This window comes from Cibotium barometz, chromosome 29 (genome assembly GCF_041138505.1).
Source record: "Cibotium barometz isolate CiBa-2024 chromosome 29, ASM4113850v1, whole genome shotgun sequence".
Lineage (NCBI taxonomy): Eukaryota > Viridiplantae > Streptophyta > Polypodiopsida > Cyatheales > Cibotiaceae > Cibotium > Cibotium barometz.
The window spans coordinates 46,713,566-46,785,654 of record NC_141074.1 but is presented as its reverse complement, the minus strand read 5'-3'; the positions used below and the strand labels follow the sequence as shown (position 1 = coordinate 46,785,654).

General features: G+C 38.6%; 1 protein-coding gene and 1 long non-coding RNA gene across 2 annotated transcripts; one reads left to right on the top strand and one right to left on the bottom strand.

Moving 5' to 3' along the window:
* Window positions 1-26,489: 26,489 nt before the first annotated feature.
* On the top strand, window positions 26,490-29,438 carry LOC147622268 (uncharacterized). The gene is made up of 4 exons (XM_086823704.1): window positions 26,490-27,648; window positions 27,879-28,364; window positions 28,670-28,782; window positions 28,932-29,438. Exons 1-3 carry the CDS (start codon window positions 26,689-26,691, stop codon window positions 28,754-28,756), a joined length of 1,533 nt encoding a protein of 510 aa, XP_086679830.1. The 5' UTR covers window positions 26,490-26,688; the 3' UTR covers window positions 28,757-28,782; window positions 28,932-29,438.
* Window positions 29,439-41,634: 12,196 nt separating this feature from the next.
* LOC147622267 (uncharacterized) lies at window positions 41,635-43,967 on the bottom strand. The gene is made up of 2 exons (XR_015269736.1): window positions 43,701-43,967; window positions 41,635-43,554 (listed from the first exon to the last, which is right to left on the bottom strand). It is a non-coding gene; the product is annotated as an uncharacterized LOC147622267 (long non-coding RNA).
* Window positions 43,968-72,089: the final 28,122 nt, after the last annotated feature.

The following is a 72,089-nucleotide window of genomic DNA, read 5'->3' as shown; positions in this document are numbered from 1 at the left end:
TTTTTTTAATTGAGGTAGGATGTAAGATTTCTCCCTCCAGCTTTTGAGGTGTACAGGTGTAAGAACCTCCCCTTTTGATCTTATAACTATTCCCCTCTCTGAAATAAAAGAAAGATCCAGTTTTATCCTGTTTTGGTCTAGAAAGAGAAAATGTCTAGAGGGAGGTAATTCAAAATTGAGATATTTTTGGATATAAAAATCCTCCTAGTATTTAAAATGATTTTCCTTGAAATAGAAATTCAAAAGAGCTTTCCAATGTGCAATTGGAATTAATTGAAAATAGGTAAAAAGGACCTTATCCTGAGGGTCCATATTTTTTGAAAATTTTAGATTAAGGCTCCTATGGACCAATAAGATTAATCCAATTGTAGGGAGGAGATAAATTGAAGAATAAAAGAAAATCCCCCAAAAATGAGTAAATACTCACATAAGATAAAGAGTTGACTAAGGACAAGGTTATTAGTTAAAAAAGAAGAGATATTTAGAGGAAATGATGCATTTTTGACACCTCAATGTGTGGGGAATTCCCCTCATGAAGGAGGCACCTATTTCACATGTGTGGATGAGTTTTAAACTTATAAATAATGAGATATTTTCATTTCTCTTCTCTCCTGTTTCAACTAGAACCAAAAAGTAAGCTAAACTGACCTAAAAATGGTCAAAAAGTGACCAAACTAATGTGGAAAATTCTAGAATCAGTTTGCTTGGTTAGAGGCTCACTTTTTTCTATAAATAGAAGCCTCTCCCTTTGTAAAGGTTAATAGTGTTTTATACACTGTTACTCTACTCCTCCCCTGAGCCAAAAAACATTGAATTCTTTGATAATTCACTTGTTTTTGACTAATTCTTCTACAAAGAATTGGTGGCCACTCTTGATCTAAGCAAGAGTAGAACCCTCAATCCCTCAAGCCAAAGCTCACAAAACTCCATGTAAGTTATAAATTCTACTTTTTTTTAATTCTATTCTATGGTTTTCTGATTTCTTATTTTTTTTAATGTGAAATTGGATGTTATGCCTTAATGGAAAGGCTTCCGCCTTCTCTTCATTAAGAATTTCAGCCCTTCTTTCTCTTCCTAAAATGAGAAACAAACAAAATAAATTAAACTTTTCCTATTGATTGCTCTTTAGAAGTGAAAATTGATTAGATTAGAGTGTTTTAATTCATCCTTGGGTAAATTCTAAGTAGATTTAGGATGTAAAAATTGAGAAATGGTCAGCCATACAAAGGAGGTTATGGCAAAATTTTCTTAAATTTTGTGGAAATAAGTTTTATCTCTATGTTATTCAAAAAGAGTAATCCCCTCCATTTGTGTATTCTAAAAGTGTTATTTTCATTCTATGCATAGAGAGATGCATAAAGGAATTTATTTTTATTTCAAACGAGTTATTCTCATTAATTTTGATTTTATGCATAGAAAGATGCATAAAGGAATTTATTTTTATTTCAAAAGAGTTATTCTCATTAATTTTTAATTTATGCATAGAAAGATGCATAAAGGAATTTATTTTTTATTTCAAAAGAGTTATTCTCATTAGTTTTGGTTTTATGCATAGAAAGATGCATAAAGGAATTTATTTTTATTTCAAAAGAGTTATTCTCATTAATTTTGATTTTATTCATAGAAAGATATATAAGAAAATTTATTTTTATTTTTAATTTTGATTTTATGCATAGAAAGATGCATAAAGAAATTTATTTTTATTTCAAAAGCGTTATTCTCATTAATTTTGACTTTATGCATAGAAAGATGTATAAAGGAATTTATTTTTATTTCAAAAGATTTATTCTCATTAAAATTAAATTTATGCATAGAAAGATGAATAAAGGAATTTATTTTTATTTTAAAAGAGTTATTCTCATTAAAATTGAGTTTATGCATAGGAAGGATGCATAAAAGATTTATTTTTATTTCAAAAGTGTTATTCTCATTAAAATTGAATTTATGCATAGGAAGGATGCATAAAAGATTTTTTTTAATTTCAAAAGTGTTATTCTCATTAAAATTGAATTTATGCATAAATAGATGCGTAGAGAATCTTTATATCAAAAATTAGATTTCTCTTAAATTCTATGAATAGATGTGATGAGATAAGGTGCGAATTAGATAGATGGGAATGAATGGATGGATGAATGTGATGTGAATAGAAGTGATGAGAATATGAGGTGAATAGATGTGATAAGATAAGATGTGAATCAGATAGATGATTGGATAGATGTGATGTGAATAGAAGTGATGAGAATATGAGGTGAATAGATGTGATGAGATACGATAGATGATTGGATAGATGTGATGTGAATAGATAAGATAGATGAGATAAGATGTGAATCAGATAGATGATTGGATAGATGTGATGTGAATAGAAGTGATGAGAATGAATAGATGTGATGAGATAACATGTGAATCAAATAGATGATTGGATAGATGTGATGTGAATAGAAGTGATGAGAATATGAGGTGAATAGATGTGATGAGATAAGATGTGAATCAGATAGATGATTGGATAGAAGTGATGTGAATAGAAGTGATGAGGATGAGGTGAATAGATGTGATGAGATAAGATGTGAATCAGATAGATGATTGGACAGATGTGATGTGAATAGAAGTGATGAGAATATGAGGTGAATAGATGTGATGAGATAAGATGTGAATCAGATAGATGATTGGATAGATGTGATGTGAATAAAAGTGATGAGAATATGAGGTGAATAGATGTGATGAGATAAGATGTGAATCAGATAGATGATTGGATAGATGTGATGTGAATAGAAATGATGAGAATATGAGGTGAATAAATGTAATGAGATAAGATTTGAATTAGATAAACAATGATTGGATGGATAGATGTGATCTAAATTAGATAGATAGGAATGGATGGATGGATGTGATGTGAATAGATGTGATGTGATAAGAGGTGAATAGATGTGATGTGATAAGAGGTGAATAGAGGTGATGAGATAAGATGTGAATCAGATAGATTTGAACTAGATAAATAATGATTGGATGGATAGATGTGATCTCAATTAGATAGATAGGAATGGATGGATGGATGTGATGTGAATAGATGTGATGTGATAAGAGGTGAATAGAGGTGATGAGAAAAGATGTGATGTGAATAGAGGTGATGAGATAAGATGTGAATCAGATAGATGATGAAGGAATAGATGAGATGTGATGTCATGTGAATCAGAATGTAAATGAATGATATGGGATGTGAGTGAATGTATGTGATGATATGGGATGTGATATTGTATGTGATGATAATGAATGTGAATGTGTATGTGAGGAATGGATGTGAATGAGTATGTGAAAGAATGGATAAGGATGTGTATGAGAAGAATGGATGTGAATGTGTTTGTGAGGAATGGATGTGAATAAGTATGTGAAAGAATTGATAAGGATGTGTATGAGAAGAATGGATGTGAATGTGTATGAGAAGAATGGATGTTAATGTGTATGTAAAGAATGGATATAGATGTGTATGTGAAAGAATGTGATGTGATGTAAAGAGATGAGATGTGACATGAATATATGTGGATGTGAAGTGATAGATATGAATGTATGGATAGATGCGAGTAGTCGTACATGAGAACGATTGGATGGATGTGGATGAATGAGATGAGATGTGTATGAATGAGATATGATGTGGATAGAATGAGATATGATGTGGATAGAAGTGATGTGATATAATGGTGATGAGAATGAATGTGATGGATATGAATGAAAGTGAATGTGATGATATGAATGAATGTGATGTGATGGGATGTGAATCGAGATAGATGTGAATGAATGTGATGTGAATATGGGTAGATGTTAGTGGATGAGATCTGATGAGGTTAAATTGAGGAAAGATGAGATAGCTGATTCTGTGAAAAAGGCAATTTCATATTGGGTGTGTAAGTGGTGTGACTATTTTCAAGTTTGCATGAATATCCGACTAGGGGCCTGGGAACTCTTTTCCCTGGTACCCGGGACAAAACCTAACCAAATTCTTAATTGGATCCCATCACTACAGTGGTTGGGCAGTTGGCTAACCCACAAGATTGTAGGCTGGACTGATGGATCCCTAAATTGAGACTCAATTCTGTTATGGTACAATAGATGAAGTAGATCCTGGACAAAATTGTTCTATGGAAAAGAATCAACGGCTGTGCCTCTCAATGAGGAAAAAAGCGTTGGTCTCTATGATCCAAGTGCAATCTTTTCCTTGATCTGACTATGGGACTTACGGGTTCGGTTAGATCAGTTCAATTAGTTAAGGCTTTTGACTACCTTAGAGAAAAGTTATCCTGGAGGAATCGCCCGTGCTTTTCGGGCAAGGGAAGTTTTTTTCCGAGTTAGTTTTGGAAGAACCGATGGATTAGTCTCTTGTCCGGATATCCGTGGGCGAGGCCCCAAGTGTGGGACCCTGGCCCATGCAAGAAGTGCTACTTCCGCTGCTAGCACCCCTGAATTCATTGCGCAGTGGGGACAAGGATCATACTGTTGGTATCAGAGCAATTTTGGCTAGAGTGGATCAACCGAGAAGCCAAGATTGTCATAAATTTAAGTAGTAGCAGCAGTAAAAGATTGGAATTGTATGATGAAACTCATATAAATTGATATTCAGAATGAAATTCATAAATTGATAATTGGGTCTTCAAATGGAAGTACTACAATTATATGGAATCCCTGACTTGCTTGAGGCCTAGAAATGATGGTATTTACCTTATAGTTCCAAGGACTGTTACTACTTGTATATACCGGGGGTATAACTATAGGTCTTTATTGGCAGTATATACGAGTAAATCTAAGATCTTGAAAGTATAAGTGTGAATTAGTATGTGAAAGAATGGATAAGGATGTGTATGAGAAGAATGGATGTGAATGTGTTTGTGAGGAATGGATGTGAATGTGTTTGTGAAAGAATGGATAAGGATGTGTATGAGAAGAATGGATGTGAATGTGTATGTAAAGAATGGATAAAGATGTGTATGTGAAAGAATATGATGTGATGTAAAGAGATGAGATGTGACATGAATATATGTGGATGTGAAGTGATAGATATAAATGTATGGATAGATGCGAGTAGTCATACATGAGAACGATTGGATGGATATAGATGTGTATGTGAAAGAATGTGATGTGATGTGACATGAATATATGTGGATGTGAAGTGATAGATATGAATGTATGGATAGATGCGAGTAGTCATACATGAGAACGATTGGATGAATATGGATGAATGAGATGAGATGTGTATGAATGAGATATGATGTGGATAGAAGTGATGTGATATAATGGTGATGAGAATGAATGTGATGGATATGAATGAAAGTGAATGTGATGTGATGGGGGATAGATGTGAATGAATGTGATGTGATGAGATGTGAATATGGGTAGATGTTAGTGGATGAGATCTGATGAGGTTAAATTGAGGAAAGATGAGATGAGATGAAAATGATGAGATTGGATGAGAATATGAATACTTATGAAATGGTTGTGGAATTAATTAATGTGGTTTGATGTGGAGCAATGTGGAAAGACAAGAGTTCGTTATAGAAGCTATATTTTTGAACTGTTTTTAAATGACTGTTTTATGTCAAGAATGCTAGAGAAGCATTTTGACCGTCTTGTGACTGAGGTCATGGAGACCTATTCTGATCAAGTTGCAATAGTTGACGGAGAGTCATTGGACGACGTCTCGCGTAGCAAGGTCTCGGCCAAGGATTATGATCAGTGACACAATGGTTTCATTATGATCAGTGACACAATGGTTTCATTCTTTGAAAAAGGCAATTTCATATTGAGGTGTGTAAGTGGTGTGACTAGTTATAAGTTTACATGAATATTTGGCTAGGGGGCATGGGAACTCTTTTTCCTGGTACGTGGGAAAAACTCTTTTCCCTGGTACCTGGGACAAAACCTAACCAAATTCTTAATTGGATCCCATCACTACATTGTTTGGGCGGTTGGCTAACCCACGGGATTGGATGGGGTTAGGCTAGACTGATGGATCCCTAAATTGAGACTCAATTCTCTTATGGTACGATAGATGAAGTAAATCCCGGATAAAAATTATTCTATGGAAAAGAATCAACGGTTGTGCCTCTCAATGAGGAAAAAAGTGTTGGTCTTTATGATCCAAGTGCAATCTTTTCTCTGATCTGACTATGGGACTTACAGGTTCGGTCAGATCAGTTCAGTTAGTTAAGGCTTTTGACTACGTTAGAGAAAAGTTATCCTGGAGGAATCGCCCGTGCTTTCCGAGCAAGGGAAGTTTTTTCTGGGTCAGTTTTGGAAGAACTGATGGATTAGTCTCTTGTCTGGATATCTGTGGGCCGGGGTCGCTTGCTCTTCAAGAGGTAGTCGATGTTTATATACACTCAATGCCCACCTCTCATCATGTAACTCACCATCTACATTTAGTACACATTTGTAAGGGTCCCTATCATGAGGAGAAGCCATTGGTGCACATGTATTTGGTGGGAAGCCTCGTCTTAGACACTGATGGGGTTGTTGTTTTGTGACCATTGATGATTAGGAGATGGCCAAAAGTATGGGTTCATTATTAGTGGGTGATGATCACATTTTAAGGGTGATGTTGTGTCTATGCCGCGTAACTACCCACGTTGTATGTGTACCTACTACCACACCACTTGCAACACTATATATGGACATAGTTATCACAAGCTAAGGTATCCAATGTTTGTGAGTATCTAGCACTTACGTGGTTCTAGACCACCCACTCGGCTAATATAGCTATGCCCAATGTAACAAACCAAGTTATGCTAGGACATTATGCTACCTATTTACCTCAGCACATCATATTGATCATGATTGCAAAGTAGGCTAGTTCCTAAGTTTGTCTAGAATCTAGACAGTAATCCACATCCACTTAGGACTACACTTAACGCAACACTAAATGTTGAATACACATAAATATGTAGAATGAACAGAAGTAAGACGAATACCACTAAGACAAAGAACAACCCATGTTTCATTCTTAAGTAATAACAATACAGTACAATGCCTTAGCAAGAGTTCTATTCATGAACTGCTCACTTAACTCTCCTATCTTCCTATTGTGTACTATTCCCCTCTCTTTGGGCCCAAGTAGACCCAACATGATTCTTGGAATATCTAGGACAAAATGCACTCTGAAAGTGACCTCCGCTTATTCCTTGGTGCATTTCTGCGACCCAACACAACATGTTGTTCATGTTTGGGGATGCATCTTCTCAGTATTTGATTAATGCCCATCTTGTAGAGCTGATCTCCTACCACCATGAACAACTAGCTTCAAAGAGTTAGCGTTTTCCTTTGATCTCTAGACGTGTACTTAGGAAAGGACAAGTCACACAGGAACTACAATATCTCATCATATCAGCTGGGTTTTTCTCCATATAATGAAGAGCTATGCATCTAGGAAATCATCTTATACCCCATCTAGATCCTCTCTTGACTCCAATCTTGATGAGAAATCTACTTCCATGTGCTTCTTTCCTAGGATGTGCCTTATAGTGAACTTGAACTCTTGTAACAAAAGCATCCATCTGGCTAATTTTCCTACTAGGTCTGTTTTGTTCATCAAGTACAAGAGTGCTTTGTGATCTACGTGAAATTCACACGCCATTCCCAAAAGATAGTGCCTAAACTTCTTAATTGAGTAGATCATTCCCAATGACTCCTTTTCTGTCGTGGAGTAGTTTCTTTTTATCTTGGACAACCTCCTACTTACATAGTAAACTGGTTTAAACCAACCTTCTTGCAATTTGTGCATCAAAGCACTACTAATGGCGAAATCAGAGGCATCAAAAAATATGTGGAATACCAGATCAAATTTTGTTTGTTGGGGAATGGGCACTAATGAAAGTATCCGATTGAGATTTTGGAATGCCTCTTGATAAGATCCTAACCAGACATATTCTACATCTTTCACTGTCATGCTGTACAGGGGTATTGCCACATTTACCATGAGGTTTATAGTCAGGTTCACACTAGACCAACCACTTTGTATGTTGTTGTAGGAGAGTACTTTCCCTTTATGTATGTACTCTTATCTTTTAGTTATATGGTTGTATAGAAGAGAAGAAGATAGAAGAAAACTCAGCCATCCATCTCTCTTGTGTCTTGCACTCTCTCAAGCCTTGAAGTTCTCTCTCCTTCACATTCTCTTTATCTTCCTTTGACCCCTCTTGTGACTCCTCTATCTCCTCCTCCTCCTCTGACCCCTCCCCTCCTCTGACTCCTCCCCTCCTCTAACTCCTCCTCTCCTCTGACCCCACTACCCCCTTCTCTGATGACCATCGTATGAAGGCTAAAAAAGTTACATTATTGTGACAAGAAAGCCTAAAATTAAGCTATCAAAAAATGCTCAATAATGTAGTTGAAGTCAATAGATGGGTGATTCAAAAATTTGCTACCAAAGACTAATATTTATTAAAATATATTTTAATTAAAAAAACCATATATGCATAACACCACTACAATTTACATTGATATATCTAAATTCTAACATAGTTATAGTATTAAAGTATATATAAGTAGTGTACATTTATTACATAGATATAATATAAGATTTGTAACTTATAACTATAGAATTAAAGAAAATCCTTATCTCCTCGACTTAAAAGGTGAGGTCAAGAGTCATGATCACAACTCAACATTTTGTGACAAGAAGAGAGCAACATTTTAACCAGATCTGTGCAACATTTTAACCAGATCTGTGAGGCACCAAGTAGAACGAGTCAAGACTTGAGAGCCGATTCTTGTGCCCGCACCTAAGATCATCACTTCCTCCTATGTGTGCACCCGTTAGCTTGTGCATGTGTTTAGGGGTTGCGAGATTTGTTGAACCACCTCCTTGAGGGCCTCTTCTAGCTTGTGCACGTGTGTTTGGGTGTTGGAGATTTGTTAAGGGCCTCTTGAAGCACTCAATTTCCTTATCTAAAGCTCTTGATCGGGTAGTTATCTATGGGTTTTCCCTGAATCAAATGTTTTGGGTTCTTTCATGATAATTGTTTTGGTTAAGGTCTCTTCTAAGTAAAGTGTCTCAAATTCTTGTTGATTTTGTGTAAGGTGGGTTATATTTATGTATGTGTATGTGTGTTATAAGCAATTCTTTTCACATGATTTCAAGCAAAGTCATTTATGCATGCATACATTTTTGAATCTTGATGAGCTATTTTTTGTGAATTAGATTTTATTTGTGAGTTGGGGTTTTCTTTAACATGTACTTTTTAAATTACCTCTATATTACATTATATGCATTGAGGGTGATTGACTTGGTTTTTTTTTAATTAGGGTTTTGTTACAAGTGTATTTTGGTTTTTTCCAAACCCCGATGCCGCGCGCAAGTTCTACTATTTTAAAGATTTTTTTGAGCATTTTTATGGTTAAAAATGTATTTTTTATACATTTTTGTGGGTTTTTCCGTGGGTATGCGATCAAATTTTTGTCAATTTTCTGTTGAAATGTAGTAGGGGACAGCATGTTGATGCATGAAATGCTCTCCCGTGTGCGTGGGATCCTCTCGGCCTCTCAATTCTGATTTTTCCATGTGAATTTCTATAAGATCCCCTCAAAATGTCCAGTTTCTTCCCCTGTAATCAATCCCCTTTTCAGAATAATAAAAGATCTTGTTTCTACCTGTTTTGGCCTAGAGAGAGGTAACTCAATTTTTAGATATCTTTGGATGGAAAAATATTCTTTCTTATTAAACTAAACTCCCCCGAAACAGAAGTTCAAAAAGAATTTCCTAAGGTGCATTAGAAATAAATTATAATCTGCTCAAAAGGCCTTAGCCTAAGGGTCCAAATTTTCTGAAAATTTTAGATTAAGGTTTTGAGGGACCAATAAGATTAATCCAAATGTAGGGAGTAGATAAATTGAAGAAATGAAGAAAACCCCCCCAAAAATGAGTAAATACTCACATAAGATGAAGAGGAAAATAGTTAAAACCAAGGACTAAGGGTTTTATGTGGCCACTCTTGATCCAAACAAGAGTAGAACCCTCAATCCCTCAAGCCAAAGGAAAGCTTACAAAACTCCATGTAAGTTATTAATTCTACTTTTTTATAATTCTAATCTATGGTTTTCTTAATTCTTTGCTTTTTAATGTGATTATGGATTATAAGCCTTGATATAAGGCTTCCCCCTTCTCTTCATTAAGAATTTCAATCTTTCTTTATCCTAAAATGAGTAACAAATAAATTGAGTTAAACTTTTCCTATTGATCACTCTTTAGAAGTGAAAAATTCATTAGATTAGAGTGCTTTATTTCATCTTGGGATAAATTTTAAAGTAAATTTAGAATGTAAAAATTGAGAAATGGTCAGCCATACAAAGGAGGTTATGGTAAAATGTTCTTGAATTTTGTGGAAATAAGTTTATCTTTATGTTATTCAAAAAGAATAATCCCCACCGTTTGTGCATTCTAAAAGAAATTCTTTTTATTTTAAAAGTGTTATTCCTATTTTATGCATAAATAGATGTATAAAAGGATTTTCTTTTATTATAAAAGTGTTATTTTCATTAGATTCAATTTTTATGCATAGAAATATGCATATTGGATATTTTTTAGTATAAAAGTGTTATTTTCATTAGATTTAATTTATATGCATAGAAAGATGCATATTGGATATTTTATTATTATAAAAGTGTTATTTTCATTAGATTCAATTTCTATGCATAGAAAGATGCATATTGGAAATTTTTATTATAAAAGTGTCATTTTCATCAGATTCAATTTCTATGCATGGAAGATGCATAATAGAAATATTTTTATTATAAAAGTGTCATTTTCATCAGATTCAATTTCTATGCATGGAAGATGCATAATAGAAATATTTTTATTATAAAAGTGTTATTTTCATTAGATTCAATTTCTATACATGGAAAGATGCATAATAGAAATATTTTTATCATAAAAGTGTTATTTTCATTAGATTCAATTTCTATGCATGGAAAGATGCATAATAGAAATATTTTTATTATAAAAGTATCATTTTCATCAAATTCAATTTCTATGCATATTGAAAATCTTTTTATTTTAAAAGTGTTATTCCTATTAAATTGATCTTATGCATAAATAGATGCATAAAGAATTTTTATATCAAAATTAGATTCTCTTTAATTCTATGTTCAATTTCCATGAATATTTGATAAATGAATAAGTTAATACTCTGAGAGGAAAAATTCTATCGTTTCATATTCACTCGGTTTGTAAAGAGAAAATTCAAGAATCCATCAAAGTCAAAATATTCATATAAATGATTAATTTATTCCTCATCGAAATTTGTGATTAATTTAGAAATCAATTAAGTGAATATTCAATGAATGAAATTCAGTAAATTAGTAATTGAAATATCACCCCCTTTTTGAGAAAGATAATTAAGGAAGAAAAAGAAATGTGAGGTAAATAGATGTGATGAGATGTGTGATGTGAATCAGATAGATGTGAATGAAGGGATGTGTGATGTGAATTTGATAGATGTGAATGAAGAGATGGATAAATGTGATGTGAATAGAGGTGATGAGTTGTGTGATGTGAATCAGATAGATGTGAATATAGGGATGGATAGATGTGATGTGAATAGGGGTGAAAAGATGTGAGGTGAATAGATGTGATGAGATGTGATGTCATGTGAATCAAGATGTAAATGAATAATATGGGATGTGAGTGGATGTATGTGAAAGAATGGATGTGAATGTATGTAAAAGAATGTGATATGGATGTGTATGCGAAGGAATGTGATGTGATGAAAAATGATGTGATGTGACATGAATATATGTGGATGTGAAGTGATAGATATGAATATATGAATAGATGTGGGTAGTCGTACAGGTGAACGATTGGATGGATGTGTATGAATGAGATATGGTGTGGACAAAAGTGATGTGATATAATGTGGATAGAATGTATGTGATGGGATGGTTATGAGAATGTATGTGGTGGTATGAATGAACCAATGTGATGGATATGAATGAATGAGATGTGATGGGTGTAAATGGATGTGATGTAATTGAATGTGATGGACGAGAATTGATGTGGTGTCATGTGAATTGTGATGTGAATGATTATGATGTGATGAGAAAGGGAATACAGATGAAATAAATGAGGAATGATGTGGAACAATGTGGAAAGATGAGAGTTCACTATAGAAACTGTATTTATGACCTGTTTTTTTTAATGACTATTTTATGTCAAGAATGTTGGGGAAGCATTTTGACCGTCTTGTGAATGAGGTCGTGGAGACCTAATCTGATAAAGTTGCAATAGCTGACGGAGAGTCAATGGAGGACGTCTCACGTAGCAAGGTTGGTCGAGGTCTTGACTAGTCTCGGTTCAATTAAAATGGTGAGCTTTAGGTACGGTGGATGAGGGACCAAGGAAGCAGCCTATGAGTGAAGTGCTAGGTGACCAGCGAAGGATCCTAGAGGGTGCTGACTATATGGTGCTCGGGCTCTGGGTCGCCAAAGATACCCACACGTGCATCGTGGAAGATATTGGAACAAGGAGTAAGAGTTGTTTTTTGAATTCGGGCATGGATGTGGTTGATTGACCTTGCTGGTCCTCAACGGATGAGTCCATGGTTCTTTTATATGGATCTGTTGGTTGATCTTGCTAATCTTCAACAAAGATTCCATTTTGATATGTGAATATTGTCGAGTACTATGAGCTAGGAACCATCGAAAAAACCCCTGAGTGGATAGGTGGTGTGAGCGTTCTAGTTGTGCCAATGATGCCATAGGTACACTGAGGAAGGAATGATTGGAAAATAGAATTCAACCACAAATTTTTGGAGGATTATGATCAGTGACTATGATATCATTAAATGATTGTTTTAAAGACAACTGAATCTGTGAAAAAGGCAATTTCATATTGGGTGTGTAAGTGGTGTGACTAGTTTTAAGTTTGCATGAATATCCGGCTAGGGGGCCTGGGAACTCTTTTCCCTGGTACCCGGGACAAAACCTAACCAAATTCCTAATTAGATCCCATCACTACAGTGGTTGGGCAGTTGGCTAATCCATGGGCTGGACTGATGGATCCCTAAATTGAGACTCAATTCTGTTATGGTACGATAGATGAAGTAAATCCCGGACAAAATATTGTTCTATGGAAAAGAATCAACGGTTGTGCCTCTCAATGAGGAAAAAAGCGTTGGTCTCTATGATCCAAGTGCAATCTTTCCCTGATCTGACTATGGGACTTATGGGTTTGGTCAGATCAGTTCAGTTAGTTAAGACTTTTTGACTACGTTAGAAAAAAAATTATCACCTGTGCTTTTTCGGGCAATGGGAAGTTTTTTCGGGTTCGAAGAAGAACCGATGGATTAGTCTCTTGTTCGGATAACCATGGGCAAGACCCTGAGTGAGGGACCCTGGCCCGCGCAAGAAGTGCTACTTCCGGGGCTAGTTGTTGCGCGGTGGGGACAGGGACCTTACAATTTCTCTTAAAAAGGATTTTTTTAAATTACACATTAACCGTAATTCATGTTAATTATGATTAATGGTTTAATTAAAAACTTTAATCCAAATTTTAATGAATGATAATCTCTCTGTTAAACAGAGAGAGAAAGAGAGAGGAGGAAGAATTGATTGAGTGGAGAAAATGGAGAGGAGAGAAGGAGTGGAGATGGAGATTCCGGTTATTTTAAATTTCGGTAAAATGTGAGGTTGGTGTTTGGCATGTGGTGTGTCCATTCAGGCGCCCGTGACCATTCAAATTCTTTTAAAAATATATTTTTTGACCCAAAAAATTAGAAAATCCATTAAAATTATAAATTTTCATTGGATTTGAGAATTGTCGAGTGGAATTAAAAATTTTGTGAATGATGGGATTCTCAGAAAAAATTAGAAATTTTTTAGAAATTATTTTTAGAAATCCTAAAAATTTGATATTTATAAAATATTAATGGTATTTTGGTAAATTAAATTGCTAAAAATTTAAAAAAAATATAGTTTTGGAATGCCATAAGATAGGTTTGGTGGAATTTAAAATTATCATATTTTGAGGTCCTATAAAATTAGGAAAAAATCATGATAATTTTTTTCTTGAGAATTTAATATTTTTGAGGGTTATTTAATGTTGAAGTATGTTTTCTCGTACTGACATTAGATAGATGCAGGTTATTTGCATATTATTAATATGATTATACCTCGTATTAGTAGATATTTTTGTTTGGATTAATTGTAAACGATGTTTTCATGATTTTTAACCATTATTTAGCCATTCTTTTTAGACATGTTCCTTAATTTCTTTTGATGGCTATAATCTGCCGTTCAAAGTGTGTTTCACCTTTGACACTTTTCAATGATAATTTATTTTACACTTATTTAAGTGTGGTTTGTGCATAATTTCTTAAGCCTATGACAAATTCTCTCATGGGTTAGTTGATCTGTTTGTTTTGGTAGATTTTATTAGATGTTTTCCAAGTTTTATATGGACTTATTAGGTTCTACCTAGATCTGACTTGTGTGTAGGGGTTTTTTATTGAGTGCTACACACATGTGTTTCACTTGCTTATCAGGTTCTACCTAGATCACTTGTGTGTAGGGTTCTACCTAGATCACTTCTGTGTAGGGGTTTTTTATTGAGTGCTACACACATGTGTTTCTCTTGCTTACTTTGGAGTTTTGTTTGAACAACAACACGTTCATATACTCTGGATTGATGAGTTGGCCACCAATTTTAATGCTTCTTTTGGCATGATTAATGACCATTAGATGGTATGCATTGTTTTTTTATGATCAACTATGGTTTTCATGGATTCGAGGAGCTTCTATGCTTTTATCCATGGTTTTATAAGGATCTTTTGATCTTTTGGATAGTATCATGTGCTTTGAAGGTAGCATTTGCCTTCGTTTTTTGTACATAATTTTGGAGTATATTGCTTGTACTCTTTTACATATTCCAACTCGGATACCTAGTTGCTTATATATCTAGGTGAGTTATTTTTCTACCCTAACTTTATTGTGTTTTGGGTAGTTATCATTAGAAAGGTTCCAATAATTCAAAATTCTTTTCTAATGATGTACTCGATAAGGGTTACTCCTTGATGTAGTCTCAGGAATATAGAGACAGGTTTTAGTATGTGAAAGTTTGGGATAAGGTCATTTTATTCCTTTTATATAGGATTTTATTTATATTTCCTAGACGACATACTAGGGAGTTTCAAATTGTTAAGGTATGTATGGGTGGTATGGGACGCTAGTGATCCCTCACATATATTATCTTATGGGATAATTTGGGCTCAAGATTGTTGCTTTGCTTACATCACTTAGCATGTTGACCTCAACATTCAAAGACAATCTCATTTTCTAAATTCACTAGAAGTTATGGCATTCTCTAGATAAACTTCTTTTATCTATAGCTTGCATGTTTTGATGAGGATAATCTCATCGACATATTCACTTGTTGAAATCCCTTTCTTTAGTGTTCAAACAAGTTTATCTTATTGTGTTCGGATAAGGAAATTTGGATTTTTCCTTTGTTGGAATTTCTTTCTCTAGTTCCGTACTTTAGGTGATTTATATAGTCAACCTGATGGTTTACGGATGAAAATATGTGACTCATTGAGACGCTAATGTCTCTCTATGTTGATATGGATAACTCGGGACAACGATAATTCCATGAGCAGATGTGGGTACGTCGGGGTGCCGATGAATCCTTGGTTTCTGTTGTTATAATGCCACGCTTTTCTACTTTATTCCAAATGGTTTACAACGAGGAAATTACTTTGAGTGTGAATTCCTCTGGTCATCCACAGTCTGATGGGGGCAAGTAGAGCATATGAATCAGATTGTAGAGGATATGTTTCATGCATATGTCTTTGGAAAAGCATAAAATTAGAAAAATTATCTTCCAATGATGGAATTTTCCTACAGTTTTGACATCAAAGACTCCATAGTCTTCATCCTTGCTGAAATATTCATTTTTAGCTTCTTTGATGATGAGCAGGATCTCCATGTTACAAAATCCCATTTGCAACTCTCTTGGGTAGCTTCTATGCAACCTCCTTGTTGCAAATATCTTCTCAAACTTGAGAATGGCATCTCCAAATCTCTCTGAAATCCTCACAAATGCAAATCCAAATGATAATATGAGTGCATAATTTTTTTTCATAATAACTGAAACTAGTGCTTACTCAAAGAACTCATAATCTATTCATAAATATTCACCATGATCAAGAGCCCACCTATGCTCTGATACCATGTTAACAATTCAAAAATGGGTTTGATCATGGTGGTGAAGGACATAGATTAAGCAACATAATACGGTGGATTAAACCACACTCTAAGAACTCCATAAGAGAGAGAGAGAGAGAGAGAGAGAGAGAGAGAGAGAGAGAGAGAGAGAGAGAGAGATTGCACACTCAAAACTCAATTCTATTGCTCTATTTGCATTCACAACAATGAACCATACAATGATATAGGTTTTCTAGCCTTATCCCACTTTACATGTCATCATTCATGTGGCAACTCCTTTTCCACTCTTTTGGTTAACACTCACACACCATTCAATATTACATGTGGCATTCCTATCTTGCCACAATATCTTGCACCTCTAGGGTGCGTTCACACACTCAACCAAATAATCCATTCATTTTACATTGCACATTTCAACCATTTTTGTTGATTGTTTTTTTATTTTTTTATGTTGGTTGTTTGTTTTTTATGAGTGACAGGTACTTCATTGCAAGACAAACTTTGTGCATTCGCTTCAAATATAGGAGGTGGCAATTTCTATGAGGGGAGTAGCTTATCTTGGACCAAGACATGCAAGATAGCACGCATTTAGCACTCATTGATGTGAGTATTCTTTAGGAGGGTCATGAACCTTTTAGCGTTAATGTAGAAAGTCATTGGCCCCTTAGTTTTCTGAGGTAGGAAATCCATTTCAAGTTGGATGGTAGGAAGGTTAGGAGTCGAAGTGAACATTGTATGCAAGCAGTGTGTTACTCCACACATCCTTGAAATTGTAGAGTCCATGTAATTCTTATTCTTCCAAGTGAATATTAAAAACTGTTTCTCAAAAAGTGTTGTAAATTTAATTTAATTTAATTTTCATAAATTATAGTGGTTTTTTTAAGTGTATTGTGTTTCGAACCCATTAATATGTAAGAAAATAAAGATAAGTATAAGTAAGTACAATTGTAAATATAAGTATCAATATATATTTAAGTGTAAATAATAATATAATTAATTATTCTAGAAATATAAATATGATTTATGATTTCTTATATTTTAATGAAGTGTCATTAATTTTAAGTCTATGGATACAATTATAAAAATAAAAATAACTTTAAGTGTATATTTAAGTGTAAATAATAATATAAGTAACTTTGTAAATAATATAATAATAATAATATGTAATAAGAAATAGAAGTATGATTTATGATTTATTATATTTTATTGAAGTGTCCTTTATTCACTAAAGCATAAACATAAGGTATTAAAATAAATATAAGTTTATAGATATTTTAAGTACAATAATAAACATAAGTATAAATTGCATCCATCCAGCCTCATGAAACCCAAAGTCATGACCCACCACAAGCTTCATTGAGTGCCATCACCATTGAAGGGGTGGAGTACCTCCTCATGCAGGATAGGTTGGAGCTCTTGGAGTTTTAATGAAATAAATATTACTCCATTAAAATTTTAATAAAACATATATTACTTTATGAAAGTTTTATGAAATAATATATAAATTTAAATTTATAAGTAGGGGTTATTTTCATTAACTTCTATTGCATTCTCTATCTCTCACTTTCTATCCACCTTGCTTGTTGCTCCCTTTATGCCTTCACCATGGCTTCTCATCATGATGTGTTTGCATAGTGGATGAGTGAAACCCGTGTACGATCAGATGTGGGACCAAATTTACCCTAGCTTTTCTTATAGTGTTGAGCTAGAGAATATATTTAGGAATCTAGAGCCCGATAGCTCAGTGTGTACATATTTTTGTGCGGGATGTGATGGTATCACATTCTATAATCCCTGACTCTACTGCTCAATGGATACTTGCACATGTTCCCCCCCCCCTTCCGATCTACCTCTGTGCCCCTCACTTTGGAGTTGGCAGACCAGATTGATCTCATCGAGTAGGATATTGCCTTTGCTATTTGTATATTATGCTTTGATTTTGAAGAGGAGAATGATGAGGAGCCAGTGGTGCCTCTTCTCACCTATGAAGAGAAGGAGCCAGAGGAGAGACAGTCTTGGATAGGCAAGAGGAGGAGGCATGTATCTTGCTTTGGACTTGTCGACTATCCACCAAGAGGCAGCCCATCCTACTAAGAATGCAAAACTTGCATCATTGAGTGCCATAACTATAGATGTTGTTGAGTACTTGCTTATGCAGGATGTCCTTGAGGTCTTGGATTTGAGGGAGGAAGAGCTATACTGCCTCCTTGTCTGGGATGTTGATGAAGACCTCATCGACTTTGACACTGTGGATGTCCCTCCACAAGTAACTGAGATTGTGGCAGATACGATGGCACGAGCATGGATGATGTCTCTGTAATCATCCACATCCAAAGAAGTGCTGCAGAAGCTGCACCTGAGTATGATATCTCAGATGCAAAATTTGAGAGGTTGCAGGAGGAGATCTTTGGACCTCAACCATGCATTGACCTCTCCGACCCTATACATGGTGATAGAGCAATCACTGGGGCAGACCTAGATGCACTAGTCGGAAAATAGAATGATGAGGCTGAGAGGGTACGTAAAATTTTTTTTAATCTTCCTGAAAATTTTTGTGCGGAGCCTCAGGGGCCTGGGGACCCCATACACACGCAAGTTGGCATGCATCAGGGCCCTCCAGGCATGCCAACTGAAGGCTACCGAGGATGGCCTTGATTCTGTACACCTATGAATATGCATGGATATCACTAATATTAATTATTAAAATTATTTTTTATGCATAGAAAGATGCATAAAGGAAATTTTTATTATAAAAGTGTTATTCTTATTAAGTTTAATTTCTATGCATAGAAAGATGCATAATGGAAATTTTTTTATTATAAAAGTGTTATTCTTATTAAATTAAATTTCTATGCATAGAAAGATGCATAATGGAATTTTTTTATTTTAAAAGTGTTATTCTCATTAAATTTGATTTTTATGCATAGAAAGATGCATAATGGAAAAATTTTTATCATAAAAGTGTTATTCTTATTAAATTGTAGAATTAGGGCCATGCCTGGAGGGCCCCGATGCATGCCAGCTTGCATGTGTGGGGTCCCCAGGCCCCTGAGGCCCTGCACATACAATTTCAAATTATTTGAAAATATTCTTTTTCATGCAATTGTATTTTGGAATAGTTTTTGATATTTTATTTTTGCATGCAAATAATTTCTTCAGGGAAATTGTTTATGTTGATGAGTTTGCATCAAGAGCTGGTGGAACAAGGGGTGGTAGAGGAAGACTCTAGGATGCATCTTTGAAGGAGTATATTGGCAAGATTTTCCAAGACATCATTGTCTCTCTCATAAGGATCAAGGCTTTTAACAACAGAGGGTGCTGCATTCAAGTCCATGCCTGTGACATCAAGCTTAGAGAAGGTGGTGCTTGGGAAGCGCTCCAAGCTTCTATATTTATTTGAAGCTCAGCGTGGAGGAGGGAAGATTCATTCACTTGTTGGCCTAGGCCTTGCTACACCAGGAAGATTGATCTTCATGCTATCCAACTCGAGCTCGAAGGAAATTTTGTTGTAATTCCTTCACTTAAAGCTCCTACTGACTCTGCTGAGCTTAATACTAAGAGGCACAGAGTTTAGTGTTTTTGTACTTGCTTCTATGTCATGATGTAACAGTTTCTATATCAATAAAAATATATTTTTAAAGTTTTGTTGTATTCGTGTGATTAACAAATAATATTTAATCATTAATTTAAAATTAAAATCACAATACAATTATGATTGCCAGATATAATCAAGTAGACAAGGATTAAAAAAAAATATTTTCTTTAAGTAAAGCATTTACATCATCATATGAGATTACATTGTGGTATATACATGAGATTACAAGATCTCCCTAAATCTAAGGCTCATCACCATAATCTTCCCTCCACTTCCACATGCGTAGAACTAGCCGCATATCTTTTTCAGTGATGGTGGCTCTCTTGGCATGGACTACTGCGTACACTGTGTCACCAAACATGTCCACCAAAAAAGCTTCGGCAACCTCTTGAAGAGCTTCCAAAGCTACTGTTGTCCATTGTGTGGGAGCCTCACTACTATTACCGACCCAAGGATGCCATCGAGATAACCAGCTCATGTTCAAATCATCCATGATCTCCCTAAGGAGGAGATGAAAAGGTCTCCTCGAGATCAGAAGGTCTGTCGTCTTTTGATACTTTCTTATTTCTCGACCAGCGAGACTGTGCCAGGTCGCCACCGACGTTTGCGATGTGTGGGTAGTGCTGGGGGCCTGACCCCTTCACAGGATCAATCCTCCTGGCAGTCTGCAGCCATGTTTTTTTTGAAGAAGATAAAATAAGAATAGAATGAAAATGAAAGACTCTAAACATATATTTATAACTTCAAAAACTGAAAATATAACTTATATTTATATTTTTATAGAATGAAAATAAGTAACTCTTAAAATTTTTAGTAATTTTATTATATTTAGTAATTTTCTTATTTACAAGAGCCCCTCTTATGTATTATCTCACTAATTCCCTAGGATTTCTAGAACTTCATTTTATCTTTAAAGTAATCTAATTTTTAGAGTAATTTTTATTAAATTTTTTTAGTAAAGATAAAATTTTTAAAATTTCTAAATTCATTGAAATTTTATACACTTATAGCCTTTCATGCATACATGTTGTGTGAAAAATCCTAAATCCATATGAGGCATGTGAACAAAAAAATAATGCTTTCGATAAACTTCAAAAACTATATGAAAGAAAAAGATAATAACACCCAAGATATTGAGAAAAATTATCATATTATACTTGTATTAAAAACACTTCTCATAGATTACAAGTACATTGAAACACAGGTTTACAATGCATCATATGATTTACTCAAATCATATTATGCATAGGGTATGCGCATAAGGCTATGCATAAGACTATGCACAGGCTATGCATAGGGCTTATGCATAAGCTATTGATAGGGTATGCATAATGTATGCATAAAGGTATGCATAAAGCTATGCTTAGTATGAATAGGCTATGCATAGCCTTATGCATAGAGATATGGGGCATTATTATATGCCATATAGAATGCTGCTTATGTCAAGTTAGGAGTGGTTATCCCACGAGAGTAGGTGGTTATAGTGGAGGGGGATTCCTTAAGTTAGGAGTGGTTATAGTATGGGGGGGATAGTAGACTTGCTAGCAAGGGGGGAGTAGGTCGGTTTTGCTTTGGCAAAAGCAGCACTAGGTCTCTCGATGCATCTTCCCATGAGGGGTGCTCTTTATCTACACATTATGAGAGCCAACTCCTAGGAGACCCATTCCACCATTAAATCAATGCAACCTACCATACAACATGGATGTGGATGGTGCCCTCATGATGGATGCACGAGGAAAGCAAGTCATGAACCGCATGCATGTACTTGCAAACCTAGAGTTCAAAAGTGGAAAGAACAAGATGAACTTTCAAAGAAATACATCATCGATGTGCTTAAGTCAAAGTTCCCTATTCCACATGTGATTCTTTGCTTCTCTGAGGAGTGCATGAAGAGGCGAATCAAGCTTTTGATCTCTAATAGAAGAGCAAATATCAAGAGAAAAACAAAGAATAACTTGGAGAAGCCTAGCATTTGTACGGTCGAGGAGTGGAGGCATGCACGTAGCTTTATGAGAAAGCAGCCAGTTGCTTTTCAACAACAAGCGACGATGAGTGCTTCCCGACTACAGAAGTGAGGGGCTTCACACTTTGGCTTTGGCAAAAAATCCTCCTTTATTTCTCGTTTCGTAAGTAATCATTTCTTCTCCTCTTTCATTTTTTAACTTTATTACTTCTTTAAATAATTGTATATTTTCTTAATTGTTTTTTTGTAGAGGGAGGTTGTTGTGTGACCCAACAAAGGAGGAGTATGACTCTGGATACATAGACCCCCATCTGCAATCGTGGGTGTGGATGCAAACGCGGGGTGTACGCTTGGATGAGTCCGTTTTGGGGACTCAAGCAGATGAGGTAAGTGGGCCTAAACCATTCTCTTTTCTATGTCTAATTGTACTTTTATGCCCTTGCTTACCTTGCGCTTGATGGCATGTATGTAGGATGAAGGGGAAGATGAAGAGGAGGACCTTGATTATGAGCATGAAGCTCACCAAGAATTTGAAGAGGATGAGGAAGAAAATGATGATGATCACTCGAAATCCAATGAGGATTCTAGTTCGATACCTTTTCATTGTAGACATTTTATGTATATATGGCCAAAGGCCCAATACTTTGTGAAATATAATAAATTTTGGACTCAATTGCATTCTTCACAATCTATGTGTTTCTTATGTTTGTGTTTGTCTCATAAAACTGAAACTCTAACTTTGTTTTAATTTAAAAAAAAGAGCTAGGGGAAGACTGGGGACTCCCCAACCTGCCCAGCTTGTTTTTTGTTGTGCAGTTCGCTCTGCTAAGGAGCGAAATATCATCGCTGATGAGCAACGTAATTTCACTGTGGGACAACTTTTGTTTTGCTGAGCAACAAACCCGTTGCAACACAACGAAAATAGTAGCATTTCCAGCAACAAAAATAGCTTGACATCTACCAACCCTTCTAGTTATAGAAACGTTGCTATTTTCGCTGCTACACCCTCATTATGTTGTAGTGATGTCTACCTCTGCAAACGGGAGTGTACGCTCAATGTAAACTTATGTACATGGAAGACACATCCCATGATGTACGATCCCCCTTCATAGAAAATTCTGTGACCACATCCAAGACTAACGATCTCTTTGTTTGCCAAGCTTGTCATCAAACCCTTGATGAAGAGCGGGAGCTAGACACAGTTCCTTTTGTCATAGATGGCAAAGATTTCCATGACTAGATGAACATCGTAGCTATAATTGATACCCTCCTAAATCGCAAACAAGGAACAACATTTGTAGTCCTAATCTATCAGTACTTTCATGAAACCTATAAGCCTTTCGCCTCCCTTAACACCATGAGTGTAAGCAGAGTTGCCCAACATGAAAGCGTAACCTTTCGGGTATGATTAGATTTCCCCTTTGGCAAAAACATGCAAAGAAAGCATGCCTTGCTGTGTAGCCACAATCTTTTGCGATGGGAAACATGGGTCTCCCTAAGGCAAACCATCCCTTCATAGGGCTCATGCCAAAATTATGTTGCCTAGTAGAAAATGGATACGAAGCCTTGGGTCTTTTACACTAACGGTATATATTATCTCTAACTCATTGGCTTGTAAGTTCTATGTGGTTCCCACAATTGAGACCAAAGAAATTGTCATCCTTGGAGGGAGTTGGGTCAAGAACACCCCATGTACAGTCAACTCAGCTAACAACACAGCTACCCTTGATTTCTGCAAGACCAGAAATATGGCTATATGTTTGGGACAGAGTTGTTCCTCCTCAAGCAATTGGAATCTGAGGACATGTGCATCAATTTGGGAGCAATAACAAATGTGGTAAGTATCCTAGTACTATTTAAATCCACCTACTCATTTCCATTGCATAGTAATTTCTTCTTTACATATGTGACAAGGATGACTAGTAGTGTGCTGCTATCTCTACACACCTCTTTTGGCACACTATTTTGACTTTTACACATGATATTTTGGTATATACATAGTGTTGTTATCCATCCCTTGGATTAACACCTTGATGTAATCTTAGAAATATGTAAATATCTTCTTACATAATATAAAACATAGGTTTTCTCTTAACCATGAGTACAGTTGGACAAGTACCAAGAAGAATGGTTTATCCAGCTACTACAATATGCAGCTGAATATACCATTCTGCCAAAACAAATTTTGCATAGAGCGTCGGTAGGCACATTGGTATTATAGAGTTACATATGCCTATATCGACATTTATACCAATGCTTATATTAGTGCATATATCAACTAGCACCTATATCGACACACATATCAGTGATCGGGGCATTTACAATGCCATGTTCTGACATCGGTATGCACTGGTAACCCATAACTCCCTTGGAGTGGATAAAGAGCACATATCTTTCTTAAAGAGGTGGAAGAGATGGAATAGATACCACCTGCATAAAATCCCAAAGAGTTGAAAGACATTTTGAATGACATTATATTTCACTGGTGAGAAATAGGTAGGAGTACACTTTTCATTTAGGATTGCTGCTAGGTAATGAAATTTCTAGGTATTTTCGATGAATAACAATTTTTCACTACTAAAATGCTACTAAAAAATGATGATGTGTCCTCGATATGTTTTACTGTATAGGAAGGGCATTCAACAAATGTTGGCTCAGGTACATTCTTCAAGGTTGTGACGAGTGCCATATACATAAAGCTTATTACATAAAATGATAGAGAAGGTTACTCACCCTATGCGGAGGAGAGGGTTGCTCACCTTATGTGAGAATATCCTGTGAAAATATCTTTAAAATTTTTAAATATTAGGTGAGAGTTAACATAAACTTACATATATGCCCTACTTATTAGTAAAGAGAAGGAGAATTAAAACAAGTTTAAAGAGGAGAAGCAAGGGTAATAGAAAGAGTTCACTCTTCATAAATGGAGGTATGGATGAAATTAATCCTAATCACATGCATAATATTTACATTAAAGAGTGCATGTACCTTCATGTGTTATGCTCATGGAGAGAAAGGAAAACAGCATTAACTTTTGATTAGAGGAGGGAGATAAGAAGAGGAAGATGTGGATTGAGAGAGATCATGAGGTGAGGGTTGGCGATGAGGGGTTTGCCAAGGAGGGACATAAGAAGAGGAAGATGTGGATTGAGAGAGATCATGAGGTGAGGGTTTTCCAAGGAGGGATATGAGAAGAGGGAGATGATAGATGCAAGCATTGGAGGAATATGGAGGTGCGTAGAAATTAAATTTGAACTACATTAAGCGCTAGCTATAGTGAACCTGTGATTACATGAGATTCTTGTCGCTAATAGTGTCATTTATAGCAACAAGATTTATCAACACAAAAAATGTTGCTAAATGATTCTTAACTCTTCTTTTTTAAATGATAATTGAAAGTGTCGCTAGGATGTCATTTAGCGATGCCTGTAAGTCTTGTCGCTAACCCCCATATGCTACACCCCCATATGCCTTCTAGTAGTGACTCCTCTTATCGTTGTTATCATACTATATACCTCTAGGATAGTGGTGGATAATGAGGTTATTTCAAATTCTAGTGTTGTCATATTATTGATGGAATTGTATTCTATTCTATTTATTGCTATTGCTGTAATATTTAGATCACTGCTAGATCTACCTCCCCAAGACACTCTTTATTTACAGATGAATTATGGATTTCATAGAGCATGTGGAATCTATGGATTTCATAGAGCACGTGGAATCTAAGTGGTTATCACATTGAGTGTAGGGATGAATGATGTTGTCTATTTTTGTTGCGTGTCCTTATTATAAAGGGATGACGTTGTCTATTGTTGTTGCGTGCACTAATAAATGGACGTTAAACTATTGTTGTCATCATGTTACTAGGTTATACTTGTTGCTATCATCATTTTCTGTCCTTGCTCTTCAAACTACTATTACTATTGTCAAATTATTTCTATAATACAAATTATTTCTATGAATATTGATTTAGAGGGTTACAAATTACATTTTTTTAAAAGTACTTTATGTTGTTGTATAGTTAGGTTTCATTTTGAATATGGATTTCATCTTGTGCTCATTCGAGTCAAATTTATTGGAAAATTTTCTTAAAATTTATGTTGGGAACTCTCTTTCACTTCTACAAGAGATGAAAAGTTGCTTCTATGGTCTCATTTTTTTTCCTTGTAATTTTGGGAACTTACTCTTACTACTCTTTGGTGGATATTTTTTATTCCAAACCATTGTAAAGTTGTCCTAATTAATAATACGGTAAAGACAATATCATTTCCTTAAGATATAGAAAATAATAATTTTCTCTTAGAGCCCACAAACAATATGCAATATTGACAGTTAAAGACCATTACATTGAGATAAGTAGAAACATTGATAAAAGAGAAAGCTATAAGAGAGTAGGCACGTGCATCATTTAAACCTAAAATTTACAAAAAAGCAACTCGTTTAGCAATCGTGAGGAGAACAAAGAGATAGTTATCCCAAGACAAGAGGAGGTGAGTACATGTAAGGAGCTTAAAGGAGGTTTAGCTTGCTTGGTAAGTTGGTACTATTGAAGGTTGAAGGTACATAGGTAGGCGTAATTGAACGGTTACAACTGTTTGTATAGTGGCTTTTCATATCTAAAAATGGTTTGATTTTAACTTATTAATTTAGGCATAATACTATCACTTATCGTAGCAAGTGGTGATATAAATATATGGTGACTTCTCCTCATCTCCGGCCACTTGCGCTTTGCTAGCACACACCGATGGTGACTTCTCCTGATCTCGGGCCACTCTCTAACCCCATAGCTGATAAGGGGTTGCAGTGATGAGAGAATCTGAGGCGAGATCGTGAGATGAAGCTGTGAAGTACCCTGTTGTGATCTCCGTCCTAAAAAGGTATTAACTGTATCTTCCTTCTGCACAAGGAGATCAGGAGGGCGTCTATCAGCTAGCTCATGGGCGTCCCAACCTATCCTACAAGCGACTGGTTGGGACTCATTATGGACTGGGAATTAGCTGACTCCAGCACTAATCTTGAAGCTTCATCAACAATTAGTAACGAAGGCGCCCTCTCTGATGCGAGTAACACAGCCTTCGTGTCTACCACGTGCACTGATCCTGATTTGGGTACTTTCTTCGAGCAAAATCCATTAATGGATCAAGGCTTGGCCACCTCTTTGGAAACTGCATCTAGATCTAGCTGTGCAACTCACCACGGAGTAGGTGCTGAATGCTCGCAAGGTAGCTGTAGTACCCTTGGGTTATACAGCTCCATGAGCTATTCTTACACAAGCTTGTTGAATCGTCGCCACCATAATAGTAGATTAATGTTTGAAGATATACATGAGCATGAGATCCTGCAGGCACCATATTTGGATGGCGATCACAATCCACATTTTGAAGCTGCTGTAAGGCCGGCGCCCTTAATCAATGTCGAACACAATAGTGGTGGGCAGCAATTAAGCGGTATCACACCCCTCATGGCGCATCATGTGCGCCTTAGCTCAGCTGCTGAAGGCAGCACAGCAGCTGTTGACGCTAGGTCTGCTGCAGGAAGCCGGCAGTTTAACGCCGCAGGTGCAAGTAGCTGGCCGCACTCGGCGCTGCAGTCTGCCTATGGCATAACTTCTCACCGGCCAAAAAAGAGTACCTGGCCCGAGGATCGTCATCCAAGCCTCAGAATCTCCTTCAACCTCGACGACAGCAACAATTGCAAGCTCGACTACGACACAGTGATCACTCGTGATGACGAATCTTTAACCTTAATTACAAGCCCTAATAGTAGGTTAATTAAGAGGGCCAAGGTCGACGACAGTTCCGCAAGGCACTGCCTCGCCGAGCGCAAGAGGCGAGAGAAACTTAACAAGAACTTTGAGGACCTTCGAGCCTTAGTCAGCCCTTTGCTTTCCGTCAAGGTACGTTAATCTTTTCCGCATGTCATTTTACTGCGAAGACTGGGAGATTAGCCACTATTTAAGGCAAACTTGATCACCTTGAGCTTAATCTAATGCTTGATATGTAATCGCATCTATATTTTCAAATATCCATGAATAGGTATAATTAGTGTTTGAATTATCGACACGAAGCCGTGAATTATAGGCTTGAGCTGCTTGATTTTTGAAGAAAATTCTTGAATAATGTACAGACCGACAAGTCTTCCATAATTGAAGCTGCAGTTAAGCTTCTAATCGACAAGAAGGGGCAGGCGGCCGCATTAGCATCAACGAGTGAAAAAGAGGTCGTCGATCAGAAGGGCATGCGCCCAGAAGCGCAAGGACGTAAATTAAAAGCTGCTTATAAGCTCGACAAGGCCAGTGCCTGTACTCCGGCAAGCTTGATTGACGCACAGAAATCAAAGAAAATATACAGCTTGTCCGAAGTTTTCTGTGACCTGCAAGATGAGCTTATGGCGGCGGATCATCATACCCCAGCCGCAGCTGCTGCTATAGAAGTGAAGAGGGGCGCTGCAACTGCACAAAAAAGCCATTACATCCTTAGTGTAAGAGCTCGCGATAGGCCTGGAATCTTCTCGGCCATCATCATTGCGCTCACAAAGCTCAACCTCCGGATTCTCTTCGCAAACTCTTGCACTTCTGAAAGCTCGTCCACCTTGAGATGGTTTCTTTCAAAGGTATTTACTAAGAAAATTAACCAAATCTACACTCTACCATTTTGTTATAGATTTGAATACTGGTACAAACGGGTGTGCATCAACTGTGGCCAACTCAATGCTCCACTTACAATAAAAACAGATGTACTGTCTTAAAAAAATTGCCTTGATTAAAGATCCCACTGTGTAGCGTTTGTACTAACAGGGCATTGGCACATCTATAATTGAAAAAAATGCTCAATGTTGTGTCGTATATAAGCACTAGAAATTGGGTAATATGCTATTGTATGCCTTTTTCCGACGCTCTTCTCATTATCATATTGCAGATTGAAGTTGTTGATGAGTCTTCCAACACAGTGGTTGATTTGCACCAAAGCATACATGGTGCCATCCAAGAATGCATCACTGAATGATATTTGAAGAAATGAGCAATCTCAATGTAAGTTTCTTCATCTCATAGTAACAATTTCATTCCAATCTTTGTTTAAAAAAGGACCTAATATTGCCTTTAGTATACATTAACTCATCAATGATCAAGGTTTTCTAATCCTTCTGTCCATTAATTAGCATTTAATGTCATGGTTGCAGGTCGCGCGTCCACCATGAGATCAAGCTAAATTCTCTATAGCTGAAATAAATAATGACACTGTTGAGTTGTCATGTAAATCCATGGTCTTCCAAACAACACGTCAATGATCTATATCTGCAGTGAAATGATCATTCCACTGATCTGTAACATGGAAGACTAAGCTCTTTGTCATCGCTCCTATGACTAAGCTCTTTGTCATCGCTCCTATGACCACTATATTGAATGTACCTTGGTCGTCCATATTGCACTACAAATTTGCTACTCAAAAGTACTTTCTCATGCAACATGGACTCCCAAAGTGCAATCCCAAATTCTTTATAGATTAAAGTTGCAGATTCATTTTATAAAGATTGCCCCAACCACTTGGCCAGGGGTTTTTAGCCACCATAAAATCGTGTTATTGGGTTTCATCATTGTAAGGTAATTCTACAGTACAATGTACTGGCAAATGACCAGAAGGGGCTTGAAACTTATGGAGGTAAGCATTGAGCTTAATGAATTTATCCCAGATTGATCATAATATGAATGTAAAAAACATAAAGGCAATCTCCACATATAATGATTTAATAATACAAAAATGATTTAGTACGTCTATTGGTCTCTATTCTTAGGAATTATATTTTGTGTTTTAGGTACAACTTATTATAGTACTAAAGCATCAAGGTTTTACAGTAGCCTGCCTCAGAGGGGTTTCCTTTCGAAGAAAAAAATCTCTTCTTGATTCTTCGATGTGGCTAGGACCGAGGAAGAGATAAAACATCGTGTAGAGGAACTAGTCTTTTGCATGCATTGGCTTCCAACATGGGATGAAACCGTTGATTTCTCTACAAGGTTAGCAATCAAAATCAAGGATTTCACTGACGTAAACGAGAACATGTGAACATGTTAATAACATATGTTAATAACACAAAAAATCTTGTGATCACATGTTATATTCACAAAGCTTTCACAAGGGCCTAAAAAATTTATCTTTGTCGGGCATAAAAAATCTTCTTAGGTGGCCACTGACCTGCTATTATGTGAAGATGGTAACATGAGAACATGTGAATAGCTTATTCCCATGTGTAGCCAAGCTGTTAAGGGGTTCCCAAACGGCAAGTGACCTGTTATTTTGTGAACGGCAACATGAGAACATGTGAATAACTTATTCACATGTGTTATTATCACAAAAAATCTTGGATCACGTGAATATTAAATCCCTGATCAAAATTCCATTCTCAGGTTCTCAAGATGCAAATATATAGTTTTGATTTGATCCAATGTATGGAGGAACAAATGGTAGATCTCACAGTGATCTTATAGATGGCAAATAAAATTAAGAAAACAAATCCGTTTCACCAACTTTTAAAATAAATGTTGAAATGCTTGTCCTCCAATAGTTGCCCTAAATCGAAATAAAACACTCGACATAGACCCACAACAAGATGTTGAAAATCTAAACAACTACATTATTTTTATGTAAGTCAAATGACATGGAAAAAAAGACCCGTAAACTTTGGTAGTGACTAGATGTTTATTAACATATAATTTATAGTGAATGGATGGATTTCAATGGTATTTTGCATGCATGGATGTCTCTGTTAGATGTAACCTTTTCTCAAACTTATAAAAGGGTAAACTTCCGTCATTTAGTTTTTATGGAAAGAGAATAAAAGGTTAAAATGTAATAGAGATGACCACTGACCCCCCCCCCCCCTTGCCCCCCTCTCTTCTTGGGCTCCCTTCTCCCCACCACCACACTACTTCTTCTCCTTTCACCTCAAAATTTTATTGAGTGACTATACCATTGGTTTGCTAAGGTATCTACTTCTCATTAGTTGAAACAAGTCTTACTAAGGTATCTATTCTCATAAGTTGAGATGCTACTGTCAGAATGGCTTAATCCTCCTCACGTCTATTGCCCTGAAACTGGGAAATCAAGATGTGAATACAAATCTTAACCACGGTAACAATGAAGAACATGCCCTCATATGAAAAACACCATGGTTGAAAGGAAGGGGAGAGAGAGAGAGAGAGAGAGAGCGAGAGTAAATCCCAACCTCTATCTCTCTCTCCCTTTATGTTCATCTCTCTCTATAGAGCGATAGAGGACCTCTCTCTCACTCTAGAGAGAGAGAGAAATGAACATAGAGCCCAACCTCTTTCTCTCTCTCTCACTATGTTCATCTTGTCTCTCTAGAAATAAACATAAAGAGATGAACATAGATCCCAACCGAGAGAGAGAGAGAGAGAGAGAGAGAGAGAGGGGTCTCTCTCTCTCTCTCTCTCTCTCCCCCCCACCAAGACCTCCTTTATTTTTATAGTCCTTTTATGACACCCTGTATAAACTTGTAAAGAGACTATAATGAAGGCTTCAAACAAGTCACCTTCAACCATCACTTCAAAATTCATGTTGACCTACCAAAACTCTCTCTCTCCACATATATATGGGTGAAAGCAAGGTAAGGTGGACCACTAACATAGATTTTTGCATTTTAAAAAGCACCTTGGAAGTGGTCCACCTTACCTTGCTTTAAGAGTTATTAGAGTGTTTCTAGTGCTTTTAAGGTATATGAGATCCTAAAAGCACATTATCTTATGTGAATTTGTAGTCTAAGTACCTTTAATCACCAAAAAAAGAAGTGTTAAGGACTACAAATCCACATTACCTTATGTGGATTTGTAGTCTAAGTACCTTATATCACCAAAAAAAGTAGTGTTAAGGAAAAGGCTTTTGGGACCACCTTACCTTAGTTTCACCCATATATGTATGTGTTTTTGTGTGTGTGTGTGTGTGTGTGTGTGTGTGTGTGCGCGCGTGTGTGTGTGCATGGGCGCGGATGCATCTCTCTCTCTCTCTCTCTCCCTTCCCCCCAAAAAAACAACTTGTGTCTTCCTATAAGCCCTTTTGTGCCCTTGTGGAGAGATGATCAAGAAGGCTCGTAATTGTAATCAAGCAAGTGGTTTTCAATCATCACTTTTAATTTCATTTTTAGCCCCCCTCCCCCCCTCTCTCTCTCTCTTTCTCTCTCTCTCTCTCTCTCTCTCTCTCTCTCTCTCACACACACACACACACACACACACACTCACACACACACACACACACACACACAAACATACACACATTTTCAATAATGGATTGAGAATCCCATATTAACCTCTAGTTTTTCCTAAAGGAAGATAATACAGACTACATCTAAATAATCTCTTTTTCCATACCTCCACCAATCTTATGCTCTTTAAGGTCTCTCATACAATTAAAGCATTAAGAATATTCAACTACTATTTCATTGCCTAAATGAAATAGTAGTTGAATACTCTTGATCCTAATCTCTACCAAATGGGGACTCATAGATGAAATACCTTACAATTAAAGTATGAAGGCTATTCAATTACTATTCCAATGTCTACATGGCATCGTCTATGTAGTCTCTCTCCTTCCAAGACTTCAAAACATATCTACACTTACATGACGTACATCATTCCCCCTAAATAATTGTGAAAAGAAATATGCTAAAGCTTTTGGAAAAGCAAAAGGTTAGGAGGAGGAAGACTCTTCTTAGGAATACAAGAATAATATAGTATTATTTTTAATTAGTAAAAACATAGATTTTTAAAGGTGTGTGAATATTTTGGTCTATGCACTACAAGAGGCGGAGCCATTATCCACGCTTTAGAACTGAGCTTAAAATCCCCTAAACGTCGAAATAAGCATCGAAATAGACGCTCAAATAAGCATCGAAACAAGAGTCAAAAAAAGTAATTTTACCACGCATTTTTTGACGCCCTTTTCAACGATTATTTTGACTAACATTCCAATACTATTTTGACTGCTATTTCGACTGTTATTTCAACTGCTATTTCGACTCTTATTTCGACTGCTATTTTGACGCATGAAGGTATTAAATTTTTTTGGCATAATGGTGCATCCAGCTGCAGTCTTGTAACTGGATGCACCATTATGCTAAATTTATAGAGTACCAAAGGCAATTGTACTCTGATGTGAAGAACGAAGCGAATTTGTTGAAAAAGTTAGAGAGACTGCCATAACGTTTTTGACATTACAAAGTAGGTACACAATTCACACAAGTGCAAACAATGGCCAAATTATATTGCAAGATATGAAATTTACATATCAAGCTCTGACGAGATAAGCCAAAATTGAACTTTACATATCAAGCTCTGATCAGATAAGCCAAAATTTGCATACAATCTATACAAGCTCAAACAAAGATGTGAGCTGACCAAAATATATATGTACAAGGGGAAAGACATGGGTAAGGCCACTCTATGTGGAGCCCTCACTCAGGATCAGGCATTGGTCCCTGCAAAAATCATACAAGACGCTTTTTTTGGTATACCAAAACAACGATCTAAGATGACAAGGCAAAGCAAGTATACAAATCATAAGGTTAAGGCTCGCCGCACTTACCATATCTACAATGTGCCCCCAATTGAGGTTGGCGCCTTCTCGCTCAAGTTTCTCCAGAAGAAAGTATGTGTTATGGCGGCGAGCAATGTCCACATCTTCTCCCGTTGTTGCTGGCCGACCAACCACTTAATTCTAAAAGTACCAAAACAACAAGATAAGTGTTGATACTTATTACAAAGTAGACATAACATCAAATGAAACATACAAGATAAATGTTGATACTTACAAAGTAGACATCGAATGGGTCCCAATCGCCGCTTCAAAGGTGAGAGCTTCCTACGCTCTCCATTCACATCCTCTTGTTGCTTGTAACGTTGGGGATTTCAAGCATGCTTTTGCTTCTCCTCATTCCAATCCTCGGTGCTCATGTACCAAGGCTTCTCACCGCCTGCCTTCACTCTCCTAGTCACATCTCCCCACCAATGTTTCATGACATCCACCATGTGGTTCTTTATCCACCTTGTGGGGACAACATCACTACTACTGCCCGGCCAGCTTGTAGTCATCCTTGATTTGATTTATGACTCTATCTTTCTTGTCTTTAATGATCGTGAGCGTGGAGTGCTTCTAGCGCTTGATGTGGGGAAGGACACTCATGTGGGGGCGTGCCCGCCTCCACCTCCACTACTCGAGCGTTGTCCTTTATGAGTGGATGAGTGACCTGAGGGAGGGGTTCTAGCAGCTCTTTGTGGGGTTTGTACAGGTGAACTAGGGTTAGCGGTGGTGGTGCGGCCGAAGTGCCCACCCCTCTCCCAAATATTGTTGTGCCATCGCTCTTTGCTTAGGCGTGGCTTGTGCTAAAAAACCCATAAACTGGTAAGACGACATGGCATATGGAGAGAAGGATGGAGAGTAAGCCGGTGTCTCATCTGGAGTGCGAGACATGTTTCTACACACACATAACAAAGCCCACATGGACACTTTAATAAGAGCATACACATGAATTATCCCTCAACATTCATTCATTTATGCATGAGGCCTTATGCATAAATCCTATGCATAAAGCTATGCATGAGGCTTATGCATAAAGCACTATGCATAAGGCCTTAAGCATGAGGCCTTATGCATAAAACTATGCATGAGGCCTTATGCATAAAGCATGCATGAGGTCTTATGCATAAAGCTATGCATGAGGCTTATGCATAAAGCATGAATGAGCATTATGTATAAAGCATTATACATAATGCTTATGCGCAAATCTACAAAACAAATCCCTAGCACCCAAGGGTGCAATAATAATAGAGGAAAGATAGAAAAGAACTTACCTCTTTTTCGTGATGTTGAAAGAGAGGATTAGAGGACCTTCAAAACCAACAAAAGGGTGAGGAAAGGATTAGTAATGCATACATACAAAAGCTTATGCAAGCTATGCTAAAGCTTATGCAAGCCTTATGTAAACTATGCCGCTATGCAAGCCTTATGCAAGCCTTATGCAAGCTATGCTAAAGCTTATGCATAATGCATGCATGAGGCCTTATGCATAAAGCTATGCATGAGGCCTTATACATAAAGCTTATGCATAAAGCATTATGCATGAGGCTTATGCATAAAGCACTATGCAAGCCACACTATCCTAAACTAAATCGTACCCCGGCACTATGCATAGATAGAGCTTAATGCATGCATAGATTAAGCTCTATGCATATAGAGCTTAATACATGCATAGAGCTTAATCTATGCATATATCTCTATGCATTATGAATGCATGCATAGAGCTTAATCTACGCATTAAGATATACGAATAGAGCTTAATGCATAGATTAAGCTCTATGATTAGGGCTCTATGCATGTGCATTAAGCTCTTTGCATAGAGGACCTACAAAACAAAACCCCTCTTTTTCGGTAGATAAAAAGAGAGGAAAGAGAGGATAAAAAGATAGGAAAGAGAGAAAAGCACTTACCTCTTTTTGGTGACATTGAAAGAGAAGATTAGAAGACCTACAAAACTAACAAAAGCATGAGGAAAGGATTAGTAATGCATACATACAAAAGCCCTAAGAACCTAATGCATACATACAAAAGCCCTAAGAACCTAATGCATACATACAAAATCGAAAAGAGAGGAAAGAGAGAAAAGGGTGAGGAAAGGATTAGTAATGCATACATACAAAAGCCCTAAGAACCTAATGCATACATACAAAATCGAAAAGAGAGGAAAGAGAGAAAAAAATTTACCTCTTTTGGGTGAAGTTGAAAGAGAGGATTAGAAGACGTACAAACCAAAACAAAAGTTGAGAAAAGAATAAGTAATACAAAACCCTAAAAGTTTGAATAGCATGGATACACAAGGAGGTTTATCCTACAACACACACCCACCAATTTAACAAACCAAGAGGAGAGGAGAGGAGAGGGGAGGGAGGGCAAAGAAGGAGGTGGAGAAGAGCTAGGGAGAGAGAAAGAACCTGCAAAATAAATGAGAAAGCAAAAAAATAAGAAAATTACTCATAATTACACACACAAAAATTTTACATCACATGTACATGTAACCAAGAGGAGATGGGAGTGAGGGAAAAGGAGGCATACTTGGTGAGGAAGTAAGCAAAACACACGCGCATGGAAAAAAAAGGAAAAAAAAGAGAGGTTCTGTTTTACTGTAAAAACTTGCGCCGTTGATATATGCATCGAAATAAGCATAGAAAAAAGCATCAAAATAAGAGTGGAAAAAAGCATCGAAATAAGCGTGGGAAATAGCGTGGAAATAAGAGTCAAAAAAATAAAATTTCCATGCTCTTTTCGACGTATATTTTGACGGCTTTTTTTATGCTTATTTTCGATGATCGCTACTTTTCATTCAAATTCAAAATCTTTCCAGATCTTGCATGTCCCCGACGTTTCAAATTATCTTGCGTGCGACCAGGCGTGGAAACTAAGCGTCGAAAAACAATGATTCTCTTGTAGTGATGGGAGCCAAATTGCTGAATTTTATGCTTGCATTTAGCTTTGTGATAATAAAGATTTACATTATCATGTAGTACTAAGTAATTTCTTAAAATAATATGTGTGTGTCTGTGTGTGTGCACTCTCTGTTTGTGTGTGTGTGTGTGTGCGTGCGTGTGTGTCATCATTTCCTTTCTTAATCATTAAATATGCGACATATTTAAGATTATTTTCCAATCCTATGTTAAAAGGACACCTTTGGGAATTCCTTCACACAACCTTTATGTGATTACAACTATTGTTTATAAACTTTGAATCAATTTAGTAACTCAATGAGATGTTTTTTAAATCTATAATAAGTGGAGATGTGACATGTCTACTATGACCCTCAAATGATGATTATGAATTATAAATCTTGGTTGGGCAGGAACATCATTTTGAGAGTCTTTACATGATTGTTTTTCTTGTAGTAGTCATCCACCATCTTAGCCATGTTTTCTCATAAGTTAACTTTAGTTGGGAGGTTTCAAAACTTGGCCTTTCCATGTATGTTCCATTGCATTAATTAAAGAAAGTATATTAAGGTAGAAGACTAAGGTTTTCCATGAATGAGCTATAATTGGAGTGCATCCACAACTTTCAAGTTATGGGGTATAGATGAAACAACTATTATTATCATGGGTGAGCATACACAACTTGTGGGAATGGGTGAGGGAAATATCTAATAGTTAGTACTAGTTCCAAAACCTTGCTTTTGATGCAACTATCATGTGGGTGAGAAAAAAGAGGTTACCAAGGTGACCTAGTGGCATAGGGAATGAGATGGTCTCTCTTATTACTATAGGGTTTAAGAAGGACAAGCCAAAAGAAATAGAAACCTACGTACTTATTCTTTAACCATTGAGGGGTTAAGTGTTGAAAATCATCATCTCACCAAGGGTGAATGAAAGAAACCATTTGTGAGTTGCAAGGTGTATAGAAGTTCCAATAAATGAGCTACTCGAGATCACACTTAGATCCTTACAAATAATCAAGTTGTGGGACGTCTTATTTAAGTGTACTCATGGGTGAACATATAAACTCTCATACAACTAGGATGCGTGGCCTATTGGAATTGCAGGCTCCTCTTTTCCCTCTTCTCTTGTGTAGGCCCCATTAACCCTAAACCCTGATCCTATCTTTTACAAGCAGAAGGTAAGTATTTCCTATGTATTAGGGCTCATGAATTTTCAAGTTTTGCAAGTTTGTTTTTGGTTTTTTATGTTTTGGGTCTTTTTTAAGTTTTACATTTTTTTATCTTAGATTTGGCATTGCACTATATTAGGCATTTACATAGCCAGGTTGTCCACCACAAGTAAGAGACCATGTTTTGCATCATTTTTTATTATTATGGTTATGGTTTTGTTGCACCCTTGAGTGCTTGGGAGTTTGATCTCGAGTTTGCTATTTTAGGCTTGGGAGCATACATACGCATGCATGCTCTCATTGCTAGGTTCTTTTGTTATAGCATGTATAAGCTAATGTTTTCTTATTTATTTTGGTTCTTTGTTTCTAGTTTATCTTTGTTGAAGCTTAGAAGCAATCAAGCTCTCTACAACCAACCAAGATGACCTCCATGGGGGTAAGCCTTAAACACACCATATATTTCTTACGATGCACCCCGAGTGCTATGAGACCATTTGTTTTATATGCACTAATCGTTTTAGACTCTATGTATAGTATTATGCATGGACTCTATTGTGTAGTCTATGCATAAGAATCTATGTATAAAACTCTATGCATAATCTTATGTATAAGACTCTATTCTTTGACTATATGTAAAGAATCTATGCATAAGACTGTATTCATAAGAGTCTCATGAAAATCATTATACATAGAGTCTATTGCATAGACTTATGAATAATAGTATATGCATAGAGTCTATCCCATCGTCTTATGCATAGAGTCTATGTATAAGAGTCTTATTTTCATAGGTTTTTCCATCATGGTCTCTATGCATGTAAACAGTAATATGCATAAGAGTCTATGTGATAGTATTATACATAGAGTCTATTGCATAGTCTAATGCATAGAGTCTATGCATAGTCTTATTCATAGGTTTTTTTTCCCTCATAGTCTCTATGCATACCACAGTAAGCAAAGACCATTATTAGTATTTTACATAAGATTATTTATATTATGTATAATACTATGTAAAAAGTATTATGCATAGAGTCGATGCATAATCTTATCCATAAGGCTCTATGTAAAGTCTTATGCATAAGACTCTATGCACAATCATATGTATAAGCCTCTTTGAATAGTCTTATTCATATGAGTCTTTTACATAGTCTTATGCATATGACTCTATGATCATTTTCCTTTTTGTATCCATGATTTCTAAAAGTGTAGCCATGTATGTATGTATTGCTTAAGTATCATGCTCTATATTTTATGTTTTTAGGTTTTTACAATCTTCCTCGAGCTCTCTTCATTTCCGATAAGAGACCTCCACCACAATGCTCTTTGCTATATTGAATCTTAGGGTTCTTGGGAAAACTTTATTTCAAACAAAAAAAAATGCATAAGATTTTTCTGTGATAGAGTCTTATGCATGACTATGAAAGAGTCTTATAATGCATAGAATATATGCATAGTCCTATGGCATAAGAGTCTATGCATATAAGAATCTACACATAGTCTTATGCATAAGACTCTTTGCATATATATGCTTATGCATAAGAGTCTTTTGCATAGTCTTATGCATAAGAATCTATTGCATAGTCATAAACATAAGATCCTAGATGCATAGCCCTCATGCTAATGACTCTATGCTCTAGCTCTATGATCATTTGTATCCATGATTTCTAAAATGCATCATAAGATTCTAGATATATAGCCCTTATGCATATGACTCTATGCTAAATCTCTATGATCATTTGTATCCATGATTTCTAAAAAGCAGCCATGTATGCATGTATTGCTTATGTTGTTTGTGTTTTGAGGTGTTTACGATCTTCCTTGAGCTCTCTTCATTTTCGGTAAAAGACCTGCCCACCACCATGCTCTTTAGTATTACACCCTAGGGTACTTGGGAAAGCTTTGTTTAAAAAAAAATCAAATCTATGAACTCAAATCTCAGACTACGGTCTAGTAAATCCATGGGATTATACACAAAATGAGATCCAAGACTTCTTTTTCGGATGCTCTCTCCTAAGTAATGAGAGATAGCCCAGCCGAAACTTCTTTCAGATTCTCTCTCTTGAGCAACTAGAGGTTGGCACACCCAACCCATCATCCCGCACCATAGGTAGTTAAGCAAGAGTGGTGGGAAGCCTACACCACCACTCTTGCTTAAGCTCCGGTGGTGGGTAGCCACCATAGCAGCAATACTAGTAGTGGCAGTGGTGGTGGTGGTAGTGGTGGTAGTGGTAGTGGTGGTGGTGGTGGTATTGGTGGTTATTGTGGTAGTGATGGGATTGATTCTTATACTCTACCACTTCATCAGGAGAGATCTAGTAGTTGTTTGGTTGAGGCCACTTTGGAACCACCCCAGGCCCCACTTTGGGCATTCGTAATCCTATCACTCATCCATCTTCATATTCCTATGCTCTTTGCTCTTGAGAACCTACAGGGTATTTTTATTGATGCTACAATGATGGATTCATCATCGAGGATGATACAAGTGCTATCATCTTGTCAATTTAGTTTTTCCATGATATCTTCATGAAGTAGAAGGACAAACCCAATGAGAAGAAGAGATGTATCCTCAAACAACTTTATCAAGAGTTCCTACATCCAAACAAAGACACAAAGTTCAATAAAAAATGGATGCTATAAAGAGGGTGATGGACACTATGAACCATCGAAGGTATCAGAGATGAGATGTCATTAAAGAGAGAGAAAATAAGCCCCCATATCTAGATGTAGATAATTGGAGGAAGGACAGGGTCAGGATATGCCCCCAATGTAGGTATAAGAAACCAATGGGAGGTATCTAGAGCACATATCGAAGGTTTGAGGGATTCTCATTTCCACGCTGACTGTGGCATTGAATGCTTATATATATGATTTATAAGTGAATCCCTCACACTTCATGGGTTTATGCATAGCTTTGACAATATGTGTGCTCAATTTGTTTTCGATGAATATGTGTTGAGAAAGAGGCAACTAGTCGTGCTTATACACAAGATAAGTACAACTATGCATGGAGGCACGGAACATCTATGTTGCCTCAGAAGCTAGAGCAATATGGGTACCCAATTAATTCGGCCCATGTTGTTGACTACTGAGTATATTCCCTTGCTAATTTAGCTTGTAACTTATGGTTTGGTAGCATGTAGCTTATGGATTACCTATATTTAATGAGGGAGTTTCGGAAGAGGTTCACAATGATGAGGAAGGGGAAGGAGAAAATGGTGGAAATGATGACAAGTAGATGTGTTGTTTTTTGCGAATGTTTTTTTAGAAGATCTTGGCTATAATATTTTGTAACACAACAATGTAAATGATGCTCTAAATAACATTAATATAATCATATTTATGTGTAGAAGTATGTCTTGATTTCGAACGGCTTTCCTTCAATATTTCTCAAATCTAAGTACTTATTGTGATACTCATGGAAGAATGGGATCTAGACTAGGACGGGCATAGTTGCTAGCCCTAGTCACTAGTCTGTCGTCTCGACGTTCTACCAGTTATACATATACATATATATGCGCGCACACACACACACACACACATACATACATATAAACACACACACACACACACACACACATATATATAATATATGTGTATGTGTATACACAACACACATGTATCTATATGCGTATGTATGTACTACACATGCATGCATGTATATATGTGTATACATACATACATACATATATACGTAAGCACATACGTATATGTACGTACATACGTATGTACGTACGTACGTTTGTTTGTTTGTTTGTTTGTTTGTATTTGTTATAGTATTTATATATATATATATAAAACCTAGATAGAGTGTGTGGCTTATATAGTCCCTTACATTTAAGATAGGTGAGATATTATAGTATTTCTAACATTCAAGCTAATGAAAGTACCATTTGTTTTAAAAGTTGATGAGAGTTTCATTTTTAACACACACAAATTTTGTGTTCATGGTAAACCAAGATTTTTATACACTATATAAGGCTCTATGCAAATAATTCTCATCTTAAAGTGTAGTATGCATGTTTGTGGCCATTAGTAGGTTGAAAAGACTAGAATTGTAATCATAGTGTATATGTACATACCAAATATAATTGTGCAAGTAGAATACAACTAGGTTCTTTACATTTGAAAATAACTTAATGACCTTAGTGACCTTTTTTATGTGACACCACAGATAATGACATTAAACTAAAATAGTAGTTACACAACTAGAGACGGCTGCTGGAGAGATGAATACCAAAAACTAAATGGTTAGAAGTTTTTGTTAACAAAGAGAAAGAGTACCAAGGCTCTAGTTGCAGCCCATGACAGAACATTCTTATCACTTCTCTACGGGGGGGAAAAAATTTCCAATCCTCTTGAGAAACCAAATTATTTCCTTAGTTTTACCCCCACAAGGGTATGCATTTTTTTTGTCAACAATTATGTCATGTGGTTTTCACACAAGTTATGACATCTTCAAACATCATTGAGATTTCTAAATCGATAATAGTGTGTGAGCCAAAACATGTGTGAGTAAGTTAAGGGAATAATGAAGGAAATAAATTAACTCTATAAGTAATAAGAAAAGGACATGAAGTCATGGAGTCATGGAGACCTTTGCTTATTCATGCAAGTAATGGTGGACATCTGTACTTAATGTTAACAAATACTTCCTAAATTATGGACACATGATTAGTCATGAAGGTCACAGACAGCCCTCAATTCAAGTTTGTTTACAAAGTTATGAACACCTCTACTTAATCTCAAAAATAACTCCTAATTCTGGACACTAAAAGTGTGAGAAGAGACACTTCTTCTTAGTCATGCAAGTAATGAACATCCTTACTTAGCTTGATAAATAATACCCACTTATTGGTACCTACAATTAGTCAAGGACACATCTTTACAACCCCAATTAAGGACACACTTTTGCTTATGATGGAATGAGCGCCTCTACTTAACCTTCATAAATAACTCCCCCTTATGTACCACCAACCATATGAGAATAAGTTGAAGAAGGGCATACTAAAGGTATTAAGTTAAGTCTCATACATAAGAAGAAAATGACATAAGACATGACAAAATGCAAAGCTTTGGACCCCATTGCCAAGTCATGAAGGCATTGAGACCCCCTCACAATCATGTAAGTAATGGACACCTCTACTTAATCATGACAAATAACCCTCGATTATGGGAATTTTGGACTAGTTATGAAGGAGTAGGGAAAGGCCAATCCCTGGAGGACAATGGGAAACTGGCCACAGTAGTGGCTGCAGTAGTAGGTAGCAACCCTTTTGTCCTTTGGGATGAATCAACCGAAGGCTTTCCCCCCGACCATCATGACCATGGGAAATGGGCTTTGAAAATGACCAGGCTTTTGCAAATTTCTTTGATATCTCAGTAAGAAATCATGATGGTAACCCTTGATAGAACGGAGGTGTGCTAAATCAACTATCTTAGAATTGCCAAATTGTGATGGAAAAACCTAATGCAATGGAGATGTGTGAAATCAGCTATCTCAAAACTATTTTTGCACTTGTGGTGTTGTTTGAATCTCTTGCAAATTCTGCAAATGAAGGACACTTGATTGGATGGATGGGATTCATCCTCCCATGACCCATGGCTATGATAGTAGGGGACACAACTTGATGGTCCAACTTATGGATCAGCATGAAGTAATGAACACCTCTACTTAATCTTGACAAAAAGCCCCCAATTATGGGCACTTTTGATTAGTTAGGAAGTCTAGAGACACCCTAAACGATGGACACCTCTGCTTGGTCATGAAGTTGTGGACAGCTCTTCTTAATTTTGGCAAATAAGTCATGAAGTCAAGGACATTTCATGACAATAGGCAGTTATGGACACCTCTGATTAGTCATGAAGTCAAGGCCATTTCTAAACGAATCATAAAGTCCGGGAGATTTCTTGACAACAGGCAGTTATGGACACCTCTGCTTAGTCATGAAGTGAAGGGATACAAGCTCTTCATAGTGTGAGGCCCTTCTCTACCTCCCAACGCTAGTCCCTGACGAAAACAGCCATTGCCATAGCTGCAGCGGTAGATCAGCGAGTCCTTGATCATCAGAAGTGGGCAGACTAACTCACCAAGATAGCACAGATCCGCATGCCTCTCAGACAAACCACATATCCCCACGACTCAGATTTTCGATCTGCAAGACATCAGAGATAACGTTAAGCTCTCACTATGAAAGAAAAACCAAACCATGATCGTTAACAACCTAGTCCGTGCAGCCTATACAGATTTAATCTTCTTGCAAGGAGTGTACTAGCTTATATATATACAAACAGAGAACACCTCTTCGCCTGTGTCTATGTAAGCGAGAATAATGTGTTCCAACTCCGACTTAATGCTTTACGTGCCCAATAGAAACCAGACCAGACTGACCAGAAACACATTTTGTATCTTTATTAATATTCGTTTGGGAAAATTAAGGCATTAAACAAAAACAAAAATAAAAACTGGCAATTATTATCTCATAGCAAACATTCTTCAAAGAGAAGGTGCCAGTGGCCTGCTTCACTTAATTCCTCTCAAAATTAAGCAAGAGATCACTGTAGGAAAAAACAAAATTGGAGCCTTAAATTGTGATTGCAAATCCAAATTTCGAAAAGTACATGTGAGAAATAATGAGCGGAATACCTGTAGAAATTCAGAGTGAAAATCTCGAAAGCCACAAATTCTGATAGGTTGTAGAGAAAACCTTCGAGCTTAGGATTAATTTTTTTTAAAATAATATTTTGCTTTATTTGGTATAAAGGTTTCCCACTTTTTCTTAAAATACCTTTCTTTTGCATATCCCGATTCCCCAGAGGGATATTTTCCCGAAATGGAGGCAGGCACAATAAATTATGCTGGGTTTCTTTTTTTAAATTATTGGGCGAATTGTAATTGGCCTCTCACAAATTATCATGCCACAGTCACTTTAATCTAGACTATGGTTCTTTAAAATAGACTATGGTCAGTTTTATAGACAAACCCACGTGATGATGTGGACGGAGGAGTCCCTTTTCTAATATAATAATCATCCTAAACTATAGTCACATATATTGTAAACTTTAGAACGAATTTCCCATAATAGTGCCCACGTTCTGAATTCTCGTGGCATGTATCATGAGCTGCCCATGTTCCACCCACTTTTGATGGACCACCCACCATCAAAGATTCCCCCACCTATGAGCAAACTTTTGATGGACCACCCACCATCAAAGATTCCCCGGGCCACCCCTTCCTATGAGCAAACGCCAAAGTCCCTAGTATCAACGCTTAAAGAATGCTATAACCCTCTTCCTTGTGTTTCACACTCCCTCCTTTTCTTAATCCCAATGCATCTCGAACATGGGTGCATGAGATGAACACCATGCCCGTGCATGAAAACAATAGCTATGCGTGTGGACAAGGCATTTGTTAACCTACATGGACAAGCTATCCACAACTCTCGATGGTTGTGCCCCCTCTATACCTACACTCACATCTACCCCCCAACAACCAAGAAAAGCTTAGCCAGATTAGGGCATCCAGATTACTTAATAATTCATTCCCCAAGGCAACCAACTACGCGAGATTGTGGTGATTCTAATGAATTGTTAATGTGATCTCTCTCTCTCTCTCAATGCATATAATATCTACACTTACTACTTCCAAGGTTTATAAATTTTGTGGTTTTCTCTTTAAATATAAACCATATAAAAACTAGTAATGGCATCTCTCTGAGTCTCTAGTTGACTTGGCTCTTGATGCTTGCCTTAGCAGCATTAGTTTTCATGATAACCCTAAGGTGCACCTTCATAATGTACCGTGAAAGATATGACAATGTGTTGCACTCCCGTTTGTGGTCATTTTCTTAGACATTGACCTTATTATATGATATGTGGGACAAAACATGTGATGCACACCCACTTGTGATCATCCCAAAAAATCTGAAACTAAGACTTCTGATAGGCAATCTTAAAAACAAATTTTGATGCACTCTTTTCATCCCAAAAAAGCTTTCTCATTCTTGCATGATTTTATTGTTCGTCCATGTACAAGATTACAATTAATGTGTCTATTTAATTTATAGTAAAATAGTCATAGTGTGAGTGATTCAAATATAAATAGTTTGATCTTTTCTAGTACTTACATGAAATCTAGGGGTTATAAGGGTATACCTTTACTTATGTATTGTCCGTCCATTCTAAAGATTACATAATTCCTTTGAGGGGGTCACACAAAGGTACGCAGCCATGTAGTAGGGCACCGCATTCAATGGCATTTATTTCTTTGAATTATTTGACAATAGAGTTATCAAAAGTATGACTAAATACATGCTAGTTGGAATCTATGAGGCATTGGGGACATATATTTATAATGAATATGCTATGAAAATAGTCCTAGATTTACTTTTCAACAAAGACCTAAATCTTGGTCATCAAGTCTTAATTGTAGTGTGGCTTTGTAATTGTAAAACTTTCCACTTCAAAGCAAAAGTATGTTGTAGTATGCTATGGTACAATCCAAATATGAGATTGTAATACTCATAGAGTACTTGAACTTGTTACATGTTGCAAATGCCTATGAATATCCTTCGAGCATTTCATTTGATTAAATTAATTCACCAAATATTTTTCCTTACCATACACCATTTAATCCATAAGGGCCTACCTAGAAAAAGCATTTAATATTACAAAATTGCAAACATGTTGAATTAGAGATGTTTTTTTTTTTGCTTTAGACCTACTTATTAAAGATAGTTTTTTTTTTGTTCTTTTTTGGTCTAGACCTACTTATATAATGCGCTACAGTTACATATGAGCATCAAACACCATATGCAAGTACACTCAAGGGCTGTAAAGAGGTCTTTATACCATCAACGTGTATACATGAACCAAACAAAAACTTGTTATGCTTGTTTCTACCTATCATGGTATCTTAAAGTCCATAAACAAGGGCGATTAAGAGATGATAGAAATTCCAAATTCAAAAAGTCAAAACATTAGTTAAGATAATAGAAACCTACATCTTTAGCTACATAGCAAGAAGTAGATAAAGTGCTTGTATATACTAGATAGATAAATGAATATTTCTCATGTGGGTAAAATCACTCGAATTGCACAGCTCTCTCTCTCTCTCTCTCTCTCTCTCTCTCTCTCTCTCTCTCTCTCTTATTTAAGGCTCTACATTTAACTATAATCCTGTCTCTTAATGTTATAGTCTCATCAAACAAACACTAATTATGTTTCATATTTCTGTTTAGTTCTAGTAATTATCAACCTCAATACTTCTTAATTGTACTCAGTCTCACAGGTCATCATGGCCTCCAATTAGATGTTAAAAATTTATCCTCTGTGTGTGTGTGTGTGTGTGTGTGTGTGTGTGTACACACACTCTCCCCCCTTGCCCTCCCCTCCCCATGGATTATTAGCCCAAGATGTTGTATTGGCCCCCCAAAAAAAGGTGAAAGGCTCATGTTAACAAGAATGTCCTTTTAACGTTCGTGTTAGCCCATGCATATTAAAATATTTTGTGGAGTTTGTTGTCACTAGTTACGTGAGCAATGACATTTTTGTGGTGAGGCTTTGATAAGTCCTTAAGTTGTATGTTGGGCGTGCAAATTCCTCCCAATTCAATCTAACATCTATAAAATCCATGCTTAGACATAATTTGTGATAACATCACAAATTTCATACTCCTACTCAATATCATATTCCCCAACAATCTATAGATAATGTATAAGAGCTAATGATAAGGTTTTATGCATAATGCATATCAGGCAAAAGGGATTATATACATAATGTATAGATGCACAATACGCAGCTACTAATGCATAACGGAAAGATACTATAGAAAATGTTTTTACATTAGCTCTTACAGATTAAGCTAGTATGTATATGGTATTTTGCCATGTAGTAGATTATTAGGAGGGTGCAAGTGATTGTAATCCCCACTCTTAAATTTATGTATATATTGTGTGTTGGTTTATTTATAGTGGTGTGTGTATTTTTATGGTTTATTTATAGTGGTGTGAGTGTTTTATGGTTATAGACACTTGCACCCTTGTGACCAACTACTTTGTGGTTGGTGTGTGTGTTAGTTTATTTATAGTAGTGTGTGTGTTAGTTTATTTATAGTAGTGTGACCAACAACTTTGTGGTTGGTGTGTGTGTTAGTTTATTTATAGTAGTGTGACCAACAACTTTGTGGTTGGTGTGTGTGTGTTAGTTTATTTATAGTAGTGTGTGTGTTTTGTGGTTACAGTCTCACTGGCAACCTTGTGATAAATTACTTGGAATTGACATAATGCATTAACCGGCTACTTGGCATTCACTTCTATGCATGAACTCTTATGAGGCTATGAGGCTCTTATGCACAAGACTCTAAGTGTATTATGTATATGTAGAGAATGCATTACATCTTATGCATAAGACCTCTAGGGATATTGCATTGACCAGTTACTTGGTATTTACTCCTATGCATGAGATCTTATGAGGCTAGGAGGCTCTCATGCACTAGGATCCTTATGCATAAGACCTCTAGGCATAGGGTCTTGGCTCTTATGCATAGGCTCTAATGCATAATAAGTTATTATGCATTACGTATAAGCTCTTATGCATTCCCCATAAGCTTTTATGAATTACACATAGGCTCTCATGCTTAAGCTCTTTTGCACTAGCTCTTATGCATAAGATCTAATGCATAATGCATAAGAGCTTATATGTGTAATATATAATAGCTTATGCATAATGCATAAAGAGCTTATGAGATCTTATTCATTATGCATGAGTTTTTATGCATACGAGCAACATTTTGTACATGCATAATTTGCAAGAGCTTATGAATAAGAGCTCTTATGCATAGGCCTTTCACATGAGGAGAAAAAACGATCCATGTGAACAACAAAAACAAAAATATACGAAGCTTATAAAGATAACTATATAAAACCTACAAAGATGTAGCAAGAAATACATAGAAAGAAAAAAATACTCACAAAATTAGAAAAACATACTAAGCTTATAAAGATCACTATAGCTAACTATAGATATAACAAGAAATACATAGGAAGAAATAAATCTCTCCAAAAGAAGAAAAAACAAACAAGTGATGCAAAATCGTAGTCTTCCAAATGAAAGACAAATGGTGCGCCCTGTAGAAACCAAAGCAAGTTACTCTAGAAAAAATGTTACGCATAGAAAGAAAGCACAAACTTTGAAAGGAGTCTTGAATGCCCAAGCAAGATTTTTTGGGCCCAAATTCTACAGAAACTCTAACTTTGCCAAAATAGAATAAAAGAAGATTGTAAATTAAGGAACAAAAACCCCCAAAAAACTAAGCGATCCCAAGTGGGTTTTTTGTGTGTTTAAAAATTGAACATAACCAAATGAAGATGAACTTGCCAAATAACATAAAAACATATACCAATAAACGTACATAACTTTGTTGAAGAACCTCCAACAACAACTACTAGAATGCTCATATGTTTAAGTGGTAGCTATATGAAGGATTAATAGATGGTATATGCTATTAATATTAATTGTAGCAGTGTAGTGAAAATAGAATCGAATGAAGTCTATAGACATCCTCCTTATCATCAAGCAATAGATTTACTTCAGCTAGTGCCACATTTAGAAACAATCTCATCTATGCTCTTTAAGTGGTCTTATTTGTAATGCCACATAATATTGATTTATTTCCACCTTATCCTACATACAATATGCCCTTAACGGCATGTTGATTTAACACTAAGCTTCGTCTAAGTCGTGGGGATATATTGATGGAATATCTCCTAAATCTTCTTTTCAAAATAGACAAAATAAGCATGCATATTGATGCAATATCTCCTAAATCCTCTTTTGTTTATTTCAAAGTTGTGAGGATATATTGATGGAATATCTCCTAAACCCTCTTTTCTTCATTTGAAGAATAAGCATATGCATTTTGAGAAACATGCATCAGAAAGTAGTACACTCAAGTTCTTTAGGTTGAAGCCGATGCAATCACTTAACAAGGGAGTAAGTACAACTCATCAGCATTCTGGAATGGCAATTTCGGACTAAGCAACAACTAACCTCTTGTACTACCAAGTCATTTCAGATGTTAAAATATTAGAGACAAGAGTGCTAGGTACAATGTCCTACAACCTACACAACCGCACGGCGCAGTATAGCAAGGATATTTGGAATGATTAGATCTAAGCAATCGTCACCTCTTCTTGATAATGACAAGAAAATCATTAAAACTGTGGAAACCTATTCTCATTCATTGAGTCACTAGCCAGCTACAATTGATAGTTAAAAGAAATGATGGACAACTCGAGCGTACTTAGGAAAAAACAGTGTCCCCAATAAGTCCTTGTTTTGGCTCCACAGATGAGGTTCTATAACAGCTAGAATTCCCCTAACAATGGACACCTCTGCTTGGTCATGACAAAGGCTGAAGTAGGCCGCATGTGAGCTTAAAGTCGGAAGATGACGGAAACAAAACAGATAAAAAGAATGAATGAGAAGCTATGGACGCCTGTGTGTGTGTAGTCGTGAAGGCAGACGGCCTGCAATACACGGCAACATTTCATCGGTTCTGTGTAATGTAAAAAGGTGACCGACGTGATGTGCGCACGTCTTCTTCTTTCATGCATTAAGTAACAAAAAGCAAGGTGGCTCCGCGGCCTGTTCATTGGCTGGGACTCGCGACTCTCGGGGCGAGGCGCGTGCTCTGTGCTGAGGCTGTTAAAGCCTCGAACTTAATTTAATATATGCTTAAACTAAGGTTCTTTAGAGCCACGCGATGATGCTTGACCGTTAAAAAGGTTCCTTTTCGAAGGGTTCCCACTATCACCTCCTCCACTAAGCCCTCACGTTCTTAGTTTTAGTGGGCCTTGGCATGCCTTGGCATGTATCTATTATCGTGCAGCTGCCTTAAGATTCCAAACTTCCTCTCTCCCACGTGACACGTCTTTGACAGGAGCAAGTCATTGGTGCCCTTATAAAGAATGCTATAATGAACGAACTTGTGTTTTCACACTCTACATCCATCATCCCAGTGCTCACATAACCCCGGTTTGTAGTGTAGTTCTTTTGGCTGAAATTTAAAAATCCTAGTTGGAATTCAGTATTGTCTTTAATTTTAAGGGATGAAATTTACATGTTTTAGCTATAAATCTAGAAATAAGTATGATTTTTAGGTCTAACATTGCCTTTGATTTTAAGGGTTGAAAAAAGGTTTTTTTTTAGCACTGCATCATCTAGTGCACTCTTATTGTACTATTAAGAGTTCTCGCATCGTTCTATGTAGGGTTTCCTTATAGTATACTAGGGTTCGTTTATATCACACTAGGATTCCCTTATAGTACACTTTGTAGGGTTCAAGAAAAGATAAGTTCAGACTTCACTTTAGACTAGAGCTGATTCAAAATGTAAAATTATTTTTGAAATGATGGGAGAAGAAAAAACAACTCTTCAAAAGAGAAACTTTTGACCATGGAATAAAGGAAAACTTCTTAAGCAATACTTTTTTGGGGGAGTTTTGAAAGTAGCCTTTTGTAAGCTGAATGAAGCACACATTAAGGCCAAAGGTATTTCTATTTGACACATGGATATAATCTTCAATAATAAGGCTTGCAATTGTTTGTGAGTCTCTCAATTTTTATGCCGCATGCTCTTCACTAATAAGGCTTGCAATTATGAGTCTCTTCACCTTTGTGCCACATGATTGTACTGATGAAAATATAATTATTTAATATGTCATGCCACATATGCAGCTATACAAGTTCACAATAAATCACTTAGTTTTTAAACTCAAGCTTTAGTTTGTGTTCAGTATTAAGCTATTGCCTTTTCTTACCAAAGCACGTGGACTTTATAATATGGAAGTCCTTGGGTCTCCTTTAGAATCTAGAATAAGGCTAGACAAATTACATATGGTATTGCAAAGAAAGGATATATGAAATACAATATATACAAACGTCAAAGTGGCTTTTTCTTTGTCATTTGAACCTATACTCATGGGTTGCATTTTCTTAGCTTTGTAAACCCAAATTTCAAGAGAATAGTAATCCTAATTATTTACTTCAACTTGCCCTTTTTTTATCAAGGGTAAAAAGGGCTAATATTCTCCCAATTACTATTTTAGGAGTGTCTCCAATCAAAAGCGATGGACTATTTTACATGGGAGTCTATTTGATAATTTTTTTTAAAAAGACAAAACTTACATATTTTGAGTGATCATGGAGAAATATCCCGCAAAATTACACTACATGTCATCAAATAAGATAAAAAAATCTGAAAAATTCACCTAATGATTCAATGCTTCTAAGCTTGTATACATACATCCATATATATATGTGTACCATGATATTGCCCTCTTATTTTTTACCCTTCCCTTATGATGGTTTTTGCACCATTTTTCTAAGCAAAGCCTCAAAGGTTTTTAATCTTCATTGCAAAAAGAATGTGATATAGATGGTATGCAAATGTGATTTGGAACAAAGACTTACTGTTTTTTAATGTTATTTTATATTTGGGGTGGTTGGATTCCCTACGAGGAGGGAGGGTGGGCGAGGGTTGGATAACTTTAGCTATGGATAAAGCTAGTTTAAACCTTCTAACAAAGTATAACTTAGGCTAGCATAATTGCTATCCTATTTGTGCTAGAATGATATGTGTGGGAGGATTGCTTATGCATAGATGCATACAATAAAAAAGCTAGAATGATGTGTTTGGGAGGATTGATTATGCATGCATGCAAACAATACAAAAGCTTTGTGTAAGATTTGAATATATATATATATAATCTTACTTAAATACCATACTTAAAGACCATAAGGGGATAGTGGTCACTTCATGAATAAAACATTTGTAGTTCCACTCTATAACACACACAAATATATATCTATTTAATTTTACAGCTCATTTCTCTATTTAGGATAGGTGGTAATGTGGTCAAGCACTATTATGGCCCGCTCGCTGAAGCTCTCTCTTGGTATCTCTCTTATTCATAGAGAAAACAAGAACATAATGCAACATACCATGGGAAACCTACTAATCTACCGTAATGGATGCAACACTCTTTTCTTTCGGAGAGCTCTATGTTTGAAAGAAAGCTACACCTAGATTAGCTTTAGATTAGCCTAGCTTAGAATGATTAACCTATGATTAGTCCAAGGATAAGGATGATTAGCCTATGATCAACCTAGATTAGAGAGAAAACTAAAGGTGTCTAAAGGTATCCAAAGATATCCAATACCATAAAAGTTTTAAAGGTTTAAAAGGGTTAGAGGGTTAAAAGGGAAAAATAGACCTAGGGGTAGTGCCTTTTATAGTCCCAAGGCCCTCATGCCCTAACACCACATGTGTGAATGCCCCTAAGCCCCATGTTCCTAGGTCCATCCCCCATGTGTATGTGTATGTCTAAAATCCCTTTGTTACAATGTTATAATCCTCTCAATTCATTCTCATATCGGATTAGCTAAAGACTTCCTACATACATAGCTTACATACAACATTTGTATGATCTATGCATACTCCACCCTAAAAATATGCATACATAGCTCAAACCATGCATAAACTTAATACATAAGTCTATGCAATATTGCTTTATGCATAAGTTTAATGTATTAAGCATTAATGCATATGCTTAATGTTGAAGGAAGGAGAAAGAGAGACATGATACACACAAAGATAGCTCCCAAAAGTGTGTGGAAAGCACACTAAGGTTGGGTATATAGGTGAGACCTCGATTCAGGTTGGGCAAGCTATAAATAGCTCCAACACCCCTGCTCAAACAAAGGTCTCTCCTTGTGGATGAGAAAACCCTTAGGAAGTAATAAGGGAAAAATCCACAACCCTGATATATGCCTACCATTTTATTATTATATTTGAATTGTTACAATGAAAATTTTGCAAGTACCATGGTCATAAAGACCCTTCACACAACCTGTAGAGAAATAGAATGGTCCAAAAAGATATCCGATTAGATAATATAGCAGCATCAGCATCCAATAGTTGTCCAAATAGATGTCCAATGGAATGGTCTAAATAGATGTCCAATGAGATAATATAGTAGCACTAGCATCCAATAGTTGTCCAAATACATGTCCAATAGAGTAGTCCAAATAGATATTCAATAGATAATATAACAAAATAAAAAGGACACAAAGTAGAAAAAAACTACATATTTCTTGGAATATTACTTACATATCTCAATTGAAAAAAAACATTTATGAATGGAGTCTTGTCATTACTTCACTATCTCAAATTAGGCATAACAAAGATTCACATGTCTTCAATTGTAACATTGAAAGACATCAAAGGATTTATACAGAGATATGAATGTACAAAAATCAAAGTTGTATTAACAAAAAATACAATCCGTAACTTCTAAATTACAACTTGAAGGATAAAAAATGAACTATTTGTGAGCACCTTCAATGTTTGCAATGAACAAAGTATTCCTCACACAATTAAACATTTTGTTGAAAAGACACAAAAGCATTTTTATTCAAACTATAAGATTACATTGGCACATAAAACACAACAAATGACATCTGGTAATGAATGAAAAAGTATTCATAGTGTTATGTAATTAATCAAACTCATAGTCTGCGGGCGAATAGCTTCTCACCTATACAAATATCATCTATGTTTTCAACATAACTATAACCATATTCTGCAATGTCTGCATTATCAATGGAGATAGAAAAAGGTGATAACTCAAAAGAAAATACATAACATACATTGGGATTGATACTTGAACTTCTACTACTATTCATATACCCTGCCACATTGCCATTTCTAACATCACCAACAATGTACACCATCTCCTTCTTCAATGAGACTTTAGGGTCTTTTAAGATGGAATACTTCTTTATCCTTGGATTGACTTTACACATATTTTTTCAATATTATATGAGTATTTATCTCCTCCATAATGAAGGATGATTATCCCTCTCTTGATAAAACTATGTGAAAAAAGACAAAGTCTAATGCCTATTATGGTTGACTCCCAGATTTCAAAATTTATGCTCCGGATTTGAAAAACTTGCATGATTGGAATAGGAAATGTTGTTATTCAAAGTGGATCACGTGCCAATATATATCTACTCAAACATGTAGATCTTCACCCCTTTACATCTGTATCATCCCAAAAGTAGCACCAAGAATAAGATCTCATATTCATCATCAAATAAACATATGAGACATAAACAAATAAAAGAATACAATATTTATACCATGAGAAACCATGTGCAATATTTATACCATGAGAAACCATGTGCAATCCTTCAGGACTTTATGTAATCCTTAGTAGTGTGTGGCTTGATAAATTTTCCTTTGAATCCTAGTTGCTCAGCCAGATGAATAGCTTGAATATGTTTCATCTTGGATACTGGAGGTGAATCCCTTAAAAGTCTTAGTTGTGATGAATTGAGTGGAGGACCAAATGTTGCACCACCTAAATCTCTCTTATTGGTTAGAGGCTTTCTTAGTTGGGATGCGATAGAAAGGTTTCCTGTTCTATACTCCGATGTTGACCATTGATGATTATGCTCAACCCATTCCTCAATAAATTGTTTGATACTATCCCAATCAACATGGCCTTCAGACACAGGTACTTATCCATACCGGTTAGTCTCTATCACATTGCACACATCACTAGCTTCATTAAGATGTAGCGAGTAAGGTAGCAACTCCCCTAGAAGTAGGGTATCATCCCTATCTTGAACATTGAAAATACGAGGAAATATGCAATTTGATGGTGGACAGAGACAAGCCTTGTATGGAGAGTCATCAATAAGTATGGTCCTTCTAGCATCCCATCCAAGTACTTTTAAGATTTTTGCCAAGGGTTTGAACTATGCCTCAACCCCAGGCTGATCAGGTCGCATGATTGTCTTCTTACTGTACATGTAGCAACCTTCTTGACTCCATATCACAAAGAACGGGAGGCTCTCCTTTGCATAGAGTTGCAAGTTTTCTATCATCTCAAGAACATTGTGCTCTTTTGTTGTTGACCAAATACCGACATTAAATATTTCAAGCAAGGCTTTTAGAAATTCAACGTATCTAGGACGAAGAACCATATATCTTTTGTTGTGACACATTATGGAGGGGTGTATATGTATAGGTCCAATATTAGAGACACCCTTATCATATCAGAATGTAATGGAATTGGAGGTGGATCTTGATTGTCTTCAAACTTGCTATCTCTTGACTCCTCCAAAGATCTTTCTTCATCTACCAGTATAGTGGGAGTACTCTCCAAATTACATGCATCATGTAAGCCCCTTGCTGCTACATCATCTCCTATACTTGTAGCTCCCATTCAATCTCTATTTATTGTATCAATAACATTCCTCGCATCCTCCATTTTTGTGAAGTCGAATATTAAAAACAGTTAGTTAAATACACATATAGAAATACTCACCCACTTTCTTATATCATAACTATCTACACTAAATTTTGGTTTAATGGAAGTATAGCACCACTTCATTCTCTCCCTTGACTTTCATCAATTTGGTCCAGGAGACATTGGTAAGGTGTTGTTCTCCCATAACTTGGTTTTGAGAGAGATTGTTGTGAGGTGAAAAAAAGAAAGAAAACCCTGCCTCTACAGCTCTTCCACCTCGCAAACTTGGAATAACAACACGAACGGGGGCACCACCAGCCACCGGCTGGAACTCTTCTCACACTTCACCACCCACGCCAGACAGACAGCATCAAACAGGGGCACCATAGACAAAGCAAACACCCAGCAATATATTTCCAGAAACAACACTTCATACAAGCTTCTCCCGACACAGAAGCCTTACTCACACAACCATAAAAAAAACTCAGGCCTGTCTCACTGCCGAGGATACACCACATCCCCGATCACCATGATCCACTCGCCTGCCTGCTGTACCAATCACACCAGAAAGAACCCGGCCACTCTCACTTCAGAAGGCGCCCACACCAGCTAACCCTCAACTCTCTGCAGCCCATCTACTCTGCATGTGTCGTCAGCAGCAGCTACACCATCATCTCTCTCTCACTCTCTGTGCTGATCCTCTGCCAGCCTTGCACAAACCCAGGCAGCTTATCTGCCTTGCTACCGGCCCACCACCAAGCAGCAACACTGTCCCCTCTGTGCTTCACTCGGCACCCTGCTCACTGTCCACTGTCGGCTTCAGCTACGCGGCCCACACCAGCCCTCGTAGATCACCTGTCCACGGCCCTGTCTCCTAGGCGGCCCACACCAGCCACCACCAACCTTCTAACACTCAGTGCCCCGGCGCTTCCCCTCGCGTCGTCAGCCACTCTGGCACCTTCACAGTGTCTCCCACAACTCTGCGACCACTTGTCAATCCTTTGCCAGCCTGTCAGCCATCCTTTGCTTCCATCTAGCTGCACCCAAGCCTCCTTGCGTTCAACACCTAGGCGGCCTCCTCTTGACCTGTCTCTGTCAGCCCGACCTGCATGTCCACACCAACCTTGCTGCGGCTGCACAATCACCCAGTCGTCTCACCTACTAGCGGCTCCACGTCTCTGCTCCCCAGCCCTTGACTGTTATCTTGCACCAACCACACAGCTGCGCCCACTCAAAGCTCCACGCTTCAGCCCAAACGACTGTCCTCACCAAGGCAGCTCTTCTGCCTCTTCGAACGGCCCCCCAGTTCACACAAAAAAAATGGCCACACCACGCTCAGCTTCTCTGCACACTTGCTACAGTCACCTAGACGCCACCTTTCCCCTTCATCTTTGCGCCACCACTGCGCTAACCAACCTTACCTTCTCCTCTCGCACCTGCAGCAGCTGTGTTGCTTTTTTATGTGCCAGCCGCCAGCCGCACCTTTCTCTGTCAGCAGCTGCGCTGCTCTTCACACGTTGTCCACCTATCGGCCCGTCGACTCTTGACCAGCTGCGCTCCAAAGCCCACGCTGCCTGTACACGCCAACCCACTGTCGGCTTCTTCACCAGGGAGGCTCCTCGTTGGCCTCTACACCAGCCCTGTCTCCTTTAACGCCACCAGCTCGCCCTACAGTAGCGCCAGAGAACCCTCGACTCCTCAAAACGGCGACCTCCTTCTTTTTACCTGCAGCTCGCGCATCTCGCCAGCTCTCCAAGCTTCTGGAACTCGTGGTGGCAGCCACTCAAGCCTCCAAGTGGCTTTCAAATTTTATGGCCACGTCAATATTATAATTATTTAATTTCTTGTAAGGTCTACAAAATGGCCACACTCTCCTTTTCACACCAAACTAAAGGCCACCTTGGCCCATTAATCCTCTTCACCTCTAACTGCTTCACTTGCTTTCCATACCTTCTTTCGAATGCAGCTTACGGGTGCCCACTTATCCTTTGGACGCGCACACGCTTCAAGACGACCAAACAGCTGAAATCAACCCCAGCGAACCTCTCGTGGACCACTTCCGGATAGGCCTGCACGAGCCTCAAAACAAAAGCATCCACACTGTACACCTGGCAACGCCTTCAAAACCAACCTCTTCACACCTGCCATGCACACTGACCAAAAAGACCACTCAAAAAAACGCCTGACATACTTTGCCAACCCCCCCATCTGCTAGAGCATTCATGCTCACAGCAAAAGACAATTCCAGTAGTGATCCACCAGGATCAAATGGAAACAGCAACTCACCATCCCATTTCCCAGCATCTTTCAAACACCATGGTTGCATCACTGCATACCAAATGTTAACCATAGCCATAAAACCATTTCCATTCATCATCTGATCAGCATTCACAGACTCTGACCACACAGCATCATCTTCAAGCTGTTGTTGTTCACCCACAACCAACCTCCCCGTCTTCGAAATCTGTGGCATTCTAGCATTTAGCATCCCATTCATCATTACCTGTAAAGGCCAAGTTCCAGCATCTTGACCTTTATCCACACAAAAATCCACATCCTTTCCAACTGCAGTGTCCATCAGCACTTCCAGCTTAACTGGTTCAGGCATCTCTTCACAACCATACAGCTCAGCTGGCTCAGAACCCTTGTCCTCCATGGACTTTGCTTTCAGCATCTCAGCAACCCGCATAGAAGCCTTAGCTACACTCTCCACCATATCTGCATCCATGTCCATCTCTGGCTCCTGATCATCAAGGCTAGCAACTTCCCAGATATCATTCTCAAGCACAATACTCTCCTCACAACGCTCTTCATCAGCCAAATCCACATGCATACCTTCTTCAGTGTTGCCAACCCCCCTGGTATCATCGTCCAAAGACTCCCCAGCACCTAATGCATCCAATGGAAAAACATCCATTCCATTCATCGCAGGTACCATACCATCATCCAGCTGTCCAAGAAAATCCAAGATAATAGGATCTTCCTCCACACTCTCCACATTCGCATCACAAACCAGCTTCACTTCATCATAAGTCTCTACCCCATCATCCTCCCTTGTAGAATCTGGCAAAGAATCTTCCTCAAAGTATCCTGTATCGAGCTCCTCTTCCTTCTTATCATCAGCCAATCCCAAGGCATCATCCTCTTTGCTTCCATGCACATGCATATCATCCAAATCACTGTCATGTACAGCTACGACGTCCAAATCCAAAGAAGAATCCACTAGCAACTCCTTATCTGCACTTTGCTCCTTCACCTGCTTCTCATCCACCTGCACATGCTTTTCAAACTTTGAAAAAAAATCAGAAGGCATATAAAACATACCCCTTTGCACCTGTATTGGCTTTTGAGGTTCCTGTCTAATCAAACTTTCCATAGGACTCTTGTCCACCTCAACCAAATTTACCTGCATATTTCTCACAGACACAACACCTTCATACGGATAAATACCCATCTCCATCTGCTTCAAAATCTTGCCTTCCTTTTCCCTAGCAACCCTAACAGCATCATCAAATGACTTGGGATTCTTCAACTCAACCCTGACCCTCAAATGAGGTAGCAAACCATTAATAAACAAGCTCTTCTTCAAAAACATTGGAGGAACTTCCTGCTTTAATGTCATACACCACTTACTCCACAGACATGTAAATACCTTCACAAAATCGTCCAGTGATTGTCCATGTACCTGCTTCAAGATGCTCAACTCCTGCCAAAGCACACTAGCATCCTCCACTTGCTGAAAATGCTCCAAAAGGCCTTCTTTCAACCTATCTAAGGTCAATACACCAGCATCCTGTGCTTCAAAACCCTTCAGCCAGCTTCAGGCATCTCCCTTCAAGAAAATCCTTATCAGCCTCAGAACCTGCTCTTCATCTGTGACATGATTGCTAATGCATGCCAGCTCCATCTGCTCCAAAAAGTCAACCACATCTTCTCCCTTCCTACCATGAAACTCCGGATAAGACCACATCATGACAACCTGTAACAATCCCTGAGCTCTCCTCAGTGGAACACACGCCCTTCTAGGCAAAGAACAATGCCAGAGCAACTCCTCAGTGGAACAATCCTTGAGCAATCCTCAGTGGGGGCACCAGAAGGATGTGAGGTGAAAAAAAGAAAGAAAACCCTGCCTCTACAGCCCTTCCACCTCGCAAACTTGGAATAACAACACGAACGGGGGCACCACCAGCCACCGGCTGGAACACTTTCTCACAATTCTCCACCCACCCACGCCAGACAGACAGCAAAAAACAAGGGCACCATAGACAAGATAAACACCCAGCGATATATTTCCAAATCAAAACTTCATACAAGCTTCTCCCGACATAGAAGCTTACTCACACAATTTACAAACACTCACTCAGGCCAGTCTCTGCGGAGGATACACCACATCCCCAATCACCACATGATCCACTCGCCTGCCTGCTGTACCAATCACATCAGAATGAACCCGGCCACTCTCTTCAGAAGGCGCCCACACCAGCTAACCCTCAAGTCTCTGCAGCCCATCACTTCTGCATGTGTCGTCAGCAGCAGCAGCAGCTTCACTATCATCTCTTTCTCTCTCTGTGCTGATCCTCTGCCAGCCAGTCCAAACCCACTTACAGCTTATCTGCCCTGCTACTACCGGCCCACCACCAAGCAGCAACACCTGTTTTTCGCTGCTTCCCTCGGCACCCTGCTCTGTCCACAGCCCTGTCTCCTAGGCGGCCCACACCAGCCACCAGCCTTCTACCATATTCACAGCCACACGCTGTCCACCTGTGTTCAGCGTCCACTCTGACTGACCGAACCAAGGCCACACCACCTCAGTCCGTCCACGTTCTAGCCTTCACTTACGCGGCCCACACCAGCCAACGCTCTGCCTGTCCCCTTGCCAGCCTGTCTTCCAGTCGACCAGCCGCCCTCCACTCAGTCACCAAGGACCTTCTTCTCTCGTACCTGCAGCAGCTGCGCTGCCTTTTTACCTGCCAACCGCCAGCCTTTCACAAGTCAATGCCTCGTGTCAGCCACCAGCCTTTCACAGAGGCCTTTTGATCTCACCTACAGCAGCGCCTTTAATACCAACAGCTGCGCATCACCTACTCACGCTAGCTCTATGCTCCTCTTCTCTTGCGCTGGCAGCCAGGCCACCCCTCACACGACCCAGAGCCGCCTCACTACTCCCCTTCGCTTATATCTTCTAGCTGCGCCAGCTCTCTCACACGGCTGCGCTAACTTTCCCACATAGGCGGCCTCCTACACGCCTTCACACTATCGGCTTCTTCACCACGGAGGCTCCCCGTTGGCCTCTACACCAGCCACATGTCACCCCAAGGCGATTCTGCTTGTTGTTCCTTCCTCTGCTATCCTGCAGTTGCGCCTGGGAACCCCCCACGCCAACACGGCTTTATCTTGTAGCCTCGCCAGCTCCCACACGCGGCTTCACCCAGCTCGTCGGCTTTTCATCAGCAGCCTGCCCACACCTCAAAGGCGGCCTCCTCTTGACCCGTCTCTATCAGCTGCTTCAGTCACCCGCCAGCGACCTCCAGCTCCTTGCGTAGCCAACCTGTCGCCAGCTTCCTCTGCATCTTCTCTTCACACGGGGAGCCCGACAACCTCTGCAGCCCGTCTCTTTTATACGCCAGCTGCGCTCACACTTTGGCGCCTGTCTTCGCTGCAGTTCAATCAGAGCCCCCGTAACAACAAGGCGACCTCCCTTTTTTCTTCTGCACGCGGCCGATTTCCTTGCTTCGCCAAGCTTCGCCAACTTCTCGAATATGCGCTGGTAGCCACAAAAATCCCCACGTGGCCATTTCCACTAGTGGCCACGTTTTTTATATCATTCTTTATTATTATTTATTCAAAGGCCTATAAGATGGCCTCCATATACTTTTCACACTATGTCCAAGCAACCTTGGCCCATAATCTCTAAATTACCCATGCTCCACACCTTGTTTCAAATGCAGCATACGAGTGCCCACTCATTTCCTTTGACGCGCACACACATATCAAGCGGCCGAACAGTTAAAATCAATCCCAGCGAACCTTTCACTGGACAGGCCTGCACGAGCCTCAAAAAAAATCCATCCACACTGAACGCCTGGCAACACCCTCAAAACCAAACTCTTCACACACGTCACGCATCCATATATACACGAGCCCAGAATACCACTCAGAAAAACGCCTGACATACTTTGCCAACCCCCCCATCTGCTAGAGCATTCATGCTCAGCAGCATTTAGCATAGTCCGATAGCTATCCACCAGGATCAAAAGGAAACAGCTCCTCATCATCCCATTCCCCGACATCCATGAAACACAATGGCTGCATCACTGCACACCAAACATCAACCACATCCAGAAAATCTTTTCTGTCCATCATCTGATCAGCAGTCACAGACTCTGACCACACAGCATCATCTTCAAGCTTTTGCTCTTCACCCACAACCAACCTCCCTTTCTTCAAAACCTGTGGCATTCTAGCATCTAGCATCCCATCCATCAACACTAGTGAAGGCCAGGTTCCAGCATCTTGACCTTTATCCACACAAAAATCCACATCCTTCCCAAAAGTAGTGTCCACCAGCACTTCCAGTTCCTGCACTTCAGGCATCTCTTCACCACCATACAGCTCAACTGGCTCAGAACCCTTGTCATCCATGCTTTTTGCCTTCAGCATTTCAGCAACATGCAAAGAAGCCTTTGTTACACTCTCAACCATATCTGCATCCATGTCCACCTCTGGCTCCTGTTCATCAAGGCTAGCAACTTCCCATATATCATCCTCAGGCACAATACTCACCACACAATGCTCTTCATCAGCCAAATCTTCATGCATACCTTCTTGAGTGTTGCCAACCCCCCTGGTATCATCGTCCAAAGACTCCTCAGCACATAATGCATCCAATGGAACAACATCCATACCATCCATCGCAGGTACCATACCATCATCAAGCTGTCCAAGAAAATCCAAGATAATAGGATCTTCCTCCATGCTCTCCACATTTGCATCACAAACCATCTTCACTTCATCAGAAGTTTCTACCCCATCCTCCTCCCTTAGTAAATCCAGCTCCTCTTCCTCCTTATCATCAGTCAATCCCAAGGCATCATCCCCTTTGCTTCCCTATGCATGCATGTCATCCAGATCACTGTCATGAACAGCCACGACGTCCAAATCCAAGGAAGAATCCACTGGCAACTTCTCATCTGCACTTTGCTCCTTCACCTGCTTTTCATCCATCTGCACATGCTTTTCAAAATTTGGAAAAAAATCAAAAGGCATATAAAACATACCCCTTTGCACCTGTATCGGCCTTTGAGGTTCCTGTCTAATCAAACCTTGCATAGGACTCTTACTCACCTCAACCAAATTTACCTGCATATCCCTTACAGACACGACACCCTCATACGGATAAATACCCATCTCCATCTGCTTCAAAACCTTGCCTTCCTTTTCCCTAGCAACCCTAATTGCATCATCAAATGACCTGGGATTCTTCAACTCAACCCTAACCTTTAAATGAGGTAGCAAACCATCAATAAACAAGCTCTTTTTCAGAAACATAGGAGGAACTTCTTGCTTCAATGTCATACACCACTTACTCCACAAACATGTAAATACCTGCACAAAATCGTCCAGTGATTGCCCATGTACCTGCTTCAAGATGCTTAGCTCCTGCAAAAGCACACTAGAATCCTCCACTTGCTGAAAACGCTCCAAAAGGCCTTCTTTCAACCTGTCCAAGGTCAAGACACCAGCATCCTGTGCTTCAAAACCCTTAAGCCAACTTCGGGCATCTCCCTTCAAGAAAATCTTCATCAATCTCAAAACCTGCTCTTCATCTGTCACATGGTTGCTAATGCATGCCAATTCCATCTGCTCCAAAAAATCACACACATCTCCATCCTTCCTGCCATGAAACTCTGGATAAGACCACATCATGACAACCTGTAACAATCCCTGAGCTCTCCTCAGTGGAACACACGCCCTTCTAAGCAAAGAACAACGCCAGAGCTATCCTCAGTGGGGGCACCAAAAGGATGTGAGGTGAAAAAAAGAAAGAAAACCCTGCCTCTACAGCTCTTCCACCTCGCAAACTTGGAATAACAACATGAACGGGGGCACCACCAGCCACCGACTGGAACTCTTCTCACACTTCACCACCCAACCCACGCCAGGCAGACAACATCAAACAGGGGCACCATAGACAAAGCAAACACCCAGCAATATATTTCCAGAAACAACACTTCATACAAGCTTCTCCCGACACAGAAGCCTTACTCACACAACCATAAAAAAAACTCAGGCCTGTCTCACTGCCGAGGATACACCACATCCCCGATCACCATGATCCACTCGCCTGCTTGCTGTACCAATCACACCAGAAAGAACCCGGCCACTCTCACTTCAGAAGGCGCCCACACCAGCTAACCCTCAACTCTCTGCAGCCCATCTACTCTGCATGTGTCGTCAGCAGCAGCTACACCATCATCTCTCTCTCACTCTCTGTGCTGATCCTCTGCCAGCCTTGCACAAACCCAGGCAGCTTATCTGCCTTGCTACCGGCCCACCACCAAGCAGCAACACTGTCCCCTCTGTGCTTCACTCGGCACCCTGCTCACTGTCCACTGTTAGCTTCAGCTACGCGGCCCACACCAGCCCTCGTAGATCACCTGTCCACAGCCCTGTCTCCTAGGCGGCCCACACCAGCCACCAGCCTTCTAACACTCAGCGCCCCGGCGCTTCCCCTCTTGCGTCGTCAGCCACTCTGGCACCTTCACAGTGTCTCCCACAACTCTGCGCTGACCACTTGTCAATCCTTTGCTAGCCTGTCAGCCATCCTTTGCTTCCATCCAGCTGCACCCAAGCCTGCTTGCGTTCAACACCTAGGCGGCCTCCTCTTGACCTGTCTCTGTCAGCCCGACCTGCATGTCCACACCAACCTTGCTGCGGCTGCACAATCACCCAGTCGTCTCACCTACTAGGCGGCTCCACGTCTCTGCTCCCCAGCCCTTGACTGTTATCTTGTGCCAACCATAGCTGCGCCCACTCAAAGCTCCACGCTTCAGCCCAAACGACTGTCCTCACCAAGGCAGCTCTTCTGCCTCTTCGAACGGCCCCCCAGTTCACACAAAAAAACGGCCACACCACGCTCAGCTTCTCTGCACACTTGCTACAATCACCTAGACGCCACCTTTCCCCTTCATCTCTGCTCCACCACTGCGCTAACCAACCTTACCTTCTCCTCTCGCACCTGCAGCAGCTGTGCTGCTTTTTTATGTGCCAGCCGCCAGCCGCACCTTTCTCTGTCAGCAGCTGCGCTGCTCTTCACACGTTGTCCACCTATCAGCCCGTCGACTCTTGACCAGCTGCGCTCCAAAGCCCACGCTGCCTGTACTACACGCCAGCCCATTGTCGGCTTCTTCACCAGGGAGGCTCCCCGTTGGCCTCTACACCAGCCTTGTCTCCTTTAACGCCACCAGCTCGCCCTGCAGTAGCGTCAGAGAACCCCCGACTCCTCAAAACGGTGACCTCCTTCTTTTTACCTGCAGCTCGCGCATCTCGCCAGCTCTCCAAGCTTCTGGAACTCGTGGTGGCAGCCACTCAAGCCTCCAAGTGGCTTTCAAATTTTATGGCCACGTCAATATTATAATTATTTAATTTCTTATAAGGTCTACAAAATGGCCACACTCTCCTTTTCACACCAAACTAAAGGCCACCTTGGCCCATTAATCCTCTTCACCTCTAACTGCTTCACTTGCTTTCCATACCTTCTTTCCAATGCAGCTTACAGGTGCCCACTTATCCTTTGGACGCGCACACGCTTCAAGACGACCAAACAGCTGAAATCAACCCCAGCGAACCTCTCGTGGACCACTTCCGGACAGGCCTGCACGAGCCTCAAAACAAAAGCATCCACACTGTACACCTGGCAACGCCTTCAAAACCAACCTCTTCACACCTGCCATGCACACGTATGTACACTGACCAAAAAGACCACTCAGAAAAATGCCTGACAATTGTCATTCTCCACTTTTCCCCACTAGAATCGAAGGGTTTAGGATCCTCTACCATTGTGGAGGATGAAAGTGGTGCTATTCTCCAATCCTCTTGGAAAACTTGATTTTAGGGGTCAGTGATGGATTTGGTACCATTCTCATGTCATTAAGGGAGAGGATAGCCCCATTACTTAGGGAAAATTGGCATTGTGTCATTCTCTCCTTGAAAATTTTGGTTTGAAATGAGAAAATTAAAAGGAGAATCGCATTGCTGCCATTCTCCCCTCCTCTCTCCAAAAATCAAAAATTTATGGGAAAATTGCACCATTGCTATTCTCCCTCTTGTATATAAAATCAAGGAAGAATAGAAATGGTGCCATCCTCAAGTTTAATCATTAAACTTTCCAAGGGAGAATTGAAGTGTCCACTATTCTCTCTACTCTAATTATAATGAAAGCATGAGCATGGCTCTGTTTGGTTTGGTACATTATCAGTTTGGGGAGAATGTTAGTGGTGCCATTCTATCCCCAATCACAATGTCACCTTAGCTAGACTTTTCCAAACTCACTCCTCATTAAAGGACCCATTCCCCATTGAATACTTGGTGTGAGATGAGAAAGAAAGTGATGTCGTTTTCCCTCTTATTAGATTTGGTTTGGATTGGTGCATTCTCATTAGAGAGAATGGCAGTGGGGCCATTCTCCCCCGAACCAAAATGCCAAAGCACTACCATCCCTTTCTTGTAAAATTAGTTGTAGTATATGGTAATGTAGGAGGAAAGATTGGTACTAAGACAATGGGGAGGGATTATACATTATCACATTCATATAGATTTTCCTAACATTGGTAAAATAATCATGTCTTTTGCAACACAAAAATAAAAAGAACACAAAGTAGAAACAAACTAGATATTTCTTGCAATATTACTTATATATCTCAACTTAAAAAAGACATTTATGAATGGAGTCTTGTTATTACTCCACTATCTCAAATTAAGCATAACAAAGACTCACATATGTATTCTATTGTAACATTAAAGGACATGAAAGGATTTATACAAAGATACAAATGTGCCAGAGTGAAAGTTGTATTATTAAAAAAAACATAATCCAATACTTCTAAATTACAACTTGAAGGATAAACAATGAACTATTCGTGAGCACCTTCAATGTCTTCAATGCTTATGAATTGTGGAACTTTAGCAAGGTGCTCTTTGGTTAAAGGCTCCAAGGGGTATCTTGGTGGAGATTCTTGGTCAAAATCTTCATTTGCCTCTTCTGCCACAACTCTAGGTGAATTAACCTTCTTGATGCCAACCCACTCCTCAAGATTTGGATCTTTTGATACAAAATTCACACAATTTTTTTGCATCTCTTTGCCTTGACGATTATTGGTCACTAGAGAAACCACTTTTCTAAGGTTTCACAAAGACCGCAATGAAACCCACCCAACACCACTGAAGATATTTACAACAATCTGGTCTTCTCTTCATAATTTGTTGATGCAATCACCTATGACATTATCTTTTAGATGATCTTGTGCATCCTCCATATCTTCAGTATCATAGTGAACTCCTATTAAATTGTATGGTTGGGTGGCTTCTAGCATGTGCTCGTATCGAGCACAGCTTTGTTCTTGGATACAGAAGGTAAGCACAATGAATGTCTCTGTCTTTCCTACCATGAAGGGAGCCTTGTCTGCATATTGATTATTCTCACAAATCTTTTGGACCATCTTGCATGTTTTTTTACAGCATCTTCCAGACTTATTAACTGCTCAAATTGATAAAATACAATAGAATGATTTGTTTTGGGGTTAATGTAGCCTCCCTTGATCAGTATTCCAAACATATCCTAATCCTATTACATATCATTGGCTAGACTCATGAAGGTGTTAAGCACACACAACCCAATTGGAGAAAGCTCTCCATGAAAGTGACATGCAAGAAATACTTGACCCTCCATCTCCATATTTACCATACAAACCTTCCATGGAAACAGGGATTTCATTAACGTCTTCACAATTTCATGATCACGTTAACAAAACCTATTGTTAACATATTAAAACTTGTGATCACATTGTATATTCACATGACCTGAGCAATGACCTGCCAGAACCCACTAGTCCCGTAACACCTCCGGGCTTTTGGTTTTCCCGGCGGGCCCGCCGGGAAAAAGAAAGAACACCGGCGGGGTACTATTCTGTATATAAACACTGCCCGACACCCATCGTACAACTTTTGGGGAGATAGTCCTTGTTTTGGGGGCGTGATATCTCTCCTCAAAGTATTTGTAGAGCTCTCGAGTTGCTAGAAGTGTCCTCTTGGGAAGAACGTCCTTATCTTAGGGGCTGTCGTCTTTCCTTGTAGGCACTCCTAAGGCTATTGAGCCACTCGTCCTTAGTTCTTTGAGCTGGGGGCATGGTGTGGTTCATAGCTAATACTTGCGGAGATTTAGGGACAAATTTGGAGTCATTCAGCTTTGCATTTGAGCCACGTACGTAATCTACCTCATTCTGCTTTATGAATGGTTTGATGGAGCCAAGAGTCCTGCTTAGGGACTTGTATTGGTTCTTGATACTTGATATAGTTTAGAGTAGACAAGGGTCTATTGTCCTATACTAGAGTATTGGGCAAGCATAGATCTTTGATTTTCTTTGTGAATGTTAGAGAAGGTCTATTGTCCTATACTAGAGTATTGGGCAAGCATAGATCTTTGATTGTGTAAAGTATCCTTAATTGGGTACAAAAGGCATCCTTCATTGGGGGTGCAATGTGCATGATAGTTTCGAAGTAGTTTTGTAGTAAGACTTTGCAAGATAGTTTGAAGTAGTTTTGTGTTATGTGATGATCTTTTGTATTTGTCAAGATAGTTTCGAAGTACTTTGTCTGCTAATGTATGTTTTGTAATACGTGAGTCATTTGTTGTTTTTTCATTTATGTATTCATTGTTATACGCTTGGTTGAATAGGTTATTTGTTGAGATGGAGGACAATGTTGGATCCAGTGATACCTCTAATAGAGTCCAAATTTCAAATAGCAGGAAAAAAAAGGCACCTGGGATAGAGTGGCAATATGCAATTAACGTTGGTGATCGATTCATAGATTGGGAGTGTAAGCTATGCCATGCAGTAAAATCAGGTGGGGCGCCTCGACTAAGAGAACACTTTTTAGGCGGACCGAAGAAAAAGTCATGTACCCACCCCTCTGCACCTATAGTGGCCAAACGCATAAGAGAAGAAATTCAAAAGAAAGATTCAAGAAAACATGACACTCTTACCGTTAATGTATCAAGGCAGCAAGAACACTGTTGTTCTAATCATCAAACTCCCGCTACATCGCCTACTTATACCCCGAACGGCAATGTGCAACCAGAAAGTAATCTACCCAGTGCACCTTCCTGCAAGCGAAACTTTGACGTAGGAAATATACCCATGCGTCAAACTTCATTGCAAGAAAGCCTACGTCAAGGTCGACTCGATGATGCACAACTCACCCTTGCTGAAGCGATTTACTTTTCTGGGACGGCTCAACTAGGGTGTGCGCAGCTTAGAATGAGAAAGAGAAGAACACGCCACTAAGATTCGATGCTGGCTCACTATCTTCATCTTCACGATATCCCCCACTTGGAGCTTGTAGTAGCGGGCGAACTTTTTCCATCCTTTGCAAATGAAGCTCCCACTGCTCGGAAGTTTTAGCCCTACATTCCACACCTGCCCGGTCTCTTCCTCCAACTCAATGTCTCCGCCCACACCCAGATCCATGCAAGCTTTAGTGACAAAGAGTTGCAACCGCTGCAAGACATCAAACAGCACGACCTTAATGCAAGCAAAATGGAAGTGGAAAACTAGTCTGCAAAAATGGCAGCCGGAGGGTTTACCAAATAGGGCGCATTGTGAGACCCTCTTCTTGTGTCTGTTTGGGTCAGCACTTTTTCGAAACAGTAAGGAAATTCTCTCTTCTTTCCCGTAGAAGTTTGACACAACTTACCGACCAGAGACGGTGGCTTGTCAACGACAGTTGGGGGAAACTCAACGTCCGCCATCGTCATCACCGCGTACACAACTTTGGTCGGTTCAATTCAATGAGAAACTTTGCTCTTGTAAAAGGAAAGCCCACTCGAGTCTCGCACATCAGTAGGGGGCCCTAAAGTGGACAGTACTGGGAATGAGCTCTGTGGGCTTCCCAATGTGCATGGTAGCCCTTTGTATAGAGACAACTCAACTAAAACCTAAGCCTGACAATGTGATGTAGTAACTGCACAGGCGCACACATTGAAATTTGAAGCCTCCACAGGGCATCAAAGCCCTTTAAACCTTAAAACCCACATGTGACATCACAGAAGAACTCCATAACCCATTGCAGGCTTAGCCTTGAGTGGGAACATGGTCAACACTCCATGGGCAATGGGCATTGCCGCTCGGGCATAAATAATCATTCGATCTAGATATTCGTCAATGAAAAGATCTTGCGAGACATTGAAAGCGAAGAGTATGAAGAAGATATGCCCAAATGGATGTACAATTGTGATGATGTAGTAGACGAGAACTTTGATGTTGGACGCACGTTGTGCACCACCCTTGAGATAGAAGACAATTTAGACATTGACTTAGATGAGCTTAATTTAGCAAACGAGAGAGTAAATGGTGAAAGAATTTTGGAGCAAGATACTGACATAGAGGAAGAAGTCATTTCATTAATTTCATAAAAAGTACTTGTACAAATGATCGTATTTGGAGAAATTATCAATACAAAAGTAGGATTTGTCTTTCTTAGCTTTCATCTTGAAATAAATTACGAATTGCACAAGGAGTTGCATCTAAAGGTCCTGGTGGTTTATATTCGCTAGCCATGCCGAACACTGTATAAATACCTTGATTTATTGGGACACTGCACAATGCACATGTGGAAGTATTTTGCATTTGCCTCACTAAACATATTAAGTGGTACTAGTGTCCACAGGGTAGTATATACTGGCCGCTCCACCCATCGAATACTTTGTAACATACAGGACATTGGGGGGTGGAGGAACTAGTAGCCTCAGCAGAAACTCCCACAAGATCAGGATGTATCAAAAAATGAGAGATGTGGTTTCCTTGGCGCACAGGAGCAATATGTGAAGAGATGCTCTGCACATCTTGGCTGATCTTTGTGAGCTGCTCTTGAATCCCTCTATTGGCCGGGGGAGGAGTTGACGCTTGAGTTAATCGCTCAGCTTCTTTCTCCTTCTCTGCTAGCTGTGCCCCTAAGCTTTCTTTGACCTTGTTTAACTCCAATCCAGCGCCCTCCACCATGAGAGCAAGTTCTTCCCTTGTGAATGTCACTGTCTCTTCACGTATGTCATGGGTGTTGACAGTGGCCTCTTTGGAGGCGAAGTCCACTGGAGTTTCTAGGATAAATTGAGCATATAGCATCTTAGCAAAATACAGTGGAGCGTCGGCGTTATGGAGAGGACGACCGTACACCTCCAAGAAAATGCGCTCGGCATTAGTTTTGATATCATTGTGAGTGCAACGTGAAATCTTCCATCTTCCCTTCTTAATCTCGCCATCTGGACATGGCCATATTTCCTTTATCATCTCTATGGTTACGCATTTGTTTATGTCTTTCCATTGGGCATAAGTTGGATTTGTCCATTTCGACAACCTGCATGCTGTTCTTGTAGCTTCGCGGGCTGTCAGGCCATGTGCAAGGGCCTTCTTTCGCTCATATGCCTTCTTGGCTAACTCTTGATGCTCGTTTGCTTGCGCCTCTGCCATATCTGCATGAACATAAATGACTTTAGGATTTTAATGAACTGTAAAGATCAACGTAAGATAAATTGGCCACTACTCTCAAAAACTTAAAGTTAAACACCATGAGAGGAGATATGTATTGCAAAGACTCAATGAGAAATATCCACTTGACTCCAAAAATACTTCAAACAATGCGCGCACATCAAATTTTGAAGAGAAAACATAAACTTAAACACCACAAGAGGAGAGAGATATTGCAAAGACTCAATGAGATAATATTTTAACCAATGGACACATCAAATTTTGAAGAGAGAAACAAAATGCCATTCCTGAAACTTAATCTCCTGATACTGTATCATTACAAAATTAGGGTGAATGACACCGATAGCTCTACAAGAGGACGTTGTGCCCTCGTTGGGTCAGTATTTAGTGATCTAAAAAATTCAACTACTTGCAAAATTGATTTTCGCTCATCGCGATTAGGCAGAAACATCCAATTTTTGACTCTATGAATAATAGTATCCATGGTAACTTTATCATAGGAGCTATTATCCATCCACAACTCTTGTACTTTCTGCCAAAAGTCATATAAAGTTTGTAATAAATATCCCAAGGCAAAAACATCAGATGCAGGAGTGTATGCATCTGCCAAAAA

Bases quoted from the DNA above. Each gene is read 5' to 3' on its own strand.
- LOC147622268 (XM_086823704.1), top strand. From the start codon at position 26,689: ATGGGCGTCCCAACCTATCCTACAAGCGACTGGTTGGGACTCATTATG. The intron at 27,649-27,878 runs GTACGTTAATCT...AATAATGTACAG, and splicing joins GCCCTTTGCTTTCCGTCAAG to ACCGACAAGTCTTCCATAAT. The intron at 28,365-28,669 runs GTATTTACTAAG...ATCATATTGCAG, and splicing joins TGAGATGGTTTCTTTCAAAG to ATTGAAGTTGTTGATGAGTC.